Source organism: Equus przewalskii, chromosome 6 (genome assembly GCF_037783145.1).
Source record: "Equus przewalskii isolate Varuska chromosome 6, EquPr2, whole genome shotgun sequence".
Classification (NCBI taxonomy): Eukaryota; Metazoa; Chordata; class Mammalia; order Perissodactyla; family Equidae; genus Equus; species Equus przewalskii.
The window spans coordinates 24,722,054-24,794,142 of NC_091836.1; the positions used below are offsets into that span (position 1 = coordinate 24,722,054).

The 72,089-nt window shown below is 47.9% G+C and overlaps 1 long non-coding RNA gene across 1 annotated transcript; it reads right to left on the reverse strand.

Annotated features, from left to right (window-relative positions):
- Positions 1–3,313: 3,313 nt before the first annotated feature.
- Positions 3,314–24,254, reverse strand: LOC139083857 (uncharacterized). Its single transcript, XR_011540872.1, has 3 exons — positions 23,869–24,254; positions 9,174–9,366; positions 3,314–5,417 (listed from the first exon to the last, which is right to left on the reverse strand). It is a non-coding gene; the product is annotated as an uncharacterized lncRNA (long non-coding RNA).
- Between the last annotated feature and the right edge of the window lie 47,835 nt (positions 24,255–72,089).

Consider the following 72,089-nt stretch of genomic DNA (forward strand, 5'->3'; position numbering starts at 1 on the left):
ATCTATGAGAAGTAGCTATGCTAATATCAGATAAAGTAGACTTCAGAGCAAAGAAAATTACCAGAGATAGAGAGAAACATTATATAATGATAGAAGAGTCAATTTACTAAGAAAGACATAGCAATCCTAAAAGGCTATGACCCAGACAACAGAGCTGAAAACTACATGAAGCTAAACTTATAGTGCTGAAAGGAGAAATAGAAAAGACACAACTACAGCTGAGGTCTTTGACACTCTACTCTCAGCAATTGATAGAACTACTGGATAAAAAACCAGCAAGGATATAGAAGAACTCAAAAAGACCATCAAACAAAAGAATCTAATGGACGTTTATAAAACACTCCACTCAACAGTAGTAGAATACCATTCTTTTCAAGTGCCCTTGGAACATATACCAAATAGATCATATTCCGGGACATAAAACAAACTTCTGCAAATTTAAAACAATTAAAATCATACAAATTTGTCTTCTGTCCCCAATGGAATCAAACTAAAAATCAATAATGGAAATACGACAAAAATCTCCACACACTTGGAAACCAAATAACACATTTCTATATAATCCATTGGTTAAAGAGGAAGTTTCAAGGGAAATATTCAAATGTATAGGAAACTGAGTGAAAACAAAAATACAACATATTAAAATCTGTGGGATGCAACTAAATTAGCACGGATAGAAAAATTTATAGAACTAAATACATACATTAAAAAAGAGGAAAAGTTTCAAATTAGTGATCTAAATTTCCATCTTAAGAATCTAAAAAAGAAGAGAAAATTAAACTGAAAAAAAGAGAAAGAAGGAAATAATAAAGATAAGAGCATAAATAAATGAAGTTGAAAATAGAATAATAAAATAAATTGCTGGTTCTTTGAAAAGAAAATCCTTAGCAGGACTGACAAAGAAAAAAAAGAGAAGACACAAATTACCAACTTCAGGAATAAAATGGGATATCGTTACAGACCCTGCAGACATTAAAAGTATAATAAGGCATTACCCTGAACAACTCTACACACATACATTTGACAACTTAGATGAAATGGACCAATTCCCCAGAAAACACAGAATACTACAGCTCACCTAATATGAAATCGATCATTTGAATAGCACCATAACTATTAAGGAAATTGAATGGGTAATCAAAAAATTTCCAATTTCAGGCCCAGATGGTTTCACTGGGGAATTCTACCAAATATATAAAGAAGAATTAATGTTAATTTTACACAACCACTCCAGAAAATAAAAGAAGAGACAATATTTTCTGATTCATTTTATGAAGCTGGTGTTACTCTGGTACCAAACGAGAAAAAGACAATATACAAAAAGAAAACTACAGACCACCATTCCTCAAGAATATAGTTACAAAACTTCTTAACAAAATATTAGCAAATAGAATTCAGCAACACAATAAAAGAATTATACACCCTGACCAAGTTGGCTTTATTCTATGGATGCAAGAATGGTTCAATACTCAGAATTTAATCAGTGCCATCCACCATATTAACAGGCTAAAAAGAAAAATCATATGATCGTATCAATCAAGGCAGGAACTGCACTTGACAAAATTCAATGCCCACTGGTAATTAAAAAAAAGAAAAAAACTTTTGGAGAAATAAGAATAGAGGAGAACTTCCTCAGCTAGATAAAAAGTAACTACAAAAACCCTACAGCTGACTATTAAAAGGTGTATAATTGAATCCTTTCCCCCAAGGTTGGATATGAGAAAAGGATATCTTCTCTCACTGCTCGAATTCAACATAGTGCTGAAAGTTTTAGCCAGTGCAATAAGGTAAGAAAAGGAAATGAAATGCATACAGTTGGACAGGAAGAAATAAAATTGTCCCTATTCGTAGGGGACATGATTGCCTACGTAGTAAATCCGAAGGATCTACAAAAAACACTTCTAAAACTAATAAGTGAGTTCAACAAGATTGCAGGTATAAGATAAGCATCCACGAATGAATTATATTTCTATATACTCCATGGAACACATGGAAACAAAAAGTGAAAACACAATACTATTTACAATCACTCATTAAAAAAAGAAATACTTAGATGGAAATCTAGTAAAACATATACAGTACTTGTATGTTGAAAACTGTACACAGTCAATGAAAGTAATCAGCAAGATCTAAATAAATGGAAAGACATCAGTGTTGGTGAATTGCAAGACTCAATAAAGATGAGTAAAGGTGTTAATTCTCCCCCAATTAATGGAACTGCTATCAAAATCCCAGCCAAATTTTTTGTATATATGGATGATTATTCTAAAATTTATTTAGAAAGACAAAGGAATTAAAATAACTAAAACAACTTTGAAAAAGACAAATAAAGTGGGAGGAATCAGTCTACTTGATTTTAAGACTTAGATAGCTACAGTAATCAAGACTGTGTGATACTGGCAAAGGAATAGACACAAAGATGAATGGAATAGAATAGAGAATCCAGAAATAGACCCACATAAATATGCCAAAGTGATTTATGACAAAGTTGCAAAAGCAATTCAATGGTGGAAAAATAGCCTTTTCAACGTCTGGTACTGGAGCAATTGGACACCTATAGGCAAAAAAAAAAAACAAAAAAAAAACCAAAAGAGCCTCAACCTAAATCTCTCATAGCTTATACAAAAAGTAACTCAAAATGGATCACAAACTTAAATGTAAGACTATAAAACATTTAGAAAAAAATAGGAGAAAACCGAGGGCTAGGCAAAGAGTTTTTAGACTTGATGCCAAAGCAAGATTGCAAAAGCAAAATTTGATAGGTTAAACTTCATTAAAATTAAAAACTTTTGCTCTGTAAAAGACCTTGTGAAAGGTTGAAAAGATAAGCTACAGAGTGAGAAAAAATGTTTGCAAACCACATGTCTAACAAAGAACTATATCTACAATATATAAAGAACCCTCAGCTGACAACACAGTTAAGAAACAATGCAATTAGAAAATGAGCAAAAGACATGCAGAGACATTTTACCAATGAGGATATATAGGCGGAAAATAAGCACATAAAAAGATATCCAACATCCTTAGCCTTTAAGGAAATGCAAATTAAAACTACAGTGAAATATCACTACACATACGTCAAACTGGCTAAAATAAAGAAAAATAATGGCAACATCAAATGCTGGTGAGGATGTGGAGAAACTGTATCACTGTACATTGCTAGTGATAATGGCAAACCATATAGACACTCTAGAAAACTTTTTGGTGGTTTCTTGAAAAACTAAACTTGGAACTACCATATAACCCAGTAATTGCACTCCTGGGCATTTATCCCAGAGAAATGAAGACTTATGTTCACATAAAAACCTGCACATGAATGTTTATAGCAATTTTATTCATAATAGTCAAAAAGTGGAAACAACCAAGATGTGTTTCAATGGATGAATGGTTAAACAAGTGTAGTGCATCCACACCATGGAATATTACTTAGCCATAAAAAGGAACAAATTTATTCCTACATGCAACAACCTACAGCCATCTGCAAAGAATTATGGTGAGTGAAAAAACCCAATCCCAAAAGTTTACATACTGCATGATTCCATTCATATAACATTCTTGAAATGACAAAATTATAGAAATGGAGAATGGACAAGTGGTTGCCAAAAGTTAAGGAGGGGATGGCTGGGAGATGGGGACGGCTATAAAAGGGCAACAGGAAGGATCCTTGTGGTGATAGAAATGTTCTGTATCTTGATTGGATCAATGTGCATATCTCGATTGTGATACTGTACTACCATTTTGCAAAATGTTACCATTGGGGGATGTGCTTTCTCTGTACTATTTCTTATAACTGCATGTGAATCTACAATTGTTTCAAAATAAAAATTTTAATTAAAAGAAATTTTTAAAACCCGAAATACAAAGACCATACATTCTTTGATTCCATTTATACGAAATGTCTAGAACAGGCAAATATATAAAAGTTGAAAATGGTTGCCTAAAGCTAAAGGAAGAGAGTGAATGAGAGTAATTGCTAATGAATTTGAAGCTTCTTTTGGGGGTAGTGAAAATGTCCTAAAAATTAGATTGTGGTGGTGGTTGCATAACTCTGTAAATATGCTAAAAATTGTGGAATTATACACTTGGGTGAATTTATGCTGTTTAACTTATATCTCAATAAAGCTATAAAAAAGAAAGTTTGAGTGGCTATATTGATGTCATGCAAAGCAGATTTCAGTTCAAAGAATATTACTAGGTATTTTTTTAAAAGGTTATTTCATAATGAAAAGGGAGTCAACTCATCAAGAGGACATAACCATCCTAAATATTTTTGTACCTAATAACAGAGCTTCTAATGACATAAAGCAAAAACTGACAGAACTACAAGGAAAAATGAGCAAATCCACAATTATAGTTAGAGACCAAAAATACTCCTTTCTCAGTAATTGATAGAACAAGTAGACAGAAAATCATTACAGAGATAGAAGACTTCAACAGCGCTATCAAACAAATTGACCTAATTGACACTATAGAACACTCCAGCCAACAATAGCAGAATGCAAATTTGTTCAAGTGCACAAAGAACGTTTCACAAGATGGAACATATTCTGTATCACAAACAAGTCTCACTAAATGTACAGAGCTCAAGTCACATGACATATATTTTCTCAATTGAATTGGATTACATTAGAGATTAATAACAGCGACATCCCTGGAAAACTCACAAATATTTGGAAACAAAATAACACACTTTTAAATAACCCCTGGATCACAGAAGAAATCAAAAAGAAAATTAGGAAGTATTTTGAACTGAGTAATAATGAAGCACAACCTAATCAAAATTGTGGGAAGCCGCTAAAGCAGTACTGGGCTGGTAGAATGACGGGGAGGAGGACTCAGAGCACTAGATGCCCATATTAGAAAAGAAGAAAAGACTAAAGCATCAAATCAAAGACCTAAGCTTCTGCCTTAAGAAGCTTGAAAACAAAGAGCAAATTAAGCGCAAAGTAAAGTGTTCTGATACTAATAAAGATTAGAACAGAAATCAATGAAATAGAAAACAATAGAGAAAAATCAATGAAATCAAAAGTTAGTTCTTTGAGAATATCGATAAGATTGACAAACTTTTAGCCAGGCTGATCAGCAAAAACAGAGAGAAGACACAAATTACCAATATAAATAACGAGAGACATGGCAACCATACAGATTCCACATATATCAATGAATAATAAAGGCATATTACAAACAACTGGGGGTTGGCCCAGTGGGGCAGAAGTTAAGTGCGCACGTTCCGCTTCGGCAGCCTGGGGTTTGCTGATTCGGATCCCGGGTGTGGATGTGGCACCACTTGGCAAGCCATGCTGTGGTAGGTGTCCCACATACAAAGTAGAGGAAGATGGGCACAGACGTTGGCTCAGGGCCAGTCTTCTTCAGCAAAAAAGGGAGGATTGGCAGCAGTTAGCTCAGGGCTAATCTTCCTTAAAAAAATAAATAAATAATAAATAAATAAATAAATATTATAAATGTCTGTATGCCAATAAATCCAACTTAGATAAAATCAATACACTGAAAATACAAATTAGTAACTCTCACTAAAGGAGAAATAGATAACCTGCATAGATTTATATCTAGCAAAGAAATTGAATTTGAAATTAAAATCTCCCGACAAATAAAACTTCAGGCCCAGATAGGTTCATTGGTGAATTCTACCAAATATTTACAGCAAAACAATACCAATTCTACACAGGTCTTCTAGACAACTGAAGAAAGAACAATACTTTCCAACTCATTCTGAGGTCAGTATGACCTGGATATCAAAATCATACAAAGATGTGACAAGAAAAGAAAGCTATGGAACAATATCATAGATGGAAAAATTTTAAACAAAATGTTAGTAAGTTGAATTCAACAACATGTAAAAAAGGTAATAATCACAACTAAGTGGGATTTAACCCAGGAATGCAAAGCTGGTTTAACAATCTATCAATGTAATTCACCATAGGAGTAAATAAAAGGAAGAAAAGCCATATGATTTTCTCAATACATGCAGACAAAGCATTTGACAAAATGTAACATCACACATGTCAAAAATTCATAGTAAAGTGGGAAAAGAAGGGAACTTCCTCAATCCGATAAAAGGTTTCTATAAAAAAGATTAATGCTCACTGCTCAAACACACCAAGACCAAGAGCAACACAAGAATGTCCACTTCTGTTCAACATTGTGCTGGAGGTTCTAGCCAGTGCAATAAGAAAAGAAAAAGAAACAAAAGGAATCAAGATTGGAAAAGAAAAAGAAAGACATGATCATCTATGAAAAAAATGCAATAGAATCTATTAACAGCTCTTAGAACTAATAAGTGAGTTTATCAAGGTTCAAAGATACAGGATCAATATGCAAAAATCAATTCCTATTATATACTAACAACCAATGATCAAAAATAGAAATTAATAAAGTATGATATCATTTACAATAGTTTAAAAAAATATGAAATACTTAGGGATAAATCTGCAAAAGATGTGAAAGACAGGCACACCACAAACCATAAAACATCACTGATAAAAATGTTTAAATACCAAAATTAATGGAGATATATACTGTGTTCATGGGTTGGAAGATTCAATATTATTAAATGTCAATCCTCCACAAATTCATCTATAGATTCAGTGCAATTCCAATCAACATGCCAGCATGATTTTTAGTGGAAACTGGCAAACTAATTGTAAAATGTGTATGGAAATGCAAAAGACCTGGAACAGCCAAAACAACTTTGAGTAAGAAGCGCAAAGTTGGACAATTAGCATTACCTGATTTCAAGAGCTACTACAAAGTTGCAGTAATCAACATAGTGTGATATTGCCATAGGAAAAAAAAAATCAATGTAACAAATACAGCGGAGAAATAGACCCAAACATATATAGATAAATGATTTTTGACAAATGTGTAAAGGCAATTCAGTAGAGAGAGGATATTTTCAACTAACACTACTTAGAACAATTGGATATCCACATGCGAAAATAGAAACTTTGATCATTTCCTTGCACCATGTACAAAAACTAACTTAAAAGGGAACACAGATCTAAATGTAAAATCTAAAATTTTAAAACTTCTAGAAGAAAACATAGGAGAAAAGCTTTAGAAGCTTGGGTTCAGCAAAGATTTCATAGATACAACCACATAAAAGAACAAATTAGTGAATTGGACCTCATTAAAATTAAAAACTGCTTTTCAAAGACACTGTTAAGAGAATGAAAAGACAAGCCACAGACTGAGAGGAAATATTTGCATATCATCTATTTAATGAAGGAATTGTATCTATGCCATAAATAACTCTCAAAATTCAATAATAAGAACATAAACAACCCTATTTAAAAATGGGCAAAAGATTTGACTTCACCAAAGAGATATACAGACAGCAAAGAAGCATATGTAAAGCTCCTCAATGTCATTAGATGTTAGGGAAATGCAAATTAAAACCACAGTGAGATACCACCCTCCATCTATTGGAATGGCTAAAGTTAAGAAGCCTGACCATACCAAGTGTTGTCAAGGAAATGAGGCAACTGGAATTCCCCTACACCTCCAGGGGAACAAAAAATGGCACAACTAACTTGGAAAACAGCATGGCAGTTTCTCAAAAATGTAAACATACACCTATTATATGGTGGAGTCATTCCTATTTTAGGTATATGTCCAAAAGAAAGGAACGCGTATGTGTGTACCAAGACTTTTTTACACAGTGTTATTTGCAATAGCCAAAAATTGGAAGCATCCCAAATGTCCATCAACTGGTGAAGAGATAAACAAACTGTGGTGTATTCATTTAATGAAATACCATCAGAAAGGAAAAGGAGTGGACTATTGATATATACTACAACACAGATGCATCTCAAAAATAATTATGCTGAGTGAAAGAAGGAAGCCGAAAAAAAGAATGCATACAGTACACTTCCATTTATATAATTCCAGGAAATGCAAATGAATCTATAGTGACAGCAGACTGCTGGTTGCCTGGGGATTGGGGGCGGGGGGTGCAGGAGTGAGAGATTATAAAGGGGCACAAAGAAACTTTGGGGGATGATGGATATATTCATTATCTTGAACATACATATGTCAAAACTCATCAAATTGTACACTTTAAGCATGTTCAGTTTATTGTATGTCAATTATATTTCAACAAAGCTTAAAAATAAAACGATCCAGAAAGAAGTGCAGGAGTAATAGGGAAGATTATTGCTTTGTTTCTTCCTTTTCTCTGGTTCTAACTCCCCAGTCAAGGCCTGGAGATGATGGAGGGAGAGAGTAAAGGTGAAAGGACATCTGGGCTCAAGCCAGCCCCAGGGCAGCTAGTGCTCCCTGGACCTTCTACTACTACCCTCCACTGCCTGGTTCTTCAATGGATGAGTGTGAGTGCTGGCGGGGACCTGACAGATGATCAAGTCACAGGCAATAGGCAGCAAATACTTACTGAATACTGTGTAAGGGTTCTCCAGAGAAAAAGAACCAATAGTGTATATACATACATATATGTATATCATATATAATATAATATAAATACACTCCTTCTGTGCCCCTTCCTCCCTCACAACTCCTTCCCGTGTTTGTGTGGATCCCTAATGCTCAGGACCACGCTGTTGAGATGGACACGCTGTCTGTAACCCCTGGGTAACTGTCATGATGCAGGCTTCAGGTTATTCCGTATAAAATGCAAAATAAATGCCTTTATTAACAATGAAAAAAAAAGGGAGAGAGAGAGATTGATTAATTGATTTTAAGGAATTGGCTCACATGATTACGGAGGCTGAGAAGCCCCAAGATCTGCAGTCAGCAAGCTGAAGACCCAAGAAAGTGAAGGGTGCAAGTTCCAGCCTGAAAACAGGAGAAGACCAATGTCCCAGCTGAAGAGTCAGGTAGGAGAAGGTCCCTCTTATTCAGTCTTTTTGTTCTATTCAGCTCTTCCACTGACTGGATGAGGCCCACTCATTTAGAGAGGGCAACATGCCTTACCCAGTCTACGATTCAGATGTTAATCTCCTCCAGAAACACCCTCGCAGGCAAACCCAGAATCAAGTTTGACCACATGTCTGGGCACTGCGTGGCCCAGTCAAGTTGACACATGAAATTAACCATCATAAACATCTACAGCCATGTGTCACTTAACAACCGGGCTGCCTTCTGAGAAATGCATCATTAAGCAAGTCCGTCATTGCATGAACATCATAGAGTGTACTTACACAAACTTGGGTGGCATAGCCTTCTACACACCTAGGCTATATGGTACTAATCTTATGGGAGCATCACCACATACGCAGTTCGTCATTGACGGAAATGTAGTCATGAGGCACATGATTGGACTATGTGTTGGATCCAGGAGCAAAGCAGCAACCAAGATAAGCATTCAGTCCCTGGCCTCCTGGAGCTTCCAGTCTACAAGGAGATAGACATTAAAAACATCATACAGTAATTCACTGTGATCAACAGAATTCTAGGACAGGCCCCATGATCTCTGCCCCTGGTGTTATGTCCTGTATATCCTCTCCCTTTGAGTGTGGGCAGAACCCATGACTTGCTTCAACCCATATAATATGGCAAAGGTGATGGGATATCACTCCATTGATCATATTACTTTACATGGCAAAGGTGAACGGATTATTTTTTTTCAGATGTAATTAAGGTCCCAAGTCAGCTGATTTTGAATTAATCAAAAGAGATGATCTTGGGTGGGCCCGACTTAATCTGGCGAAACCCTTAAAAGAAGAACTAGGCCCTTCTTGAGAGGGGCACTCTCCAGCTGGCCATGAAGGAGCATGCAGGCGTGTTGTGAATTGTCTCTGGAGGGGAGCAGCCTTACGGGCCGACAGCCTCAGGCTTACTGCCGCAAGGAACTGAATTCTGCCGTCAACCTGAATGACCCTGGATGAGCACCCTGAGCTTCAGGTAAGAACACAGCCCAGCCAACACTTTCATTGTAGCCTTGTGAGCCTCAAGCGGAAGACCCAGTTCAATTTCTGACCCACAGGAGCTTTAAGATAATAAACATGTGTTGTTTCAAGGAGCCAAAGTTGGGGAAATTTATATGCAGCAATGGAAAACCAATGCATTCACTCGCTCCAGATATATTTTGGAGAAAAGAGCACTGAGGCCCAGAAAAGTGAAGGGAGTTGCCCAAGGTCACACAGCTGGTTACTGACAGAGTGGTAATAACTAGCACTTCCCAATCTTAGGGATAACACCGTGGAGCACACACAGATAATAACTATATGATAACCTGTTAGCATCCTTGTTTTACAGATGAGAACCTGAAGGTAAGGAGGTGAGAGAACTCCCAAAGCTCACATGGCTAGAAAAAAGAGGAGCTGGGATATGGGCCCAGACCCACTGGCCTCCAGTCCTGTGCTCCCGACTTGTCTGCCTCCAGCTCTACAAATGCTCTCAAGTGCAAAGGGCGCTGGGATGGGGGCCGCAGCTCCAGCTCACCCCTCACTAACAGCTTATTGGAGGACAGTTCCCAGACGTCTTTAGTGACTATGTGCTGGGACCTAAACCCACACACCTGAGTGTCACGTCCCCAACCCCTCCCTCAGCAAACAAGCAGAAGACAGAAGCCCTCAGGAGAACAAAAATGCAACATTCGTCCTGTCTCACAATTGCATAACACGTAGCATCTCACAAGGCACTTTCACAGATCCCGGCTCATCTGAGCCTCAGAACGGCCCCGCGAGATGGGCAGGGCACAGGCAGAGCTACACGATCTGCCCTCGCAAAGCCAGAGAACCAGGAGAGCTGATGGTGTCAAACTGAAAACCGACAGGCTCCAGATCCATGAAGAGCTGATGTTTCCGTTGCACTCTGAAGGCAGGAAAGAACGAATGTTCCAGGCTTGGAATAGCTTGAAGGGGATCAGGCAGAAGGAGTTTCCCTCTACTTGGGGGAGAGTCACCTTTTTGTTCTATTCAGGTCTTCAACTGATTGGATGAGGCCCATCCACACTAGGAAGAGCAATCTGCTTTATTCAGTCTACTATTCAAAGCTAATCTCATCCAGAAACACCCTCAGAGACACCCCCAAAATAATCTTTGACCAAATGTCTGGATAACCCCTGGCTCAGACAAGATGACACATAAAATTAACTATCACGTCCACTAAGGGGATGCTGCAAAGATGTGGGCAGGTTAAAGGAAACTGACAAAGGATAGTTAATCATCTCAAGGTGAGCAATAGGAGAGAGCCATTGCCACTCCTGGGCTGAGGGGACCTGGGAGGGAGCAGTTGTCAAAACCTGGATTCAGTAGTTGTGGGAGAGGAACGTGAGACTGGAGCGGTGAACTTTTAGAGAGGGATGCAGACAACCCAGGGCCCAGCAGGGTGGGGGCAGGGGAAATAAGTACTTGACCTCACTCTCCTCCTGCCCGCCAATCTCTGCCCTGGTACCTTCCATCAGCAAAGCCAGCAGAAAGGGAGCCTCTTGATGCAGTCCAGGCAGACTAGCCTCCCAGGGCCCAGAGCAGGGCAGAGAAAGGTGGAGAGTGGCTCTGGAGGGGCAGCAGGAAAAACACAGTGCACTCATTACAGGTGAGGACATGAGAGCTCAGAGCAGTGAATTTCAGAAGGACCAACTAGCAGAGCCAGAACCAAACTGGCCTTTCTGTCCTGGGTGCACAATTCTCCCCAGTTCCTCTTGCTTCAAGTATACACCTTTCTTCCTCTACGATGAGGCATGAACTTCTTTCGGACACTCAGCCTGGGTATTGACAGGCTTCCTCCTTATCTGTGAATCTGGTCAGGACCCAGGCTCTGCATCTCCTCCTCAATGTGGCCCCCTATTGCCCTAAGACCTCCCCACTCTTGACTCTTCACCAAGCTCACCTCAGTTCTCCCTTAGTCACTCCAGCCACTTAGCTTCTTTCAGTTCCTCAAAGGCACCAGTCTTTTTCCTGCCTCTGAGCCTTTAAGAATACTCTTCCCTCTGCCGGTAATACCCTTCCTCCCGTTCTTCACCTAGTTTCCCCCAAAATTGCACAGCTAGAAAGTCAGGAGGCAGACCGCAGAGTTCAAGCTCTGACTCTGCTCTACCCCAGCCTGGAGTCCAGCTCCCAGACTCACCGTGGGGATGCTGCTCTTTCTCTGGGGGGAGCTTCCTTGCACCTCCCCAGATAGCTGCCCACCCTTTGTGGTCCAGCGCGGCCCCTCCTCCTTCTCTGCACCACCTCGCAGCCATGTGGGCAAACACCCTCCTCTCCCCAGGCAGGGGACGCCCGATTTGCATAACTTAATTAAATTCTGCATTCTAGTTTTCGAAGGAGCAGGCCTATGAAGGATGCTGAGTGCATGGTCTTAAGGCAAATCAACGCAGATGATGAAAGAGCCTATTTCGGTTAAGCAAATTATGAGGAGGCGGGCGATGTCCTCACTCTAATAATTTCCCGTGAATTATTTATATGGAAACTGCAATTACATCGGGCAAAACAGTGTTGTGTGCATAAAGCTCACTTAATTACCCAACCACCTGTTGGGACACAGGGTCTTCCACCCGCCCATTTCTTCTTCCAACAGGTCCTTCTTCTGGGAGAGCAGGGGCCCCGGGGCCCTGAGGCAGGCGGGGCTGGGGGGAGAACAGCAGCTGCGAGCTGGGGAGAAGAGCAACCTAAGCACTCAGACCGGAGTCCCCATCCTGGCTCCTCTGGTGCATCCCGGAACTAGACCCCTTATTCTCTAGGGCCTGAGCAGAGCCTGGCCCATGAGTGCCTCCACTTCATCCATGAAAAGGAGACAGGAAGGTGAGGAGTAAGAAAGGGAAACGAGAGAGGAAGGGAGAAGCGAGCCCCACACTCTTCCCAACAAACCCTTTAACCGAAGCAAACGAGACTGCTTTCATCAGGGCCCGGTTGTTTAACTGGAAATGAGGGTTGCCATGGAAACCATCCTGTCACATAGTATTTCTTACCACTTGCCAGTGGCAGAGGCGTTGATGTGTAGAGGAGAACCCCGGCTGGGTGGGGAGGGTGGGCAGGTGGCGGTGATTGTTGGTGATCCATTTGTTGAAACACAAGTCACATAGGCCAGTCCCTAACCTGGGGCACCTCGAGTTCATCTCTCCCTTTCCTGGATCAGGGGGTGGGGTGTGGGGTAAACATCTCCTTCTACTCACCCTCCTGGGAGAAAAACATTGTAAATGTCAGAAATGTGATGGAACTGTCAAAAATACATGAAGTCGGTTATATAATAAATAGTGAAACATACGTTCTTCTTTGTTTGGTGACTGTAAAATCATGAAATTTCTTTAAGAGAAAGTAAAAACAAAGAAAGAATACGACCACTGGGAGAGGTTGGAAGTGAGTCATGCACGTTTGTCCCAAGATTGGGGGACATAGCCCTCCCTTCACACGAGAATCTTAGCCAAGGTGGGTCCAGGGCCCAGGCAGTAGACGCGGGTCTGGTGAAGAGGCAGGCAGAAGGTGACTGGTCAGCAATGCTCTAGACTGGAGGGGAGAGGACGTGTGGAGATCAAGGGCTGCCTAACAGTTCCTGGTTACTGGAAGTTGCAGGGGCCCCAGAATCCTGGGTTCTAAGCCCGTCTATCACTCACTACTGTGTCACCTTGAGAAAAGGGTTAACAGAAAGAAATTTTGGCTAGCTGTGAAATTCAAATACAGCGATTGCAACACCCTGATTAATCTCACAATTAGTGATACACATAGTAAGTGAATAAAAGAACATTGTATTTAATTGTTTAAAATAACGATACTAGCTCACATCTGTGTGGAGCGCTAACTACATACTAAGCACTACGTCGAGCTTTATACGCATCCATCGCGAGTCCCATTTTACAAACAAAGAAACTGAGGCTGAGGGAGGTTAAGCAGTTTGCCACAGCCACAAAACTAGGAAGTGACAAAGCCAGCCTTCAAACCCAGATCTTTCTGACTCAAAACTCATGTTCTTACTTTTAGAAAAAAGTTGGGGGATCAAAACCCAAGTTGTCAGAGAGTCAAGCTCCCGGTCCACGTCACTACCACAGTCCTTCTCCATCCGGTCTAGAACCAGCTGCTTAACAGGGGTAAAATGGAGTGTTTTTTCTCCTTTAAAGATTTACCATGTATAAATGTATGAGAATATTAAAGGCAACAATTAACTTTATTGGAAACCTTATATTCTCCAGCCTCATTAGAGCTGCCAACAAGATCTATTATTAGCATTACTATGCAGATACTGTAATAAAAAGGGTATTTAAAGTGGATAGTTTGGCAATGAAATTAAATAGCTTTTCTCTTTCTTTCTTTGCCTTTTTAAGATATATGTGTGTATCAGGGATGGTCTGGAGCAAGGCAAAAGCCTCGTGGGACCCGAGGACTGAAGAACTCACAAAATGCCCCTGTACCACCATCGCAGACAGCGAGAGCAGTGGGGGCTGCCTGGAGGTCGGCAGAGCCCTCCCGGCCTCTCAGGAGGATTATCTCCAACCATGGCTTGGAAGAGCAGAATTTCTGCAGGGGAGAAGACCCTGCTTGTTGGAGCAGAAATGTGCCATGGGGTCCAGCTGCTGCCCTTGCATAGTTGTGAGCATCTAACCCAACCCCTTGTAGGAGCGTCGGCCTCTTTCTTCTCAGCCTCTCATCTCAGAGATGGCGTAAACTCAGGGAATGGTCCTGCTCGCCCTTCCTTCTCTCTTCCCCTATTTACCCCACATCCCTGCCTTGGGTTGTGGAAAGTCAGAAATAAGAGGAGTCTGCCCCCTTGCCTTCTTTATCCTGGCTTGCTTCCCCTGCCAGCTCATAAGCTAAGTGCCTTTCTCGAGCTCTTATCTCAACTCAGAAGGCCTCCTGGACGAGGGAAGAATCTCTCCCAGGCCTTTCCCAGAAACATGTGGAGCACGGGTGCTCAGGTTTTTCATTCCTGGGCCCATTTGTTTTGATAACACAGAGAAGTCACTGCCCTCCCTCCCAAGGCACCTGTTCCTCCCCGCATGCACTAAGAAGTCTGGATGGGTGAGCCAGGAGGGGTGCTAGGAAGCACTGCTGGACCTGCTGAATGGAAGCATCTCAGCTTAATTAAAGGCTGAGTCCTCCCCTGAGGTTCCGGCTATGTGAGCCCCAACCCCCACCTCCATCATCACACTTACGATTATTACTCTTTTTACTAATGCTAATAGTTACCATTTATTGCATGCCATGTATTTACTCATTTAATCTTCACAACCGCCCTGTAAAGTAAATACTATTGTTATCTCCATTTGGTAAGTGAGGAAGCGGAGGTTCAGAGAGCTGATGGAATTTACCTCAGCCATCGTCATTGTTGGCTTGGACCTCCGCTGTAGCCTTCTAACCAGTCTCCCTACTTCCATTCTCGACCCCTGCAATTCACTCTACATAGAACAACAAGCTGTAAACCTGGGGAACTCATCAGCTGTCTTTGTGCCCCAGGACCTTTGCATTGGCTGCTCCCTCTGTCTCAATAGAATCTTCTTCCTCCAGATTATCTCTTCATCGTTATTCAGGTTTCCACTCAAAGAGGGCTTACCTGACCACCTTCCCAAGCATGCACTTATCTATCCTATTCTATCACTCTACCATCACACGTCCTTTACCACCACATGCCTGGAATAGTACCTGGCACATAGTAGGTACTCAGTAAATATTTCTCAGATGAATGTTGGCAAACTCGTCCAAGGTTACATGTTCCAGGGTTGGAGCTGAGAGTCAGATTCAGTACGGTCTAGTCCTTAACCACATGGTGTGTATGTGTGAGGCTGAAGGACGAGTGGGATGGGGCTTCCCAGGGCCACTCACAGACGACTCACCAAGAGTCCAAACGCAAATCCTTCACAGGACCTGCCTGGGGGCCCAAGCAGAGAGAAGGCCAGGAAAGGACCGACCCACACCGCAGGATGACAGTGAGCCCCAGGAAGGAGGGAGAGAAGAAAGGTTGGGAGCCCAGTCCCAGGGCGCCATTAGATGACGTGGTGAGCACTAGACTGAAGGCCTGGGCCACCAGGGTGAGCACTGCTGACCTATCTGAACCCACTCCGGGCTGCCAGCGCTCACCATTCCCAGATGCTAACCACTGACTCTTGCTGCTCCCCCCAAGGGAGGGACCTGGACAAGTGCGGCAAGCTGCAGAGATGCCTTGGGATCGGGTCTCATAGCTGGATGCCTGGTTTGAAGGGGCAGGCTCCATGGATCGTTTAGGTCCAGACTTCTCTGGGAGGACCCTTTTACCCTAAACACCAGAGCTCAGGCTACCTGACGCTTGCTCTGCTCTGCCACAGCGCCTGAAGATCTCACACACTCATCTCCTGCACCCACGTAAAACTAGAGGTCCCTTGCGCCTTCGATCTGTGACCTGGGGCAGGCTGTCCTGGCACTTTCTTTCCCTCTACACTAAAGTATCAGTCATGTCAGCAATAATCATTGAGCTCTCACTATTGACCTGCGGGGGACAGACAGAATGCAGAAAACACAGTGCCTTTCCTGGGACGTCCACAATCTAACGAGGAGAGAGAACGCACACAAAAACGTACACTCAGCCGGCTGAGAGCGTGGTCTACAGCAGACCAGACAGATGTACATCCAAAGCCCGACTCAGCTACTTAGAATCTGAGCAATTGTTGCGAACCTTCTAGTCCCACGTTTCCCATTTGTGCACAGATAACAGTGCACATCTCCCCCATGCATGTCCCCCCGCACTGCTGTGAGAGGGAACGGCAGGGTCCTTTGTGCGGTGTCTGCAGCTGCGTGCTCAATAAGTGGCAGCAGGAGTGGGGTAGCAGTAAGGGTAACCATTGTTAGCGGAAACAACCCACAGGCCACATATTAAGAGGTACAAATTAATTAATTTCAGGCTAAAGCAACGCATAAATGCATGAGAAAAGACCATGACAGAGAAACGTCATTGAAGGATGTTGCAGGGGCAGAGTTCTTAGAAGAGAAACATTTTGAAGCTAGGAGATGCCTCACAGAATATTAGCAATGTTATCCCAGCGGAGGCTTCAGGGGTGGTTTCCAGAACTTCTCAACTTTTTTGAATCATGGCACAGAGAGAAATAGTAACAGCTGTTCCACACTCTGGAGCAAGTGGCACTGGCTACTCCCAGCTGTAGGAGACCCGGCCAGGGGCCGCCCCCACCCACCCAGGCATGTGGGGGGCTCCCCATTTCAACCCACTGGCTACCTACCTGAGGCTCACCTGCAGGCTGCAGCACAGCTGCTGGGAAGTCTAGATTCAGAACAAGCTCACTCACTGACAGATGAGAAAACAGATTTGGGGAGCAAAAGTGACTTGGCTGAGGTCACACACTTGGGCCAGCACCAAGCAGAAAACTAATGTCTCTGTACTATATTGTCTGCTCTTAAAAGATGGGAGGACACCAGGTCATGGGAGAAGGTCAAGGAGCTCATTCAGGGTCAGGGAGTTAACTAGTGTTAATGGAGGAGACCTGACCCAATAAATAATGAGGATAGCAGTAGCTAGACCACGCATCTAACGCATCTCAGGCCTGCATTAAGTGCCTTGTCTCGTTCAATGCTGGTCACCTGAGATGGTACTATGAGGGCCTGGGAGGGGGCATAGTGTTAACCAAGTTGTTATGCCACCTTGGATGAAAGCTTGGGGAGGTCCCTCTCCAGAATGCACCCATCACACTCACCTGGAAGCAGGAAGCAGGCTCACCTACAGCCTTGGACCTCCACAGCCAGGGCCAAAGGAGAGAGCTCCCCAAGGAAGGAATGACAGACCCTGTTCCTTTTAGCTGGAAGGAAGCCCCCACCCCATTCTCCTCCCCTACCTTCCCTCCCTGCTGCATCCATGGAAGCAACCTTTGAACTTGGCCCTGCCACCTTGCCCACATGTACCCTTCTGCAGCCCATCTCCCAGCTAGGAGGTATGTCAGTATCACACACACTTCAACGGTTAGGGTCACTGGCCAGTACTCTCTGGGCATCAGTAACCTCAGGGAACTGAATCATAGACTCCCAGATTAAGCACAGATTCGCTTGGCACAGCCTAAGGCCCAAGTCTGGCCTCTCCCATCAAGAGCTGTTAAGTCCCTGGCTGGCCAGACCACCCACCTTGGTCCCAGGGCTTAGATGCACCTAGCCTGTTCTGGTCAAACTGCCCTCTCAGTTGCCCCCTGACAGCCTCCTGTGCCAGCCTCAGAGCCCCTCCTCCAGGACCTCTTTGCTTGTGCCTTCCTGGGCATCCCCACCCTTGGTTGAGTCCAGCTTTACCAGCAGCCCCCACCTCGAGTCCCACCAGTGCCTCACCACCGTGAGGGCCCTGCCTTCCCAGATGCCACAGTCAGCCTTTGACCTTTGACAGAGCCACCTAAACGCAGATATCACATTCCAACTGCATGGTGGAAATAGGAGTAAAATCCAAAGTCTTTAGCTTGACTTAGGAAGGCCTGCTGCGTGATCTTGACGTGCCCCTTCCCACCGCCATCTCCTGCCACTTCCTCTTGCATTCACCCTGCCCAACACACTCACTTTGGTTGTCGTTGCTTGGTTTTTCGAGCATATCAGACCTTCCTACTTCAGGGCTTCTGTGCAGGCTGTTGCTCACACCTGGAACACTCCTTGCCCATATTTACCTGCCCCTCATCCTGCAGATCTGAGCTTATATACTGCTTCTTCACATGAGATGCCTCTGGCCCCCCAGTCTAGCGAGTAACCCCCACTCTGCTTTCCTTTCTCCTGTCACCCTGTTCTGTCCTCCATAACACTTATAAAAACCTAGAATTATATATTCCTTCTCCCCCACTCCAAGGCCAGCTCCTTGAATATAAACTGCATCTTCTCGTTCTCCATCGTCTCCTTGGCTGGCACAGTGCTTGGCATATAACTAGGTGTTTATTAAAAATCTATTGATTGAGAGACTGAATGAGTTAGACGTCCTGAATTTCAATTCCAACCTTGCTACTGACTAGCTGTGTGACTTTGGGCAAGTCACTTCCTGCCTTGGGACCTCGGTTCCTCCTGGATCAAATGTGGATGGAGAGGGGAAGGGTTGAAGTCAACCCTAAGGTTCCTCCAGCTCTGCTCCTGCCTCAGCCAGGTGATCAAGGAGCCAGCACTAAGGGAAGAAGCACACCAAATCTGAGGCAAGGTCTCGCCTTGCCCAGGCCCAGAGGGAGGAGCTAGCAGGCAAGAGGCTTAAGAAATACTTCCACTCTAGGAGAAGTCACTCCCACCAGCATGAACAGCCTTACCAGACCAACCTGAAAGGGAGGCAGCCCCAGGGCTGGCAGGCCTTGGGTAGAGCCCCTAAGACCCCAGTGGGCCATGGTTGGGGGCCCAGCTGGGGGCCTATAGGAAAAGTGGCCCCAAGCCTTTGTCCAGTGCTGGCTGGTGAACGGAGGTGGCCTGTGTCCCCCCGTTGAACAGAGCTCAGCACCTCACAGAGGAGAGCACCTCGGGATTTGCGATGGGCATGGTGCTTTTCATCAGAAAAAGGAAGCTGTTTAATCTGTGTTTTAATTTTAAATGACTCCACCTGAGACTAACTGCTCCTGGCCCTCTCATCTCCCAACCCAGCACTCAATGCTTCTTTCAAATTCTATTTCTGTGCAGACAACCCCCTGGAGGCCGAGTCCATGGCAGGGCATCCTCCACTATTTTTCACTTTGGGCCCCCACCCTGCCAATCTCTGCAAAGTTCCTTGGTGCAAAGGCAACTCCAGAAGCCATGCTGGGACTCCCCATTCACTGTCTCACCGGGATCCTGGGCACTCTACTGGTCCACCTCCCACTCCAATAGGGTACCTGAGAGGCTCTGAAGCTCTCATGGTCCCCAAAATCTGGGCTCCCCATTTACCTCGTGCCACATGCACCAGTTTGTCCCCGTCTTCCATAGCCTGACTCTAGGAGTTCCTTTATCCTGCTGATGTTTGGGGCAGACATGGCCTGTAGGGTGTGGGCTGGGCCCAGAGTAGGAGTAACGTCGCAATAAGGTCTCCTCCATGTTAGTCCTCTAAGCTTCAAACGAGGGCCAGACCTCAAAGCTTGGTCCTGAACGGTTGCTGTGGTTCCTGCCCGTGGTTTCGCCGGCCACCATGGTTCCAGGAGGCCCAGGGTCTTAGACACAGTTTTGACTCTCCAAAGATCTTCCTTTCTTTCTCCATAATCGATTCCCACAGCACCCCGAGCAGCAGCCTGCTGTGGCCAAAAAGCCAGGGAGTAGGAGTAAAGGGCCTGATGCTGCCCCCTCCTCACTGTGAGGCCTCTGCCCCTCCTCCACGGAAGGAGGAGGTTGGGCCAGATGAACACTAGGTTTCTTGGTTCTAATCTTCTAGAGAGGCAGAGCGGGTGTGAAGAATCTCATTTTACAGAAGATGAAACTGAGGCTCAAATTGCAGAAGTGATGTGCCTGAGATTCCTGAACAGTTGACTCACACCTAAGCCTGGAATTCCCTCTCCAGAACACTTTTCTTAAGATATTGCCATGGCACCCTAGGAGGCTAGTGGCTACCACACTGGACAGCATGGATACAGAACATGTCCATCACCACAGAATATCATATTGGACAAGGCTGGTTTAGAAATGATCTTCGTCCACATTTCTCCCCTTGATTGGATTGAGCTCCTCAAGGATGGAGCCTCAGCATCTTCATCTTTGTTTCTCTGGTGTCTGGCACTGTGGCCGGTATCAAAAGTGCTCAACATTTATCAGACGGATTTGTTTGTTGGCAGAAAGTCTTGCCACCCAGGTGGGACCTGGGTGCAAAGTTCAGGCTGCGGAACAGTGTGGTGGAAAGCGGAGTCTGCGTGGGATGGAGAGACTCCATCTCAGAGGGGCCGTCCAGAAGCTCAGCTACTGGGACAGAAGTCTCACTAATTCATCCGTACTCTACAGGGACAGGGGAGGGGAGCACCTGGTGCCCAGTGGGGAGGGAGCAGGCAGGAAGGGGCAGACGCCACCCAGGAGGGAAGCCAGTAGAGGGCGCCTCCTTCCCCACAGCCAAAGATAGTTCCGGCTGGGCAGCTGCCTCGTTAGCACCAGGAGGCAACCCTGCTAATTACCAAACCCAAACTTGGGATTTGCATTTTTATGAAATGCTCACGCAGGAGGCAAATCTTTTTCTTTAACAAAAAAAAAAAAAAAGAAATCAAGATGGATAGGGGGAGAAAAAGCTCACACCAGTACATACTAATTCAATCTAATCTTGGTCATTTCAGTTTCCATAAGAAAGTGCTTTCATAAAGCTACAAAGCTAACATCCATAACTCTCCAGTTTCCCCAGACAGGATACCTCTGCATTAAGTTTCCCATTTATCTTCGGAGATGGCAAATCATCCATTTATAATGGGATCTAATAAAGCGAGCTCCCGTCACAGTCCCAGCTGCCGGAACGCGCCTCAGATCCAGAGACGCCGCTTTGGGGCCCATGACTGTTTCATCTTGTTGGGGGCTCCCTGACTAGGTTTGTCCAGGTACCCAGGGCCTGGGACAACAACATGCCCAGTTGTGGTTGTGGTGGCATATGTGTGTCGGGGGAAGGGGCATGGCTGTTTGAGAAGTGGGTACCCTTCTCCCACCAGCCCGTCCACATACATCCCTTCCTTGAGAAGAGAAGATGAAGACCAGTGGGGAAGGAGCTGGACCTGGCCCAAGACTCATTCTTTAAGGTACATAGAGCTTACTATAGAGATGACAATCTGGGAAGGAACAGGGTTTAGCAGATTGATTCCAGAGGCTCAACTGAGCAGGCAGAGATGAGGTCCCACTGTCACAGAGTGGGCTCCTTGGGAAGCAGCCTCTGACGTGGAGTTTAGCCAGAAGGGTGTTTATTAAGGGGTGCCCACGAGATCCACACTAGCGGAAAAGCAGGATAGGAGGTAAGCATGGGCAGAGGGAAGAATGCTGCTTTTATGCAGACCAACAGCAGCCTCGGCCAAACCTGTAAGGAGTTCTGGAGCCTGGAACGGCCCTTCAGAGCTGTCCCCTATCCAACGGAGATGGCCAGGCCTTCTTATTCCTGCGTCAATCTGTCATTGGATGTGGGCCACCCCAGGAGGGGGATAAACTTGGGCAGGAAGCTTTCTGCAGCTGAAGCAGTCTCTGAAGGGGCCAATTGCCGAAGTCTGTGTGCTGACCACTTTGCTAGCAGCTAGGTCAACAAGTCCTTCACGGAAGGAGGACATGGGCAGCACATTATACAGTGTCCACCACCCGTACTGAACAGCCTGCATCCCTCTCCCCTCCCCACCAGAAGATACGGTTTAATCACCCCACCACTGGGCCTATGGTGCCTGGGCCTTGTCAGGTAGCAGGCAATGCGCCCCACTTGCTGCCTGCTCAGTCCTATGTCCTGGTCTTTCTCTGGCCAGGTGACATAGAAAAGCCTGCTCCCAGGGGCATTAATTCCTTGGCACTTCCAGCCTACTGAGTGGGCAGCAAAATAAACTCTGGGGCCAGAGAAAGCTATCAGGCAAAGAACTACAGGTGCTGGCAGTTGGCAGTTGCCCAGCATGCAGCAAAGAGATAAGCGCTGGGGAACCTGGCCAGGCGTCCATAACCTGCCTCATCCCCTCTCTGTATCCCCTGTGTATGCCTATGTAGCCTCTGCTCCTACTCTTCCAGTGACGGGGAGCTCACTACCTCACACAGCAGCACATTCCATTGCTGGGCAGTTCTAGTCATCAGAAACGTATTTCTCTGGTTAAGCTAAAATCTGTTCTTTGTCCAGTGTTTGTCCAGTACGTTCCACTAGAACAGGGGCAGGAATGTCCATCTCTATGTTTCGCTGCTATATGTCCAGCATTTAGAAGGAATGTCTGGCATATGCTAGGCTCAGTAACTATTTCTTGAATGAATGAATGCTTGTATGCACAAATGACCCCTGCCTCCACAGAGTTTACAGCTCTGTGCTGTTCCTAGTTGCTTTTCCACTTCTTCCCTGTGGGGTCGGGTCCTCATTTTCCCCACGTGTTTAGGTACATTACATGGTGCCTGGAACAAAGCTGAGCTGAAGTGCTGGAACTCCTCCATTCAACAAGCACTTGGTGAACCCCCACTGTGTCAGACACTCCTTCTAGATGCTCTGGGCTCTGGCCCTCAGAAGAGTAAAGTGTTCAGGTGGAGGTAGAGGGCAAAAAACTACCAGCAATTATGATGATGTTAGAAAGAGGTCCGAGGTGTTGAATCAGGCACGATGGGCAAATGCACACACATTCACTCTTGCTCGCAAGTCACCAACCCCTTTCATGGAGCCAACTTGCCCAATGCAGATGTTGAGGCTGGACAACCCATTAAACAAGGTTCTTAGGACAATCGGCCACCTCAGCTCTCGTCCAGCCCCCTCAGGAGAAGGTACAGAGGGTTTGATGCACAGACCCCAGGGCACCATTCCTGCTGCCCATCAGGTCTGGGGGAACTGGGTCCTCACAGCCCCTCCCCAAGGAGCTGTGGCCCCCTCTGCCATTCGTATTTCCTTTGAAATGTCTCTGTGTGCAGAGTTGGTGGGGGAGTGGATTAGCTGCCCTCCCTGAAAGCTGCTCTGACGCCAGGAAGAGCGAGCTCGAATCAGCAGGGCGAGCTAAGCTTTCTGCCTGGAGCCCCGGGCTTAGCGGTGCAGATTACAACAGCAGGTGACGAGCCACGTTAGCCGTGGCTGTGGAGACTGTGAAAATCCTGTTACAGGGCAAAGGCGTTTTAGCTACAGCTCCAAATTTCAAAGAATGATTGAGTTGGAACGTGGCAGGCAGGAGGCAACCAGGGACCGAAGTTATTTGACTTAAACTGAGAACTGGGCCTGAGGGGGCTGCTGGGGTAGAGAATTCCAGAGGGACCCAGGGGTGCCACCCATCCCCCAGTGTGCCCTGGGTAGAGCCTCCACCCCCGGCACACACACACCCTCCCTCCCACCCGCCTCCCGTCCCTCCCTGCCCATGCAGAAGCAGAAGGAGCTTCCATCTGCCTCGAATCCCGTCTTACTCACCACCCCGTAAGCTCCTGGAGATCAGAGCGCGTGGTTTCTTCAACCCCACCGGGCTTAGCACGGCTCCTGGCTCCCGTACATACTCAATAAAGTTTGCCGAATGATCGATTGGCTACCGCCTTGAAGCCACATCTTCCTTGCCTTGTTCTGCCTGATTTTAGATTTGCTTCCCCCCTCACACACACTCCCCACTGAGTGCTCCTGGAAACCCACATCTTTTATGCAGCCATCCCTGGTTCCTTGGAAAAGAAGTGGCGCCTGGCTAGCAGACCCGAATCTGACTACAAATGAGGCACTGAAGAGGAAAAGATTTTAAAAACCAACCTAGGAAAAGCATGAGCCTCGAGTATTTGCTTTGCCCTATTAGTTGGGAAAGCGATAAAATCGCAAGATTTAGAGTCCCTTCTAGAGTCTTCGAGTCCAACATCAGTCACGACCCCGAGCATTGGTCCTAATTTGCTTTTAATGGGAAGTAGCTTGAGGCCATAGAAAGAGCATTTGGGCTTGGAGGCCATCAGGGATCTGGGTTCAAATCCTAGTTTTCCAAGTCACTTAAGCTTTCTGAACCTCTGGAAAACTTCCCACCTCAGAAGCTATGTGTTGAGACAACGTATATAAAGAAAGTTTTCAGCGGTCAGCACACAGGAGAAATTAATCAAATAATAACAGCGTTGTTATTGCTGGAATCACAGTTCTCCATATGGTAAACCTGAGCATAGACCTGCACACCTAAGGAAACCCCGTTTACAGAGGGCATGAGGTCCCTCCATCTGATTTGATCTTCACAGCAACCCTCTATGAGGCGAGTGATTATTATTCCCCTTTTACAGACAGGAAACTGGGTCTCAGAGAAGTAACTTGCCCAGGGTGGCTTGGCTAGAAATACCAAAGCTGGAATTGGAACCCAGGTATTGAGGCCAGAGCCAGGAGCTGTTCCCCATACCAGGGTACCTCCCAGACAAGATCAACCAACTCTCGTAGGGGACGGACCCAAGGCGGGGATCCTTTGTCTAGTAGACAAAAAAGATGAGGGTGAATCTTTCTCTCCTCCCTTCCTGTCTCCCACCTTCCTTCCTTCCTTCCTTCCTTCCACCAGGCAGTGATTACATACTTGCCATATGCTCAGCCCTCTAGTAGTGAATGTGGGATATAAAAGATAGAGACGATCTGGTCCCTACTGAAGGCAGCTTACAGTCCAGCTGAGGAGATGAAACAACTTTCACAGGAAGTAATTTCAGAGCATGGGCCACATTCCCGCAGGAGCATGATGGTACTTGAAGAAAAATGCACATGCAGGTCATAGGACCAGCACAGGCACTGCAGTGCTACAAAACAAGGAGGAGAGAAGGTCCAGGGCTCAAGAGACCCCAGAATGATGAAGGGAGGATACTAGGAGACAGGGTTCTGGGGCGGGAGCTGAGCAAAGATGAAAAGGGCTGCCCTGGAAGAAGAGAGAGGTCCCTGTCTCCGCAGATGTTTAAGGAGTATCTGGGTGATTAACTTAAGGCCCCTCCAGCCCCAAGATTCTTCAAATTAATGATGGTTCCTTCAAAGAGTCCACTGTAAGAGAAGCAAAGATCCAGAAAGGTCAGCTCACGTTCTCTTCTCTCCTGAGCAGGGCGCAGATCAGCTGCTCCCCGGCTCAGCTTAACACAGCTTCAGGCTTCTCATCCCACATAAGCTGCCCCCCTCCAACTTCTAGTGCCAGGCTCCTCCAGGCCAAGATTTAGAGGGCCTGTCGTGGTTGCCTTTCTCTCCACGGGAAAACAAAGGAGAAAGCGCGCGGAGACCATCTGAAAATCCCTTTGTTTGCTTTCCTCTTCCGAGTCACTGCAGAACACGGGCTGGCAGAGTCCCAGACAAACAGGAAGCCAGGCTCCACGTCTGCTGTGCCCTTTGCAAAGGCACCCATGCACACCTCCTCCCTAGTGCAGCCCTGCTCTCGCAGAACGGGGGAAGAGACTGTGGACCGACCGGGAGGCACTCTGGGGCAGCTGGCCACTTGTTCCTCCACCTTGCCCTTTCCTCAGTGCCACCAAAATGAAGCAGCCTTAGACTGCCTGGTCTGGGCTTCCTCATGTCAGTGAAAGGCTTTCATCCCCCGGATCTTGGAGCTGGAGAAGGTGGCCCTTGGCAGCCATCTCCTCCAGCCTCCTCCAGATGACACAGCTCAGCAGTGTCAGACCTGCAGTGCCTCCCTTTGCTGGCTGATAGCTGAGCTGTCTGGCCACCTGGGTGGGACTAAATCACCGTGTTTGGAATTCTGGGAAACCTGAGCGTTGCCCCCAACCCTGAAGCAATACAGAACCTGCACAGGCACATGACATCCCCAGGTGCAGCAGCAAGAAGAGGTTTCGAAGTACACTAAAGCTGGATTCAAATCCTGCCTCCTGCAGTTGGCAGCTACATGACTCTGAGCTGGGGACATAAACTCTTTGTGGATCAGTCTCCTCGTGGTTCAAACTGAGGTGGGATTTGTCTGTGCTGCGTTTTCAGGCAGCTTCAAGGACAGGATGCATGCAGGGCCTTTGGCATTTAGGTAGCCCCCTTTGCCTCCTTCTCTGAGGCCACTGGTAGGGGCGGGGAACAGAGATGGAAATGAGCTTCCTTATTTCCTTTCTCCAAAAATCTCCAAAAATGTGATTCTCTCTCTCTCTCTTTTTTTTTTTTTTTTTGAGGAAGATTAGCCCTGAGCTAACTACTGCAAATCCTCCTCTTTTTGCTGAGGAAGATTGGCCCTGAGCTAACATCCATGCCCATCTTCCTCTACTTTATATGTGGGACGCCTACCATACCATGGCTTTTGCCAAGCTGTGCCATGTCCGCACCCGGGATCTGAAGCAGCGAACCCCAGGCCGCCGAGAGGCGGAACGTGCGAAATTAACCGCTGCACCACCAGGCTGGCTCCCTAGGATGTGATTCTTATTGGTTCCAGCCACCACTCCCTGTGATTCAGCCAGAAGCAGGGAAGGACATGGCAGGGAGGGGCCATGTCATTTTCTCTAAGATAGAACCAAGCACAGGCCAGCCAGCATCACCCACCCTCCCCAGAGCAGCGCTGAGATTTCCAGCCAGGCACCACAGCTGGACATGCTGGAGAGAGGGAGGGCAGGGCCCGGGCTGGGCTGACGTTCCCTCTGGCCCAGTTAAGACGTGGGGAGCTGGCAGCTCTACTGTGCAGGGGCAACCTAAAGGGAATCAGAGGCATCTTCTTGGCGGCGTACTCGGGCCCCTTCCCAGGAACAGTAGACTGGGCCAAACACTTTGAGCCCCCACTGAGGGGCTGACCCCTCCCCTACAAGGTCAGATAAGGAGGACCAGGCTAATGGGGAACAACAGAAAAGAAGTGTGATGATTAACTTTGTGTGCCACTTTGACTGGTGCCAAGACATTTGATCAAATATTGTCCTGAGTGTGTCTTGAGGGTGTTTCAGGATGAGATTAACATTTGATCAGTAGACTGAGTAAAGACTCCCTAACGTGGGTGGGCCTCATCCAATCAGTTGAAGGCCCGAGTCAAAGAAAAAGACTGACCCTCCCATGAGTAAGACAGAACTTCTCCTGCCTGACTGCCTTTGAACTAGGCTTTTTTCTGCCTTCGGCTCAAACCAAAATATTGGCATTTCTTGGGTCTCAAGCCTTCACACTGGAACTACACCATTGGTTCTCCAGCTTGCCCACTAACCCTGCAGAACTTAGGACTTGTCAGCCTTCCTAATTGCATGAGCCAATTCCTTTTAATAAACCTCTTTCCATGCGTATATGGAAATATATCTATACATATGGAAATGTATATATATAAATGGAAACACATAAATATATATGAAAATAGAGATATATATACACATACACACCCTATTGGTCCTGTTTCTCTGGAGAACCCTTGCTAATACAGGCAGAATCCTACTCAATATCTGAAAACCTGTTCTCACATGCTGAGCTGCCCAGACAATAGGATGGGAGCGAGACAGGAAGAAAGCTCCCTGTCCGTGGATGCCGGAAAGCAGGGCCCGAGCCAGCATCCGTGCACTCGGATGGAGGTGAGTTCTACACTTTCCACAGCCCCTTCCACCTCTCAGAGTCTGTGATTTTAGGACAGAGACAGGGAGGCCATCATGCAGCCCTTCTTCTCCGCAGACATTGGCCAGGATGGGCAGAACCAGGGTAAAAGGCGCCATGTGAACTCCACCTTCTCCATAAGCATTTCCTTTGTGACCCCACCGCCCCCAACCCGCTTAGACCACATGGCAAGTAATGTGGGTTCTTCCAGCTCCCAACTCTGTGCTCTCCTTGCACCACGATGCCGAGAGCTGCGTGGAGACGGTGAGGAGGGAGGTGGGCAGAAGCCCTGGAGAGACCCAGAGCTCATCGGGCACAGGAGCAGAGACGAAAATTCGTGGTCGGCTGAAGGGAATGAAGAGGAGGCCCGGTACCCTTACCCCGTGCCCCAGGTCTGTAACTCAGAAGGCCGGCATGGCTGGAGGGCCTCCTGAGAGCAGTGGAGGCCTGCCTCTCTCTCTCCAGAAGGAGATGATAGGAGAACGATAAAGATATAAGGGGCTACCTAATCTGGAAAAGAAAATTCTGATCTTTGTGTACTTTAACTAAAGATTTCAAAGGAAAACAGCATTTCTCTCACTTGAAATGTTTTTGGAATAATCCTATTATGAGGAAAAAGTGTGGGTAAAGGTTTTCTCCATGGCCGTGATGGCAAGTTTGGAATGAAGGAGAATCTAATTCCCATTCGTCTCTCTTCTTGTTCTTCTGCATCTCTCTCACTTCTCTGACTCTCCCCACATACCCCATCCCCAAATCCTCTTCGAATGTGCTCCCTCTCACTCTCTGGCTGGCTCTGTCCAGACGTCTCCAAGAGACCTGCAATGGCTGCCTGAAGGCTGTGGTTCCTTACCTCCGTGACCAAGAGACAAGTCAGCCAGGGTGGCATGGCCCTCGTGGGCCAGCTGATGACATGGGAAATGGCATCTGTGAGTAAAGCTGGCAACTCAAGGGGAGGGGCTGCTGAGCAGAGCCTGGGGTGCCCTGGGTGTCCTGGTCTCAGAAAAGGGAGCCGCCGAGGGGACTATTCCCATCCCTTGCCCTCAGAAAACCAAGCAGACCCGTCAAGGAAGGAGAACATTCTCGAGGAGCCATCAGCCTCTTTTCTAATGGATTCCAGGGTGGCAAAGTGAGCTAGGTGAAGCTGAGTGTTATGGGTTGAATTGGGTCCCCCGAAATTCATATAACTCCCAATACTTCAGAACGTGACCTTATTTGGTGATAAGGTCTTTACAGAGGTGATCAAGTTAAAGTGAGATCACTAGGGTAGACCCTAACCCAACATACCTGGTGCTATGGACTGAATTGTATCCCCCCAAAATTCATATGTTTAAGCTCTAACCCCCAATGTGACTGTATTTGAGATGGGGCCTGTGAGGAGGTGACAAAGGTTAAATGAGGTCATAAGGGTAGGACCCTAATCTCATAGGGCTGGTGTCCTTACATGAAGAAGAACACTGGAGCTCTCTCCCTCCACCGGCTGAGAACACAGTGGGGAGGCCGTCTGCAAGCCAGGAAGACAGCTCTTACCAGAAACCGCACCCCACCAGACCTTGAACTTGAACTTTCCAGCCTCCAGAACTATGAGAAAATAAATTTCTGCTGTTTAAACCATGTAGCCTGTGGTATTTTGTAACGACAGCCTGAGCTGACTAAAACAACCAGCATCCTTACACAAAGGAGAAATTTGGGCACAGAGACTTACCCAGAGGGAAGACGATGTGAAGAGACACACGCAGAAGACGGCCATCTGCAAGCCAAGGAGAAAGGCCTGGATCCGATCCTTCCCTCACAGCCCTCAGAAGGAACCAACCCTGCTGGCACCTTGAGGTTGGACTTCCAGCCTCCACAACTGTGAGACGACACCCTTCTGTTGGGTTAGCCGTCCAGTCTGTGTACTTCATCACAGAAGCCCTTGAAGACTAATGCACTGGCTAGCCAGGTGATCCACAGGTCAGAGGCAGGTAGGGCCAGGTCAGCCCTCCATGGAGCCCTCTGCTCAGAAATCTCCCCTCAGCCTGGAGGGGGACTCAATTCTCGGACCCCAAGGTCCTTCTTTCCTATGGACTGTGTCCTGTGCCCCTGGAGTTCCAACTCTTCATCTCATTTAGGGGGTAGACTCCACACAAGACCCTATTTTGCTTTGCAAGAAGGAATCATTTTTAATCAGGCAACAGTGACTCTCTGAGAGAGAAATCCGTGGAGACGAGCAGGCCTGGTGCCAGTGGGAAGGCTGCTGGTTGCCAAAGCCCAGTTCCCTGCTTTAATTCCATGGCTCGTGGGGGAGGGCATCTCCGCCGCCCCGCCGAAGGGTAGGGGAAAGACAGGGGTACTTATCAGCAGAAGCAGATGCCCTCTCAGAAGGCTGGCTGGTGCCCTTCTCTCACTGGGGCCTTCCCCAGCATGATCGGAAGCTGGATCAGGAGGACTGGAGGCAAAAGAAAGGGGGTAGATTTCAGAGAGGAGAGGTGGTGGCCTGGTACCAAGAGACAAGTTGTCTCCCGCCCCCTGCATCTCCAGCTCCCCCAGCACATAGGGAAGGAGTCCCTGTCATGCAGTTGCAAAGAGAGTTGAGAGACAGGGCACGGAGGCACACAGGCAGGAAGGAATCTGGTGGGCGTCCAGAGAAGGTTGGCATGAGAACAAGGGACAGAGACAGGAGTGAAACACACACACAAAGCTTCCTCCAAAGGCTGTTGAGTTGCTTAGAAAACACATCAGTCCAACTTCCCAGTCTTCTCCACACGGCACCACCAGCACCTTTGGGATTTTCGCATAGCTAGAAATTAGCCACAATGTGGCAGACCGTAGCCCCAGCCATCTGCCCCTGCTAGGCTGAAATGCTCCTCCACTCAGCCCTGAATGTGGTCCATGTGACAGGCAGAGAGAGGCGCCTGTTCCCCAGGGTAGGGAGGGGAACAAAGGGGCCACAGCATATATGGATTTCCAGATCATAGGATGAAAGACCCAACCATCACATTGATTTCAGATCCTGGCGGACAAGCACATCTGCTGATGAGAAGATGCGAGGGCAGCTTTCAAACAAATCTGAACCAGAAGAGACTGCCTTGGAACAGCCACTTCCCACAACTGGCCCTCTTATGAGAGCTTTGAATTCTCAGTGACGGATCCAGAAGATAGATCAACATCTCAGCCAGCCGTGGCAGCAGCCCGTGTTTTCACGAGTCAAGCATGTCAAGCTCAGTTCCAATAAGTGCACTGAAGAATTTGAAGCTTAGCATGGTATTTCCAAGTCACTGTGGAAGGCAGACGAACTGTGGAGCAGACAGACCTGGGTTGGATCCCAGCTCCACCTCTTACTAGCCGGGTGGCATGGACCAGTTCCATGAATCTCTGAGCTTGCTTTCTTTATTTTTAAAATAGGGATAAGAGCCTCTCCGTCTTGGTGAGAGGGTTTGGTGAGTAGATTATATGAGTTTGTATAAGAGTCGGGAACAGAGTAAATGCTCAATAAATATTCTCCCGCCCTTCCTACCCAATACACCAACCTCCTGGACAAGATTCATGGGAAAAGGTTGCCTAGGCTCGGTTTGAAAATCTCCAGTGATGGAGGACTCACCACTATGCAAAGAGGACCATTCCATTGGACTGCTCTCATGGTCAGAATGCTATTTTACTTATTATAAAGTAAATCAAAATCAGCCTGTCTGTAATGCCTCATTGGCCCCATACCCCGTCACAAATAAGACGTCTGAAGAGAAGGACTATGTTCTCCTTCACCTTTAATAACAGCTCCTGTCATCCTCTGTACCTTATCCATTCATCCACCACTTCAACCACTTACTCACTCACTCATTCACTTAACAGGTGACTAAAGAGCTCCCCCAAGTCACAGCGCAGGACACCAAGACGACAGCTCTGAATTCTCTCTGAATCACAGTGCCCAGCTGGCTAATATCTCAGAGGAGCCCTGTGAACTTTTTTTTCCTCCAGAGGAATTGGGAAAGGAAGGAAAGGAATAAAAGGCTTTGGGAATGCCACTGGATGGAAGGCCATGCACTCGGGACTTCTAGAGAATCTGAAGGTTGGTGGCAGAGGAGGCACGGTGATCCTAATTCCTGGTTCCCAGTAGGGCCTAAATCCCCCGTACACAGCAGGAAACTACTCTTGACTTTGAGATGAGCCAGCTCAGTCTTATTTGCAAAGCTGTCCCCAAAGCCAGCATAGGAAGTATAATATCACCATAAAGAATGGTTATCTTCTCCTGTGACTACTTCTCTCTCTTTAAAGACATCATCTGAGTTTGCAGTGAACAAGCTTCCTCCTCCCTCCCCACCACTGCCTAATATTATTTTGGCTCCTGATAATTACATTAGGTATAGAAAGCGACTTTATGGTCCTAATAATTATATGTGCTTACAAAACAGATGGGTCTGGGGACCTGGAGGGGGAGCGTTTATGGACTCGGAAATGAGACATTTTGTTGTAGGAAATGGATAGTTATTTCCAGGTTTTATTGCTATATTTCGTAGGACTCTTCTTAAATCTTGTGGATAATACTTTGCCTGTATTGCCTTGCGTGCATTTTATAAGACTTAGCTCATCAGTTCTGGCTGTGCTGGGAAAATGGCATTAACTACCTGGAGCAGAAGGGGAAGCCGGAAATGACAGCGGACAGGTCAGCGCCTGGGAAGAGGAAGAGTGCTAAATTGGGAGTGAAAATCCCACAGAATATCTGGCTCAGAAGGAATCTTAGAAATCATCTGGTCCAGCAGCTCCCAAAGGGTGCTCCCCCAGACCAGCAGAATCTGCTTGATCCAGGAACCTATTAGAAATGCAGATTCTCAGGTCCTGCACAGACACTCTGGGGGTGGTGGGCAGGAATCTGCCTTTCATTCCAGGCAATTCTGGTGATTACTAAAGTTTAAGAATCTCTGATCTGGTTCAATCCTTTCATACTAAAAATGAGTAAACTAAGGTGCAGAGGGACAAAGCGATTTGCCCCAGGTCACCCAGCCAGTTAATGGAGTCAGGGCTAGAATTTCAATCCACCACAGTAGGTCTCTCCCTGAAGCACCATGTTGTCCCCCTAGGAACTAGGCACATGATCTAGCCAACTTGTTCTCACACTTTAGTGTGCAGAGAAATCACATGGGATCTTGTCAAAATGCAGATTGGGATTCAGTAGTTCTGGGGTGCAACCCAGGATTCTGCTTTTTCTTTCTTTCTTTTTTCTTTTTTTGCTGAGGAAGATTCACCCTCCCTGTGGTAACATCTGTGCCAATCTTCCTCTATTTTGTATGTGGGTCACCACCACAGAATGGCTGCTGACAAGTGGTGTAGGTCCGTGCCCCAGAACAAAACCTGTGCTGCTGAAGCAGAGTATGCCACATTTAACCACTAAGCCAAGGGCCTGGCCCCAGATTCTGCATTTCTAACAAGGCCCTAGGTGATGGCTGTTGGCCCTGGGGTCACACTTTGAGCAGCAAGATTCTGGCCGACACTAACTATGGGACCTTGGGCAAGTCACTGCCCACCTCCCTTTTTCCCTGTCTGGGCAGCAGAAGATTTGGAGAAGGGGCTATAGTTCATCATGTCCCATCGTGAGATGAGTCTCTGAAGTGGTGACTTTGCATCCCACTGCTCTGCCCCTTCTCCTTCTCTTTGGAGCTTTGGTCAGTGGGCTTCATCCAGCTGGTCCTTTGTCATCTCTGACCTGTCGACTTCTCACCTCCCCCAGACTGTCACACCATCTTGAGGAGAGCTGGCCTTCTCCCATTTTTTCCAAAATTCTACATGATACACGGATGATGGGATCCAGGAAAAGTGAAAGATGTCCCCCTTCCTTTCAAGGAACTCTGGTAAAAATCCCAGAATCCTGTCTTCGTCTTTCTGGTTCCTATTTCTCTTTGCTAATTGGCAGTGGGTTCCTCATGATCTAAATCCCCCTGGCTGCCATGGAAGTCATTCATTTATTCACTCAAGAAGCACTTTTGGAGGGCTTTTTAAGTGAGCACTGGGGTGGTTATTAGATAAATGGGCTTCATCTGTTCCTTATCTTCTTTCCCCCATCATTTGTGACTTAAAGTGAGCTAGGTCCAAAGCTAAAAATCTCCCAAAGACCACTTGGTGGACATATTTACTGAATTTTTCCTGATTCATTTGGCTTACCTCTTCCCCTGTCCAACCAGGTGGACTTGCCTCATCCTTTTAATTGGGAACACCCCATCTCCAGCCCCCAAACACACCTATTTCATCAGCTGCCAGCGGCTTCGGCTCTGCCTCTTTCATATCCTGTCCCTCTTGTAATCTCATTCCCTCCCCACCGGGTGCCTCTCGCAGACAAACATTGATAATGAATAAATCTCTTTCAGAGAAGAGAGTGGGCTGGCATGTCCGTGGGGAAGGCCCCGCAGACACAGTCAGGATGGATGGCCGGTGGGAGCGGTGCCGTCGGCTGTAATTAACGTATTGTTCTCTGGGCTCCAGCAGGATTATGGATGAGCTCCACAAAGTGGCCCACTTAACCTGAGCATCCTAGTTCCAATCTATTACTTTCTCCACTGGCTTCAGCCTACAGTTTGGCTTGGTGTGGAGGGCCTGAGTGTGGGCAGAAAGCTGAGAGAGCCCAATTCGAGGAGCTCCCCAAATGCATATGCCCAACTCACTTCTACCTGACGGGTTAGCCAGTCTGCAGGCCTGGGTTTATACCCCTTAGTGGGAAAGAATATACACACCAAAGTGCCACGAGTCTCTGATCTGTGGTCCCATCCGTATAGCCTTGAAGATAGACCCAAGGAAGTTACCAGCCTGCCAAGTTGGTGGAGCTGCCTCACCATGCCTGCCTGGCAGAAAACAATCAAAACAACTTTAAGGATGGCTCCTAGGCCAAGTCTTTCGTTTGCATATCACTGAAAGTCTTTGCTCTCTTTTGACTATTTTTTCGTGCATAAGCTATCGTCTAGGGCTGTTATGTCCAAGGGTACAAATTATACAAGACTTAGCTCTCACCCTGATGAAGTTCACAACCTAGTGAAGAAAATAAGAAACTTTCTCAGAAGACAGAGGAATGCATCAGGTGATGGGCATCAGAATTACCTATCTCTAAACTAGACCTCCTTGTCTCTTCTGGAGAAAAGATTCAATTACTTTACCTACATTCCCGTGCCTCCATTTCCCAACCCAAAACACATCCATACAGAGATTTCGTATGTCTGCTGGGTGGACCCGGGGCAGGTGCCAGACTGGTCCTACTGGAGCCATTGCATCCTCAGTCTGGGGTAAGCCAGGTACCCTTCATTCATCTTTGCAGTGAAGAAACCGCAAGGTGCTGTCACTCCAAGTTTGATGTGTTCATTGAAACAAAAAAAGTCAATAAGGATACAGACCATCAAGTCCCTCCACCTCCTCAGGGCAGGAAGTAGAAGTTGAGAGTGGACACAGGTCACTGGAAAAGGCACTGGTGTAGCCCTGAAAGGTAACCACAAAGAAGAAAGAGCATGTGCACCTGTGTGTGTGTGTGTGTGTGTGTGTGTGTGTGTGGAGAGAGAGAGAGAGAGAGAGAGGGGCACGTGTGTATGTATCTGTGTGGGTCTGTTAGAAGGGTGTGCACACATGTTTTCGTGTGTTTGCAGGGAGTGCACGTGTGTGTTTGAGGACTACTTGTGTGTGTATCTGTGTAGATGTGTTTGAGGTGCTCACACATGTGTGTTTGTGCTCATGTCCATGTGTGTGCGCATACATGAGTGTCTGTCGGGGGGTGGGAGGTACATCCCCACCTCCCCAGAAGAGGAAAAGCCAAGGAGCCATCGTTAGGGAAGGCCCTCCAGGCGGCTCACTTCTAGAGGAAAATTGATGGGACACGTCATGACGGTTTGGAATATTCTTGATCTTCCCTTCCTAAGCCTTTTTCCTGGACATTTCAGAACAGAAACTTTTTTTTCCCTCCACACCCTCAAGAAGGCAGAATCTTCTGTTGATTCTTCTGCTCTCTCACGTATTCACTAAATATTGTTCTTCTTCTCCCTGCACCAGCCCTGGCTAGGCTCTGGGCCCCAGAACCCTGGGCCCCTCAGCCCGTCCAGCCTCCCCTCTCCAGCTCTGGTTAAGGAAACAGGGTGCAGGAGAATTCTCTTCAGAACAAAGAAGGCTGGGAGGCCAGGCTGGTGGAGAGCGGGGGAGGGAGGAGGTCTGCAGTCCCTCTGGGCAAGGAGGGGGACAGAGCTGGGGACAGCAAAGCCCAGACTGGGAGAGCTGCAGGTGAGGCCCTCAATTCTCAGCTCCGCGGGGAGCCTGGTGGGGCTGCCTGGTGAGGAACAAGCCCTTGACACGAGGGGTTTGCACAGGCGCACAAATGAAAGAAAATCAGGGGAGATGAAACCATACAAATTTCGGGTAATAGAAAGAGAGGCAAGAGATGTGCGTGTGGCCTGGGTCTCGGCTCAGAAAGGTCGATTCCAAGAAGACGCTGCCCAACTTTATATTACTTTTCAGAAAGCCAGTGAGCTGAAAAATCACTCTCCCCTTTATATATATATATATATATATATATATATATATATATATATGTATGTATGTATGTATTATTATTCGTTTCTTCAGAGTTTCTTCTCCACATTGTTTCGTGCTTCTTGGTGGTTCGGCCGGCCTGATTTCATTTGGAGATTTGGCCTGGAGCCTGCAGGGGAAGACAGTCCTTCTAAGAATGCATTTATTTCATACCCCCAGCAGCCCCTCCTGGTGTGGGGGATGGGGTGAGGGCCAGCCCTCTCCTCCCGTTCATAGAAATGTTCATGTTGTTCACGGGCAGATACATGTGTGCACACATGTGTGTGTGTGTTTGAGTGGGCATGAGAATTTGTGAAAGGAGAGGTACGTGAGTCTGCACATATGTGGAAATGCACACACGTGGGCTTATGAGTGGTTGTGAGGGGTACACGCGAGTGCACATATGCGAGGGAGCATGCATGGGCGTTTATGTGTGTGGGTGCACGTATAGGCCCAGAGCCCCTCCAGGTGGGAGGCCTGTGAAGCTGGGTTTCCTGTTTCACTTGCATCTACAGTGGCAGTGACAGTGGCAGCGACAGGCTCCTTCACCTTTCGCCAAGCTCAGCGAGGCACAGATGTTGTTTGAACCAGAGAAAATGTCAGCCCCCAGGAGGAGCCCAGCTTTAACTTAGAGTGAGCCCCAGGAAGCGTGGCAGTGGATTCTGGGTATTGTGCTTTGGGTCCATTTGCATTTGCTCTTTCCAGTAACTAAGGACTGGTGGGTGGGTGTGAAAGGAGTGGGGGCTCTTCCTCGGTGCTCGCTGCCTCTCCCTGCTTCCCTGGGCTCCTGGTGAGACTGGCACCAAGGGAAGCAACAGAGTAGCAGGAACAAGTGCCCTAATCAACCCTTGACTTCTCCCCCACTCCGTTGGCTACCCAGACAGATTCTTCCGGGCCTGGAGAGCCATCCAGTGGGTTTCAGGTGGGAGATCTCACAGCAGAAGCTGGCTGCTTCAGTGTGTGCCATGCCCTTGAGCAGGTACATCCAGAAACAGCTCCTGATGTTCAGGACTGCATGCTCTACGGGACAAGTGGCTGAGTGTTTGAGATTTGCTGCAGCCAGAAGAGTGTCCTTCCCTCCTTCATCACCAGCATGAGCCTTCACCAAGCCCCAGAGGTAGGGGCTCGGCACGATGACCACTCCTTCCCCAGGAAGTGCCCAAAGGGATGTGCAGAAGGCACGGCACCTCCAGGGCCCCATCACCCCTGGGGCCATGGTTCATTAGGATCACCCCATTACTTCACTGTTTAGGTAGATAAGGAAACTTAGGCCCAGAGAGGCTAAGTTACTTATCTAGGGGCACACAGCCATAAGCAGAAGAGCCAAGTCCTGTCTCATCACACAGGGAATTGACATGCAGAGCTCACTCCTGGACCAGGCAAGCTGGGAGGAGACAGAGCCCAAAGAGAGTGAAAAGAAGAGACACTTTAACCTTGAGATCTACCAGGTCACAAGCAGACCTGGGCTCGGCCCCAGGGAAGCCCAGTGCCTGCTGAAATAGGACCTTCTGTGGGCCTGCGGGGTCACTGGTATCTGGGCCGATAGAGAGCCCACAAGGCTGCTCTCCAGTTTAACACTGGCTTATTGTCATCAATCTACATCTGCTGAGAGCTAACAGAGGCAGTGAGGTGTGATGAGAAGATTCTGTGTGACCACGTTCAAGCCACTTAAACTCTCAGCACCCGCAAAATGATGATGCAGATGGATGCCGAACTCACAGGGTTGGTGCGAAGTTTGCATGTGCCGATAGGTCTGGAAATACTTTCTGTGCTGGCCGGCAGTGTTCAGACTGGGTCCATTTCCCTCCTGCTTCAATGGGTCAGAGGAGCTTGAAAAGCTTCCCCATGTGCCCAGAGGTGGGCTCAGCTTACGGCCACCTCTCAGCTCAGCCCCTATCAACCCCTGCCCTCTCCACCACCTCCACCACGGAAAGCTGGGGGGTGGCAGGGGGGAGGTCAGCTCCCTGGGGGTGACCTGGTCCCCCTCCCTCCCTGTGCTGAATCTATTGAGTTACAGAACAGGGTATCTTCTGCCGTCCGTTTCCTCTTTGTTCAGGACCAGAAGCAACTGACGGGCCTGCCCTAGAGCCAGTTCTGGTTTGTCTAGAGAAGATCTTAAAGGGAGGACAGCCTAGGAACTCTGCCTTTTCCGTAGCACCCTGGGCCTCCAATTCACTCAACATGAGATTCCCTTTGGCAGAAACCCCCAACATTTGCAGATAATAATAACTGACACTTTTAAGCCCTTTGCAGTTGAAAAGCATCTTTGCAGCATAATGTGATGGTAAGGAGTGTGGGCTCGGGTGGCTGGGAACCTGGGCTAGTACTGCTGGGTTCTGTGTAAAGTAGGTGCATTGATACCAACCCAGAGGGATGTTGTGGGATTAACTGAGGTAATAGATGAGTTCAAGAGCCCAGTAACCTAATTAGCCTAAAATGAACATAATAGCTGTAGCTGTGTGACCTTGCGCAAATTGCTTAAACCCTCTGTGTCTCAGTTTCCTTATCTGCAAAATGAGACTAATAATAGTCTCCACCTCATAGGGTTAAATGAGTATTAAATGAGGATTATGGAGGATTAAGGGAGTTAATATTAATAACATTCTTAGAATAGTACCTGCTACATGATAAGTGCTCGATGAACTACAATAAAAATCTTTACTAGGATATTTCGCTATTGCAACTGCCCTTTGAAGTAAGGAGCATTGTTAGTCCATTTCATAGACGAGGAAACTGAGGTCAGAGAGGCTAAGTCACTGGCCCAAGACTTGAACTTTAAGCTTTCTGATGCCAGGTGAGGTTTTCTTGTCCTCCTCTGCCCCCAGCAGCTTTTTGTCCATGGGGAGATTGTCCAGGACGCTAGGCTCCCTCAGCGTGCCCCTCAGCCAACCTAAGACATGCTCTCCCTCCAGGCTTCCTTCCAGCAGAGCCACCCCCATCCAGAGGCTGGGTGGCTGGGTGAGGCTTTCCCTCAGGGAAGGAAGGACACCTGCTTTCTCCACAGACAAAGGAGCAGCCTCGGAAGAAAGGAGCCATGGAGCTGAGCTGGATAGCTCCTGCTCTCCTGTCAGTAGTGACCCTCTGGATCTCTGTCCTTTGGCTGATACAGCTATCACTGAGGGTGTGTGTGTGTGTGTGTGTGTGCTCACATTGGGGCAGGGGAGGTGGGGAAGTGGGGGGCTCTCTTCCCAAACCACCTCCAGCTCTCAGCTGCAACCGGAACAGCAGCGAGGGTCTGAATGACACGGTGGCTTTCAAAGGTGCCTCCTAATGCGGCCTGAGGACCCTTCCCTGAGCTGCCCGCACATGCCCCCCAACTCGCGGGCGCGCGCGCGCATGCACACACACACACACACACACACACCGTACAGACATAGAGGAAATGATCAAGCGCAAAGAATCCTCATGTGCTACTTTATATGGCAAATAATTGAGCCGTACCCTTGTGGTCTCAGTGAGGAGTTTCATCCATATTCATGCCTCGCGTTTCCTGTGGAAACGAACACGCCAGACATTCCAGCACAACGGCGGGAGCAAGAAATCTTAAGCACTAATTCAGTCTCTCCACTCCCCATTCCCGGCTCCGGCTCCGGGGAGAGCCGATTTATATCGTGTGTAACCAGCCGGGAGGCAGCGATGGAGATTCGTCCCTCCTTCTCTGCCCTGCTCTCCCTTTCTCAGGTGTTGTTGCCTTCTTCCTTCCTCTCTTCTCCCGCCTTCTCTGTCTTCTCTCCCGGCCTCTCCCCATCTTCCCTCTCCTTCCCTACCCCTCCCCTCCTAACTCCCCAAGCCGTTCCCTTCCTTGTCGTTCCCCTCCACACGTCCCTGCCTTCCAGGCCTCCTTCTCCAACGCTGCCAAAGTTAAGGTCTGCGTGCGGAGTTTCACTTGCCTTCTCTAGTTATAATGGGGGGCGGGGGGGCGAGGGGGCTGGGAAGCCGGTTTGGAGAGTGCGTGTCTATGAATACCAAGCATGTTAATAGGTTAAAGAAAATCTAAAGTAACATTTGAAAGCAGAGAGATGAAAGCAGATCACAGGCCAAAGATCAAACAATCTAGAGCTACTTCTAAGCCTTTTACAGCTGGAGATTATTAGCATTTGAAAGTGAAGAGCATTAGAGGGAGAGAGGGAAAAAAAAAGTTGGAAGGAATTTTTGTTGTGGAGATAAAAACTGAAATAAATGACAGTGGAAAGGGAAAACTAGAAAGAGGCTGACTTATTTTAAAAACCACGTTAAGAAGGTGGGGGAGGGGGGATACCTATGGCTGTATTTTTCACTCATCAGCCAGCATCATGGCTCAGTGCAGGGGTCTGCAGCCTTCCTCTCCCGCTTCCTGCTCCTGGCCTTCTGGGTAGGGAAGAGGTTTCCAGTCCTTGTTGACAGCTTCTTCCCTCCAGCTGTGAGACAAAGCCCTACTCTAGGAGAGGAGTGTGGGAGGGGGAGAGTGGGCCAGGCACGGAGGTGGTCGGGGCCGGGGACTAGAGCCAGGCACCCCAGGACCCTGGCCTGCACCTGTCCAGCCAGTCTTTATAATGCTAGAACGTTTGAGTCAGTGAAACCCAGAGATTATGCACCTGGGGTCTTTCTTTCTGCCATCACAGTCATGACCCCCTCCAAACCACACGGATAACACCCTAATCCAATTCAGCTTCCTCGTTTTCCAGAGAAGACTGAAGACCCCACACTTGGTGCAGTAGACATTGTTAAATCAGAGAACATAGAAAACTTTCCCTCCTCCATACTTTTAATTTAGTCAATATCTATTTTCTAAGAACCTAGTATGAGTTAGGCACTGCTAGGTGCTAGCCCTATCAATGGGGCTCTTATAATCTAGTGTGGGGGACAGATATTAAATAAACAGACTTCTGGCTAAACATGGTGGATTGACCACACTCATTTATCACTGTTCACTCCTGTAATCACTCTGAAGTAAGATTCAACTCACTGAAAACCCACCAGGAAAAAGAAAGTGGAAGAGATGACAACTGCACAGGAGAAATGTCATCAAATTTTTGGAAGATGAAAAGCAAATGGAGGAGTGACAACGGACTTAACAGAATGGAGGAAGCTTTGAACGGCCCTGCCTGCAGAGGGAGGCATCAGGGAGGAAGAAGATATGGCCCCCTACCCCGGGGATCCCTGGAAGGCCTGAGGAATCAGAGGCATGGGGCAAGGCAGAAGGAGGATGTTATGGGACTACAACAGGGGCATTGGTTAGACCTCCAGGGTCCCTCACCTAGCCTGTGTGCTGGCCTCAGGGATGCCATGTGCATCGACAGATGGGGTTAAAGCATTGGGCATAAAACAGGATGATCAGGTTAAATTCTGCATAGTGAACAGACAGAGCCTCAGCCTCCCTCCCAATTGAGTTTTCATAATGGTAACAGACAGGATATCACTCAACTCCCATCCCTCCCCCTGCCCGAGACTGGAGGCAAGAGAATTCTTCTCTGGAAAAACTGAATGCACCAAGGGGGTAAGGGGCAATACTGAATTTTGGGTGAACTCCAAAGAAAAAGCCAACCTCCTGTCCATTCACCCTATGGTGAAGCCCACCAGCCAACAGGACCCACCCACACCCACAGAGCTGCCAATCAGGGGTTTTTTAGTGACTCACACTCTTAAATATGGATAACTAAGGATCACCAGACATTCTAGGAAAGCCTCCACCATTAAGACCAGACAAGTGAATAGGGAGGGAAAAAAAAGAACTTGGAAGAAACAGAGACAAGTCAGAAATAGAAGAATACTTCAAAAATATATATTATTGATATCCTCAGATAGATATAAGCTGATATTTCACCTGAAACAAGAGCAGGAGAAGATAGATAGATGAGATAGATAATAGTAGATATAGACATAGGTATATAGATAGATATAGATATAGATATAGACTGCAGAGAAAGTCAAAGCACAAGGAAGAACTCTTAGCTATTAGGAAATGATAGTAAAAATTAAAAATTCAATAAAAGGTCTGAATGATAAAATAGAGGAAATTTCCCCAAAAATGGAACAGAAAGAGAGAATAAGAGAAAGATAACGGGAGAGAAAATGAGAACTTATTAAAGGATCAGTTCAGGAGGTCCAGCATTTGACCATTGGGAATTCTAGAAAAGTTTGGAGAAAATGGAGGCGATAATTATCAAAGAAATAATGGAAGAAAATTTCCCAGACCTGAGATACGTTGGTTTCCAGATTGTAGAGTCACTAAAGGTCCAAGGCGTATGATTATGACGTTTCCGACACCAGAGATGAGAGGCCCCTAGGAGCTTCCCGAAAGGGAGTAGCAGGGGTGCCACCTCTATGGCTTGGAGGGCAGACTGGCAGACTCCCTGGAAAAAATAAAAGTGAGTTACAGATTGTTTGATACGCTTTCTCATGGGACAAATAATAGTGATAGAGGTTTTCCAGTTCTGTTGGATCATAACGAAAAAATTAGAAGAGCACAAAAAAGAAAGCAGACCAAAAGTGAGGAAAGGCATAAACGTACATGAGAAAGGAAACATAATCATTGTGTAGGACTGTCTCAGGAGTGAACAAGTTTTCCTTGTTGTGTGAGAAGAGAATATTGATTTAATTTTTAAAAGTGTGATGTAAGGACGTTATAGGAAGGCAAAGCTATGAGCTAAGACTCATGCCGTAATTGCAAGTCAATAGACAAGGTCAAAAATTGTTTTGTCAAAAAATAGAGTTAAAAAGAGCGAGAGAAAGAAGAGTAGCTGCCTGTGTGAGTAGGAAGGTGTGTTAGGAACTCCCCGGGGTTATGGGAAAGTCCTGAGTTTGGGGGTGGTTTGGTTACATAGTTGTAGGCACAGATCTGAACTCGTGGATTGGTACACTTAGATCTGTACATTTCACTGCATATAACGTTTATCTCGAAAGGAAATAAAAAGAACTACAAATAAATATGGAACTCTAGTGATAGGCTTGGCAAAGTGTTTGGGGATAAAGTGCACTCACATCTCCAACTTACTCTGAAACGCACCGAATGATAAGATGGAATGATGGATGGATAGAATGATGGAAAATTAGAAAGTTACACGATAGAACAAATATAACAAATTGTTAATTGTAGAGTCTGGATGGTGGGTGTATGGTATTCATTGTAAATTCTTTCAACGTTTTCATGTATTTGAAATTTTTTGTAATAAAACATTGGGAAAAAAGTAGCAGTCTGAGTGTGTTATTTAGGTGAAGGGATCTAAACACGAGTAATAACAGCCAAGAGTTGACGGTGGTTCTCTCCGGAGGGGAGAACGAGGTGTGATGAGAGCCTGAAGCCTTTCATGACACATCTCTTGACGTTATTTGATTTTTAAATTCTGTGTATGTATTACTTTGGTTAAAAAAAAAAATAAAAACATTTAAAAAGAAAAGAAGGACATAATTATAGATAAGTATTTTAAAACATGAAAAGTATTTGTACAATGTATATAATTTCATAATTTGGGAGGTGCCATGAAAGATGAGAACAATATGGCAGAGTAGTGAGAGGGGCAGGGTACTCCTCAAGGTTGGGAGCTGAGGAAGGCCCCTCTGAGCTCCAGGGAGGTGGGACCCCAGGTAAAGGGAAGAACATCACAAAGGCCCAAAGCAGGAACTGGAAGAAGGCCAGTGGTCCTCCAGGTAAGGAGTAGGCAGGGGTGGAAAGAGAGGAGAGGAGAGGAGTAGGGAGGAGGAGGGGGAGGGAGAGGAGAATGGGGACCCCCACATTTCCACACTCCAGATAGAAAGTCCCAAGTGCCCCTGGGACTCAGAGCAGAAGCAGTCTCATAAGCCATTTGCTTCCTTTAATTGCTGCTCTTTCGTCTTCCACCAGTTTTGCTCTATTTTTACAATGTCTGTGCTGTGGACTCCCGGGGAAGGTGTTCAGGCCCAAGTTACAAAGGTTGGAGAGGGGGCAACAAGCCCAGGTACTTGGGGTGGGGGCTCCCGGGGATGGTCGCTCCATCTGGCCCCAGCCTCCCGCCTGCACCACCCCAGCCCTCAGGTCTCCTCAGGGTTTCGCCGGGAAGGGCCTGCAGTTTGTTGTTGACAAGGGCGGCGGCCGCCTCATACATCTCCACCCACGTTGCAAAGACTCATCCTCTGCAGATGTGTTAGGTGCAGCATCCAGGAAAGCGTGTCCCCTTGCTCTTGAACAAGACACGGGTCCTCATCCCCAGCAGTGCTTCACAGATGCCCTCTCTCACCCTGGATAGGAGGAGAAGTTGGGGTGGAGACAGGCATCCTAGTCAAGGGGAAAATGAGTTAGGAAAGATAAATGCGGGCTAAGTGGGAGAAATTAGGCTGAGTCATGCTGGAAGAGCAGAATTTTCCTGTCAGAAAAGAAGGGGAGACTGGGGCCTTAGGGGCCCTCCTAGGGACAAGGAAAAGCTGGGGACAGAGGCAGAGACGGTATTGCCCTCTGGGGATGGGGCTCAGAAATGCCTGGGCGGGCTGCGGGGTTGCACAGAAAGCTTCCACCGGAGCCAGAGAGCAGGAGATGCCCCAGTCTGGGAGCCTGGCATGAGAGACAGCCATGCACCTCTGGCTGGCAGATGCCCGCCCCCGGTGACAGTGAATGGCACCGAGCAGGGACGCCCAGGGCTCTGGCACAGAGCAGGCAGCCGCCACTGCAGAGGTTTTTATGCTAATGCCACTTGTCAAGCCGTCAGCACTCAGGGCAGCTGGACTTGACAGGGAAGCTGCTGGGTCCCCTGGGTTTTGCCTCCCCTGAGCCTCTCCCAGGTCCTCAGAGATGTCCAGCAGGAGCTCAGCGCTGACTCTCCAGGAGAGCTGGAGGTGGGGGAGGGGGATGCTGGCGGAGGGCTGGGGCCTGCAAAGGGCAGAGGGGTCCATTGGGGCTCCCCAGGGCTTCACAAGAGGACATTCCATCCTCTAAAAATCCACCCGCTCTAACGTGGGAGCCCAACAGCCAGAATGGATGGCACAGTTGAGTTTTCCCAGTGGGAAGGGAGCAGAGAATTCATTCTAGATCGATTAGTTCAGCCCCCAGGGCCCTGCCTGAGGGCATCTGAGAAGAGACGACAAGTTGTATAGGGCAGAGCATGGGCACAAGTGATAAAGACCTGGGTCTTAGTTCTGGTTCTGTCACAGTCACTATGTGACCTTGGCTAAGTAACTGTACCTCTATGGCCTTCAACTTGCTCCTCTGTCAAGTGATGGTGATGGAGGAAGTGTAAATGCACGCATTTATTTAGCATATATTCTCCGAATATCTCTCACGTGCCAGGCACCATGTTAAATGATATGAAGATGACTCAGAGAGATTGCGTTCTAGTAGAGAGGATGGGGCATTCTTCAGATCTCATGGTCCAGGACTTGAGTGCAAGGGGCCTAGGGGATCCAAGGTCAGGGCCTACCTCACGGAACCTGAGACAGGATGGAGGCCGTGATCTCCACCCCAGCGCACACAGCGGGGCCTGACCTGGGCCTGAAGTCTGCAAGATTCTGGAGAGTGACTTTCAAAGCTGTGTGGCAGGCAGGATGGCTGGGGAAATCAGCTTTCTGCCTTTGTCCAAGGGAGGTTGGGAGCGTGGGTGGCCTGAAAAAGCACTGAGCTTGGAGTCCGGAGATCCGTTTCTAATTCCCAGGAGCTGTGTGACCATGGGCAAGGACTCTTCCTCTCTCTGAGCTTCCATGTTTTCATTGGTAAAATGGGCCCCCTCGTGAGAGTTCGCTGCTTCTAAATACAGAGCACACATGCTGAACCTTTCCTGGAAGTAGCCCTACTTCCGAGGCCTCCTGTCTCCTAAATAGAGCCGGGCAGTGTGCCACCAGCAGGTGGGACCCTCAAGAATGCCTGACGGGTACAAATCTATGCTTACTCATCACCCACCAACCGTCTACCAGCCTTGCCCGAGACGTGTGGGAAGTTTCCTGTAATTGGTTTATGGATGGTGCTCTCAGCATTGTGTCTGGCCATAAAATATACTCCCTTAATAGTCTCCAAGGAACTGCCAGCCTTCCAGGCCATAACTCCAAGCCCCCGGCCCCTCCTGCCTGGGCTGACACCTTGTTTGGTGAATCTGATTTGATTTTGCTCTTAAATCTGCCCTAAATGCCTCAGAGCAGTAGCCACAGGGAGCGGTGGAAGTGGGGGAGAGGAGGATGGTTGCTGAGAATTATGACCCAGGCCCATTAGGAAGGGATGACTGCTCAGCACAGCCCCTTCTAAATCATGCCTGAGGAGACTGTCCCTGGGTGGGGAGCGGACCTCCTGCTGGCAGGCAGAGGGAGTGACCTGTATGGCGGAAGTGCAGGGACTCTGTTGGCCTGGTGGGGCTCTCCTGTGTGCTCAGGGCCCCCAGCATTCTTCTGAGGCCTTCTAGTGGCTGCTGTGTCCCGGACACTCTCTTTCTCAGCCTTGTACAACGGTTCTTCCCTGTTTTTGTAGGACTTCAAGAAGTTGGTGCCCAAAAGTTTTGTAGGGGATGGGAACCCCGTGGTGATGGAGGTAAAAAGTCCAAGGATGATAGTTCCTCTGTGAGAGTCACTTGGGTGCTCCTCTGTCACCTCATCTCTTTTTCTCCGAAGAAGAGGTCACTGAAGAAAGATGGAGAAGTGGAGTTGCTACTGGCTCCCTTTCTCAGGAGACTGGGCCATACCAGCTTTTGGCCAGCGCTGAGGGCCCTGGTCAGGTCTGTTTGCAGAGTGCAGCATATTTTCCTATGCCAGGAACTCTTAATCATGCTTTCTAACTCTACTACAGCATCCTTCCTCTATGAAACACTTCCCAATCCTCCTTGGTAAAACCAACCCCTCCCTCCTCTCTTTTCTCTTAGCATTTGGGTCAAAAGACAGTTTAGTACAGCGGCCGAGGGCCTGAGCTCTGAAGTCAGACTGTGTAGATGTGAATCTTGGTTCCACCACTTACTGTGTGACCTTGGACAATTAGCTAACCTCCCTGGGCCTCCGTTTCCTTAACTAGAAAGTGCAGGATAATGAGAATGCACACCTCTTAGGATCATTGTGAGAATTATCCATAAACAGCTCTCAGAGCAGAACCTGGTACATAGTTGGAGCTTAATAAGTGTTGGCTGCTGCTCTTGTTAGTTAGTCTTCCCTGGGGTGGATGGGTGGGACTGGAGGGGCTCAGTAAGCATGCTGAACATTCACTTTCCATTAGACCACGTCTTCCCTCTGTGTCCAAGGCATAGGAATGAATGAATAAATGAGTATCACTGAGCATGGGAGTGTTGGGGATGCAAAGACCCCAAGGCATGATGCTTGCCCCACAGTGCTGACGTTCTAGTTGGGCAGCCAGCACAGAGAGAACATTCCATGGCCCAGCCATGCAACAAGAACTTAGAGGCCGGATCCCAGGTGGGCACCAGCCCCAGGAGTTCTGAGAAGGAGTGACCAGCCATCTGAGGTTAGGCCCAGACACCCCCCAAACATCACAGCACTTTAAGGAGCACTTATGGGACTGACGTCCAAAGGTTGCTGTGCAAAAGAATATAGAACCACAACTCACTGAATTTACCCTCAATCAACTCTCCCAAGTTGGACTTAGAGTTAAGATTTCCTAGGTGACTTTGCTCCCTGAGTATTAACCAAAGGCTCTTTTAGTGTTAGTGGCTAGGGATTCAAAAAGTCACAAAGCCAGGATTTTTTTTTTTTCTTAGAACCGGAGGGGTTCTAAGAACCAACTAATTTCACCCCATTATTTTATAGAAGGGAAAACTAAAACTCAGAGATTTGAACTGGCTTTCCTAAGTCCACTGAGCTTCTCTCCCAAATGTGTCCCTGTGTTTCTTGTCATGGAATCCCCATCCCCACTGTTAGTAGGGAGGAATAGAAATCATGCTTCCGGTTTGAGGAAATTGAAAGGAAGAATTGAGACCCAGATTGGTAAGATGGCTTATCCAAAGCCATCATACAGGTAAGGAACAGAACTAGCCGAACCAGGGCTTCTGACCCCCAGGCCAGGCCTTTGCCCAAAAGTTTAGCTGCTCCCCTCCCTACTCAACCCCAACTGGCCCCCGCTGTCAAGAAAACCCTGATCATATGTGGCTGAGGCTTCCTGCAGCTGAGCACAGTGCAGGCAAAGATGCCCCTACTCGGGATGGCGGGGAACCGTCCCCCCTCACCCCCATTGAGCACCTGGCAGGGAACCTGACCTTCCAACCTGCCCTTTGTCAGCTGCTCCTCTAAGCAGAACACATCGCAGCCTGAGAAGGAGCCTTGAGTGCCAGGGAGGCTCCAAGCTGGTATCAGGAGGATTTTCATAAACACAACTGTCTGTGTCTGGGCAGCCATGTGGAAAGTTGCAATATAACCCACTGATGTCATGTGGCAGGGGAAACAAGATTTCCAGAGGCAGCCGCGCTGCTCTTTCCAACCTCTGCGTGGAACAGAATCCCAGACAGGCTTCTGAAAGAAAGGGAAGGAAAAAAACCCTGCAACAAATTGCAAAACAAAACCCTGATTCCAGAGGTCTCGGGAAGCGGGGTGGGGAGGGTCTGGAGTCGCTGCGGAGCATGCTGGGCTGGGGCTTCTGGGGTAGGGTACGGGGTCCCCTTCCAGGGCTCTGTCCCGTGGTCTGGGCCAGGCTTTTCTGAGGGAGGCATGGGCGGCCTGAACTGGAGGAATTGGTCCATCCCCTCAGATCCCTAGACTTCAGAGAGCGGCTGTCTGTCCTCTTACCTCAGCAGGATTTACTCCGAGCCTCAAGCAGATACTCACTCTCCTGGTCTTGAGGTCTCCAGGTTTCAGATTTCTGCAATCCATTCTACCACCAGTTCTGGGATCACATCTAAAGTCTAACTCAAATTCATCCTGCTGCAGTTTAAACACAGTCCTGGCCTCCACCGAGGCAAGACCCCCACAGAAAAAGGGAGTGCTAGTGGCGATGGGGCATCCTTTACCGTCTCTGTTGGTGTCTCATAGAATGTTGCCTTCTTTCTCCCCGGTCTCCATCAGCTGGCAGACCCTGGCCAGTCATTCTCTGAGCTGCAGTTTCTTCTGTTCTAAAATGGGGATCCGGGAGTATATGATATTTAAGTTTCCTTTTAGCTCAAAAAGTCTATCATTTTGTGACTATTTACACAAAAGACTAGCAGGGTAGTGCAGATTACATAAAGGATATTTTGTAGCTTTATTACTACTTACTGGGATTTTTTTCAAATTATGAAAGTAATCATTCCAATCGCAGAAAACTTGAAAACCAAGAGTAAGCATTTTTTTAAAAAGAAAAAACACCCATTTCCCAAGTACAACAAGATATAACCTTTTGGAATGTGTTATTTTAGTCTTTAGTCTTTGCATATCCTTCTATTTTTTGAATAAAAATATCATACTATAATAATATCCTACAGCCTGCACTTTAATCAGTCTGGAATGCATGGTAAACATTTTTTCATATTGATACTCCTCTACAACATGGCAATTGCTTATATTGGTACTTTTCCTTATGATTTTTAATATTCAGGAAAATTGCAAATGAAGAAATACAAATAGCCAATAAACATATGAGAAAACATTCCACCTCAATAATAATCAAAGAAAAGGAATGGGATTATTTTTACATATCAGATTAGAATAGGTTTTTTTAAAAAGCTGACAATCTAGTTTGTTACCTGGATGAAGAAATGGACAATCTTTTATACGGCTGGAAGGATGCTAATCTATCTATCTGGAAGACAGTTTTATGTACCAAGAAATAAAATGTGTATGATTGCCCACTGAGGAGTTCTATTTCTAGGAATTTACCCTATGAAAGTAATCACTGAAGTATGAAAAGATATAAGAACAAGGATGTTTATTGAGTGTTATTTATAACAGCAAAATCTTAGTGACAACCTAAATGTCAACCAATGGGGGAAAGCTTAAGAGAAGCATGAGATATATAAAACAGCAAAATGCTATGCAGTCATTAAAAATGATACAGCATTCCCTATTTATTGACTTGGAAAGATGTGTTTGATATGTTGTGGAGTGAAAAAAATCAGATAACAGAACAGCCTGTAAAGACTGAGCCCATTTATGTAAAGTCATACACACAAATCTGCAGGTGTGTCTTAGACAACTAAATGCCTGAGGCCTTGGTGGCTTCAGGTAGGAGGGGCTTAAAGGTTGCAATCTGGTCAGAAATGGCAGCTGGGGGTGGGAAGAGGATTGGGGTCTCTCTCTGAAGCTGCATTTACTGATGAACCATCAAGTTTTTGTGTTTATTTTTTCTTAGAATGTGTGTTCATTGGGATGCCAGGGAGGGCCACTGATGGAGATCATGAACACCTCCATCTGCCGATAGGTGTTGACCAAAACGTTAATAGTGATTATCTCTTGGCGGTGGGATTTGGGACGTTTTAATTTTTTCTTTGAATTTTTAATATTATTTAAATATTTTACAAAAAAATATTTTGTAATTAGGGAAGGCTCCCACATGCTGGTTTATTTATTTATTTTACAATGTATCCCGATAGCTTGGATTTCTCTGTCCTGCCTGTCAATGTCTGCAACCTGATTAACTTTCCTCGCCTTGCTGTTCCCTTTCCTCTGAGCCCTTCAGTCACCGCTTGCCAGGTTTGGGGTAACTCAGTAGGTGCAAGTCTGTGGGAAGCTCCATGCTCGGAGTCCGCCGGCATCGCCCTCCCCAAGCCTGCCTCCCCCACTGCCATCGGAAGGATGGCACTCAAAACACTTCTGTCCAGGCTGAGCAGGGTGCTTCTAAGTTTTGATCTCTGCTTCCTCACCTTCCTCTGTCACCCTGTTCTCAGGTTTGCCCCTTGGATTCTGATTCCACCACTGGGCTCTCATCAGATGTGGAAATCCCTGCCATCCACTGTGCTCCTGACCTCAGCGCTGTTTATCCTGATAATACCCTGTTCTGTCTTTCATCTTTGACTTTGCTGCTCCCTGGACGTTTCAAGTCACCCCTACCACAACGCTCTATCCTACTGGGTTCAACAGTTCAAAAGAAACACCTACTGTGTGCTCATTATGTACTCGGTCCCTGGGCTGGGTCTTGTGGACATAGACACCACGAATGTAGGTCCCCACTCTTGAGAGGAGCTCAGTGTGTCAGAGGCGACTGAGGGTAGGTAGCTACTATGACGGTAGCTGACACTGAAGGTTTATTACTGCCAGGCACTGTTCTAAATGCTTTGCATATATTATCTCATAATAACCCTATGACGTAAGTACTATTTTTGTACCCATTTTGAAGAGGAGGAAACTGAGGCATAGAGATAACTTCCCAAAGGTGATAGAGAACTGAGTAGCAGATCAGGGATTTGAACCCAGGTAATCTGGCTCCAGAGGCATCAGTCTTAAACATCACGCTCTATGAGAAAAATGAAGCCACCTGCTGAGCGCTGGGATAGATACTTGTAGAAAGAGTTGCAGGAGTTCAGCACAAGTGAGTCATGAATTCTCCTGGCTCTCAGACCCTTGGCTTGCGTGAGACCCAGACGTGTACCCAGCTCCCTCTGTGCTGCTCATCTAACCCACCTGCTGCTTTTATCTCTGCCCTGGTGTGACACTTCCTCTGACTTAGACTCAGCATCCATTCTGAGTGACCAACACCTGCTGGGCTGGCCTCCAGCCCTGTGTCCACCTGAACTGGACTGGCAGGCCCAGACCCTGCTCCCTGTCATCTCAGACCCGGCAGGCCAAGTGCCTCATCCCTGCCCCAGGGCAGAGAGACACGGCTGGCCCCAGAGCTCTCCCACCTGGGTCTGGGCGTCCTCCCAACGCTCCACGAGCCCTCTCATCGGGAAAGGACTAATGAACATTCCCCCATGGCCCTTCTGCTCCCACAGGTAGACCATAAATAAAGGTGTTCCAGAAAAGCTTTGATTAAACTAGACGTTTGTAGATTGAATCCCATTTAGAATATACTGGAATAATCAGCTAATGATACGACAGCATTAACTAGCATTGAGTGCTGACTATATGCCAGGCACTTTGCTTGTAACATCCATTTAATTCTTAGAACATCTATGCAAGGTGGGTACCAGTTTCATTAGCCCTATATTACCAATGAAGAAAACAAGCCCAGAGAAGTTAGTTGACTTGCCCAAGATCACACAGCTAATAAACGGCAAAGCTGACTCCTGGACCAGCACTCAGTCTTAACCCGTCACTCTGCCCTGTCTTCTCAAAGGAGCCCTCAGTGACTTCTTAAGCAAACAGTCTCTTGGGGATGCACGTTTTCTAAGTTCCAGTTCATTTTTTTGTCAGATGGGGCACACCTCACTTTCCTGATTCAGTCCTCAGCCACCAGGCTGGGGTGAGAGGAGATCCACGAGCCCGGCTGGACAGTGTTAGGGCAGGGACTATGGAAGTTTTTCCCCACCATCCCCCAGAAGGGGAAGCTCTGAAGCTTCCCCACCTCCACCCCAGTATGTATGTGTGCACACACACATGCACATACACACACGTGTGCCTTCCTGGTCCAGCCCGTGACCATCTCCTTTGACCAGGCAGCTGCCTGGGCACACGGGACGGAGCCACCAGGAGCCAGGACAGTGAGGAGCGAGAGAGCTGAATAAAAGCCGCTAACAGTCTCTCTGTGATATGCAGCTTTGGTTGTAATAAACACTGCGGCTGAGTATTCCCACGGGGCCTTCCTAATGGAGGAGATGGATACAGTCCAGAGCCACCCCAGGGGTTTTACATGCGGCTCTGACTAAACTCCCTATAAAATCAATCCCGCCTTTTCACCAGTTGTGACAGGGTGTTCTAATATTAATCCACTCTCCTTGTCAGTCAGCTCCCCCAACAAAGGCTTTAATGATCTTTAACCAGGCATAATAAACACTACACTTCAAGCAGAGAATGCCTGCACCCGGGGAGCCCCCGCCCTTCACAGCAATCCTGTCGAAGTTTCAAGGGGGACAAAGGCGACCCTCTCAACCCTTGAGCCACCTCCTGCCTTCCCGCAGGACGGGCTGTGGCAGAGGGCAGCCCCCATGAGGGCAGGGCCCCAGCAAGCTCAGGCTGCCGGGTGGGTGGGAGGGGTGCAGACCTGGCCCCGGCCTCTCTGCAGGCCGCTGCCGGTCTGGACAGCCCCCGGATGCTGATGGTTCTGGGCAGCATGGCTCCTGCAGCTCTGCCACTTACTCCTTCATCTCCTGCATCTGCTCTGTGCGTCTGACAGCTCCCTTCTCTCTAGAGGAAAGCCGGGCCTGCCGGAGGATCCAAGCAGACGGGGAAGGAGCGGAGGGGCCTGGGGTTTGGCCTCTGCGCCTGGCCCTCCCAGCACCCCCAGCCCAGCATGCCCACATCTGGCATCCCCCCATTCCTCTCCCTATCCCTCTCTTGCTCCCTCCTTCCCTGGACCCTCCATGCTCCAAGATGCCCCAGAGAGGGCTGGACCCGGGACCAAAGGAGACTTCAGGAGAATCCCCGGGGCCGGGGTGGGGGGGGTGTTGGGCGTGGCGGGGAAGGTGGGCAGACAGGTGGCGCAGGGCCCGAGATGGGGAGGAAATAATGGGTGGATGAGGAGGGTCTGCTCCACAAAAGCCTCATTCCATCTCCTTCTAAATCCACCTCTGAGGCTTCAAGGCTTCATAGTCTTTGTCTGAGCCGAGCAGATGCCCTGCATTTTCTCTGGGGTGGCTCCGAGGGCTTCTCTCTCATACACCAACCTGTTTCGAAAGCAGCCGTGTAAGCTGCCTGGCAGCCTCGGCCTGAACCTCCCAGCAAACTCCCTCGGGCGACAGCAAGCCAGAGCCTGGAGTTTGGCCTCTGACTTCAGAAAACAACCCCAACAGGCCGGAGATGTTGAATGAGGTCAGCTCCTCATTGCTCCAGCCCGTGAGGGGCCACTCAGCAGGGCCCAGCGGCTCCCTGACGGCGGCCAGCCCCCCACAGCCACGGGCCCTAGAGAGCTGTGAGAAGCATGGGGAGCAGAGAGGAGCCTGCACTGTTTCCGTACAACTGAGTGTAATTTTTTCTTATTACAAACGAATGTATTTTACTTAAGAAAAATACGGACAACATAAAAAAGTAGAAAGGGAGACCATAACCTGTATAAACCACTATTAATATTTGAGTGCATTGCCTTTTAACGTTATTTTCCTTAACAGTGTTGAATTAGGGTATGGCTTTAAACTTGTACCGGAGACCTGTACACGTTCTTCTGCCAACAAGAGACCCCCTGCATGCGGGAGAGGGGGATTCAAGCTCACGATTTACTGGGCCATCAGGGCCCTTCCTTAACTCTGTGCCTCCGTGTTCTCAACTGTAAAAAGGAGACAATAACAGTACTGACCTCGGAGAGTGGTCGTAAGGATTAAATGTTTTTATATGTACAAAGTACCTGGAATAGTGTCTGGCACATAGTAAAGATGAAATAAATGTGGTGGTGGTATCACTGATAGCATCATCATCATCATCATCATTATTATTATTACTATTACCTGTACCAGCTTCCCTGTGAGGAGTGGGGAGTAGGGACCGGTCCCCCTTCCCCCAGCAGCTTGGCTTCCCTGGGGAAAGTCAGCACCCAGCTGTGTAACAAGTGGGCAGGACAGTGCCTGAGAGAGAAGACTCTGGGAGGACAGAAAGCTAAGCATCACCAACCCAGGAGCCTGTGTTTGCCGGGGAGCAAGGGAAGAGCATGGCTTCTACCCCTCTTGTGAGTTCTCATTGCCTGTGTGGCTCCCTGCTGGCACCTAAGTGGCAAGCGGCTCCTCCTTTCTCTCCCTTGCCCCTGCAGAGGTCATTCAGCCACCACCTCAGCCTCTTCCACCAAGCCCAGCCCAGCTACAGGTCGTTTCCAACGGTGCAGCCCAGTGGGCCCCTCCGGCAGACCAGGGCTGGCTTAGCCGACGATGCCTATTTGCCAGCCCTAATGTAGCCCTTCAAACTCACTGACCGAGACCATCAGAGTATCAGAACATCCCTGGAAAGAACGCTAGAGATCCTTAATAGCTCATGCCAAGAACAGTTCATGTTTATTCAGCACTTACTGTGTGTCAAGCCCTTTGCTAAATGCTGTAGATGTATTATCTCATTTAACCATCACAACGCGACGATGAGGTAGGAACTGCCATTATCTCCGTTTTATAGATGAAACTGCCTCAGAGAGATGAAGTCATCTGCCCAGGATTGATGTCCCACTTCGTTTGTCACCAAGGTGACTTGAGTTTAAGTATGGGGAGACTGCCCTTTGTTCTGGGGGAGTGTCACTTCGGACCTTTTTGTTTTCTACAGCTGTTCTCCTAAGGGGAAGCCTGACGCCCTTGTTAAGCTGAATGCTGATGAATAAAGTGCTTGTTTTGATCATGTAAGATGGGTATATCTCTTCTCTAAGACATAAAAAAAAAAAAGACAAATGAGAAGAAGAAACTGAAACTCAGAAAGGGTAAGTCACCTTCCACGGCCACACAGCTAGAAAGTCCCTGAGCTGGAACCAGAACCCAAGACTCCCCAGTCTTGTCTTCTTTCTAGCACATCCTTCTCATCTTCTGTCTCCTTTCAGAGGACACTTGGCCGAGGGCAACGGACCAAGCCCCACGCTTCTCTGGTATTCCCTGCACAGTACCCGGCGCAGCCTGAGACACGCAGTGGGTACTCACTTAATCCCTGACTGCCAATTGACGTTAACTTGCGGCAGCTCAGTTGGCAGCACGCGCTGAAATGTAAACCCAAGCTTCGCTTAATGACCTGGTGTGGGTGACTCGTTCATGAATGGAAAGAAGCTGTAGAAGCTGTTTGTATGGCCGGCCTGAGCCCAGCCTAGCACCCCAACTCTGGAAGCCAAGTCTCCGGCAGCCAGTCAACCCTCCCTGGGCCCCGCGCTCTCTCTACCTGCTCCAAGCCCACCCTTTCCTTCCCCTCACTTCCCTTTTTCCTCTTCCCCCTAAGAACACAGCACATTCCCCACCAACCACATGTCCCTTGAGGAGCTAATATTCTACAAAAGAATCCGAGAGAGGCAGAGCCGGGTGGGGTTTTTGCAATGCTGATGCCTGATTTCCTCTGGGCCCCACCTAATTTCTCTCATTCACAGGTTGGTGACTTCTTTCCCACTGCCTGACAGTGGCTGTCCCTGTGACCACCACAGACGGGAGACAGGCCACTCAGGCGGGCAGGCCTCCTGTGCCAGTGGCACGTCTGGGTGGTGGTAACCATGCATTTTTTATTGAGTAAGCGAGTTAATGGGCATGTAAAACATACACAACTTGTCACCCGTTAGCTGCTGCCATTGCCACGTCCGCTCTCCTGCCTCAGGCTCAACTAAATTGCTCATCAGCTTGCACTCTACCTCCCTCTCCCTCTCCTTGCTTTTTTTTTTCTCTCTCTCTCTCCCCAACCTCCACCTATCGTCCTCCCTCCCCAACGGCTAAAGGGTCCTTGCAGCATTTTTATTTATTTATTTTTAACCATTTTCTTGGGCAGCCAGTGCCAGAGACGACTTAGCCTTGCAGGCTCGGCTGCCTCTGCCGAGTTAATGCTGTGTCTTTTGTCCCTGCCCAGGAAGCCGAGGCTCAAGGACAGCAGGAGCCCAGGGAGAGCTTCAGCTCAAGGAAGGAAGAGGCACACAGCTTAGAGCGCTTGCTGGATGCCTGACACCAACATCTGAGTAGACACACCTTCAGCTGTACACGTGGGCTCACGTGTACACTTTCATGCCCACGTTAGCCCTCAGCAGCCTATGACTGTACACGCCTCCACCTACCCACACCCCCAAAACCCCATGCCTGCATGCACACCTTCAGCAGTCCATGTGGCATGTAACAGACCCAAATGTACAAATATCCTCAAAGAAGCCGCGTTCCAAATGGGTACTCCTGAGTATCTACCCTTGAAAAAGCCCACTTCTGCGTGTGCACCCTGTGTGTGGCCCTCTCTCTGTATCTCCCTGAGGTATATTCTCGAGCCTGCACACATGCTTGTCACACACACTCACGCTCTCAGTGGCACAGGTTTTTATGTGCACCTCCAAGTCTGCAGGCCCTAAACAATCCACATTTGCGTTCACCCCCTCAGACACCACATCACTGAAAGACCACTGTCCACGTCCATCCCCACGTATATGCACCCTCGGTACTGATGTTACAATCACAACCCTACAGATGTGCTCACAACCATCTATTTTTGCACACCCCCCACCATTTACATACACTACCAATAGCTGAAGACTACATGCACACTTCCAAAGCACATGCGCCTCTAACAGGCCATACTGCGTGCACACGCTCCAGTTACACTCAGCCGCAACAACCCATATCTACAATGTATACTCCTGTATACATATAGTGTCAACAGCTCATGTCTGCAGGTATACCCGCTACATACACACCCCTGGGCAATCCCCAACCCCCCATGTCTGTTGCATAGTCATATAAACCAACACTCACACCAGCCTATCTGTAAGTAGGCCTTTAATGTCTATTTCAGGTATATTCGCAGACACCTCATGTACACATACACACTATATCCCATTCTACAAGCTTATATCCCATGCACATACACTCTTAACCCCTATTTGTATGTATATTCCATGTAAACATCCCACAATATTTTATTGTCTCTGTGTTCACACCATATATACCTATATAAGTCTCAACTCTGCCCATGTTCATACTGAACATCTGCATGCATGTCTCAAATGTACACCCCCAAATGCCCTATTTCACATGTGTGCATGAATGCCCTGTAAGGCTTCCAAGTCTGCTTACATACACTTCGTGCATGGGCAGGCACCCAAGTCTGCCATCCCCACGTGCACTTTCAGCCATGTACAACTCCCTCTAAGATCTCATGGCCGTATCAAATGCCCACCATCAACTCAATTTAATTAAAACTGAACTTAACTATTGAGCCAGTATCCGACTCCATGCTAAGTGCTGGAAAAATGCAGATGAAAACGAACAGCAGCCCTTACCCTCAAGGAGCTCACTGTCTAGGGAGAGAAACGTACAAGAAAGCAGACAGTTACGACAGAGCGTGGTTAGTTCAGCCACAGAAATATGTGCAAACACTAAGACACACCTCCAGTAGCTCCACATTTACAGAGACATTCCACATGCACATCTCGGATGCAGAAATGGACACAGCCTAATTCATATTCACATATATCCCCACTCTGTGCCCAGACCTCACAATTTTGATGATGGTCAGTTGCTTCAATTAGGCGTAGTGGCTTCAGGTATCCCCTGCCAGGCTCCTCCCTAATGCTACAGCTGCTCCCAGGGCCAGGCTGTTCTCCCCTGAGCACCATCATTCCTGGGACCGAATCTCCTCTCGGGCTGCGCACTGAGTGCCTGGTCCAGCTGTGACAGGGCTCGAGCGCAGGGAGCAGAGTCCCCAACAGTGATCTGGTGTCATTCTCAGCCTGACCTCAGACAAGCCTCGCCATTAACCTCCTCGTCCCTGCCTCCTACAGAGGTTGCTGTTGCCATGACAGGCCGACAGGCTGTTTCCTGCTCAGTCCTCCTTGCTTGGGTGGTTGGCATAGTAGTTCTCTCATAGGGTTATTTTAAAATGCTAATTCAATTCAGGTCTGAATTCCTGGAACTTAAATATCTAAGCAGACGTCAGCAAATTATGCCTTGCAGGCCAAATCTGGCCCACCACCTATTTTTGTAAATAAAGTTTTATTGGAACATAGTCGCACCTATTTGTTTAAGTATTGTCTATGGCTGCTTTCAGGCTGTAACGACAGAGTGCAGTAGTTACAACTGAGACTATGGCTCGTTAAGCCTAAAATATTTACTATCTGGCCCTTTAAGGAAAAGTTTGCCAACCTGGTGTCAAGGTTGGAGGCAGTGGTCCGACTCTGGTCTTCTCTCATCAAAATGACCTGATATACTTTAAGAGGTAAATAGAGAAACTGCAAGGTGCAGAGGCAGAAGACAAGAAAAGGACCACTTCTTTAATTCATCCCCCAGATACTGACTGAGTGCCTCCTACCTGCCATAGACATTAAACCACAGCTTACACCAGGACTACAGAGTGAGAATTGTGATAAATATTGAGAAGGGGAAAATGGGGATTATTGAAGCCAGGAAAAGAAACTTAGAGGTATTTTGACAGGTGAACTTAAATATGTGAGGGAATGACATGGTAGAGGATCGGACAAGTTCTCTGGATACCCCAAGGTGGGGCCTGGGACCAGGACAGCACAGGAAATACAGGTAGACTGTCTCAGTGAGAGGAGGAGTTTTTAACCCTCAGTGCTGCTCTATGATGGGCTCTGTGCCACAGGAGGTTGTGCATTCCACATTAGTAAGGAAGGAACATCATTATCAGGGATGGATAGAGGGATCGATGCCTGGGGTTGCCCTACATGACCTCTGAGGTCAAGTATGAGGCTTACCACGGCTTCTCAAGATGGTGCCAAGCTAAGCTTTGCCGACATTCCCTCCCTCCTTGCCAGCATCCTCTGTTCCCCTGTGGCAGGTGTAAGGGATGACCTCTCCTGACCCGGCCCTTGGGTGGGCCAGGAACAGCTCCTTTCACAGGGTTGTGAGGATGTCCACCTCTCCTCTGGTCATTATGGGCTCATACATTAAGCCCTATTGGCCCTGAAAGTAAGTTTCCGTACAGCTGGCTTCTAGGAAGCCCCAAGAAGAACACTGTCTCCTTCTCACATTAGAGCCTAACCTTCCTCCACTTGCTCTCTCCTCCCAAGTTCCAAACTTTTCCATCCCTCTTTTGAGGCTTCCAGACCCTCAACTGGGGTCCACAGGGTCATGCCTGAACCATCTTGCGGAGGGTTCAAAGGAGGATGTCAAAATTCAGCCTCGGGGCCAGCTCCGTGGCCGAGTGGTTAAGTTCGCGCGCTCCGCTGTAGCTGCCCAGGGTTCGGATCCCGGGCACGGACATGGCACTGCTCGTCAGGCCACGTTGAGGCGGCGTCCCACATCCCACAACTAGAAGGACATGCAACTCAGATATACAACCGTGTACAGGGTGGGGGTTTGGGGAGATAAAGCAGAAAAAAAAAAAGAAGAAGATTGGCAACAATTGTTAGCCCAGGTGCCAATCTTTTAAAAAAAAATTTCAGCCTCACCCTTAATCCAGGATTCTTGGTGCCCACTCCTTGTTCATTCCATCCCACCAGAGGCTTAGTTCCCAGCTCTGGACACCAAGGACACAGATAAGGGCAAGACAAAGGAGAAGCTGGCAGCAGGAAGGAAGGCGGGATCAGGAGAAAAAAGGAAGAAAGCAAAATTCAAGACAAAATAGAAAGGTGAATGGGGAGAGCCTGAGGAACTCTGATTTTAAGTGGTCTGATAATTAAATGAAAGTGTTTGGTAGGGGAGCCCACCTTTCAAAGTCCCCGCTGGTGGTGAAGCATATAAAATCCTGAATAGCAAATATTTACTCAGAATTAACGCACAGCACATCCCATCAAGCAACCTTGGAGCTGTTTCTGGAGTCTTACCCTAATGTCTTGTGTGGCATGGGGGCCCAGGCAGGCACTAGACCTGGTGTAATATGCTAAACAAATCTAATGGTGTGCTTTATTTCCCCCCTCAGCAGAACTCTTAATTATGTATCTTGCAAATGCACAGAGAAAACGGATTAGCCACAGCAGCTGTTTGCTGCTGGAGCCGCACCCTCCCCAGAAGGCTTTGCAAGGAGACCACGAGGCGGCCCCATAGGCTGGGCCAGGTTGCTGGCAAGAGTCTGGGAAGAGCGCAGATGAGAGACCGTTGCAGGATCTGAATCTTTGGCCAGCAGATGTCTGCTCCTTGGCACTCCAATGGGAGGGGTGGGACATGCATTAAGAGGTGACTGGTAGCGGGAGCCAGGCTAGCCCTGTTGCTGTATGAGCTGAGGCAGGCTCTTTGAAACGCTTCTCTACTAAGGCCGTCACTCCTAGTCCACCCACTCAGAGCCATACCTGCTAAATGCCAATATGTTGTCTAGTAGGATAGTTCACTGCCGCTTTAGTTGCTTCTAGCAAATTGCAGGAACCTGTGTGTCAGTGTAGCTGTCACTTAGGAGGGTCTGTGGGAGGAACTAGGACCTCTGCCGTGGGGAAGAGAAGTCAGGAAAGTTCAGAGCTTGGGCCTTTAACTGGGAAGTCAGACCAAGGGAGAGCCACAGAAGGTGCTAGGTATAAGGTTATAAGCTCACTTTGAAGCAATGGTATGGGGGCTGTGCAGAAAAGAAGCATCCTGCAGATGGGCAGAGTACCAACATGACATGAACTGGACACTGGGCAGGGACAGAAACACCACTGAGACCACCCGTCCACTGAACTCAGATAGGTCAGATATGCTGGTTTGGATATGCGTGCACATGTGCGTGTGTGTTGAGGACTGTCTGTCTAGGACATAAAGGCCCTTCTCTGATGCCTTTGACACTGTCATCTTGAGCAGCAGCATATCAAGCAGGCTAACTGCAGGGGACTTACCCAGATCTGGATGTGAGTCCCATTCTTCCATCCCTAGCAACTGGCAACCTTTCTGGGCCTACTTTCTCCATCTGGTCTAGCATGTGAAAAACTGGCCTTGAACTTATCTACAATAATATTTGAATCTGAACATGTCCAGGGGCCATTTTACTTATAATGGATTTCTCCTAAGGTTGGAGGAGGAGTATTTATTGAAATTTGTGAAAGCGCTTTGTGAACTGGAAAGTGCAATTGTAATACCAACAATAACAACATTTATTAAGCACTTATTAAACATTTATTAAATGTTTTACGTGCATTATCTCATTCACAATAATCCTATGATACAGGTCCTATTTGTACCCTGATTGCTCAGATGAGGATGTTAATACACAGAGAGATGACATAAATGCCCAAAGGTGGAACAACTTAAAAATGGTTGGAGCCAGGATTCAAGCGCTGGCATTTTAATTCTATCCTCTATACACGTGTTATTAATTATTGCTGCAATCTAAGACAGTTATCCAGCACCGGCTAGGCTTAGCAGAAAGCAGGAGGAAGCAGTTCATGCACTGCCCAGCATCATAGGACATTGGAGGCTAAGGCGAAGCTTTGGGCTCCAGTCACTTAAACAACTAAGGGCATTTGGGAAATGAAAAAGTCAGAATGAGGCTATAGCATAGGGCCGGGGTAGCAGGCCAGCCTGAAGAGGAGGAAGAGGAGCACTAGAACAAGGACAATGAAGCCTTGAAAGCCAGGCTATGCTACTCCGTGTGCTCCCCAGATGGCACTATGCAGTGTTTCCCCAAACAGTCAATCAATGAGACACACCTTTATGGAGCACCTACCACGCACCAGGCATGAGGGATAAGATGATTGAAAAGCATGGTCCCTGCCCTCGTGTAGCTTATCGTCTGCCAAGGAAGGTTAGTACACAAGCAATTGCAAGCATGAGGAGTGTAGAGAAGAAAAAGGGTTGGGTGTCTATTAGTTAGGGTAATGCTAACTGCTAAAACAAATAGACCCCAAAATGTGTAATGGCTCAAACTCAAGAACTTTATTCCTCACTCAAGCAGCCCGACGAAACAAATGTCCCTGGTTGGTGACAGCTGCTCTCCTCTTCTTTGCTTTCAGAGACAGGCTCACAGCAGCTCTGCCATCTGCAACACACACCCTCCAAGGCCTACCTGGGGGTCTCCATCCCAGGTAGCCGCAGGGAAAAGAGCAGGAAGGAGTGTGTGGGAAGGTTTCCATGGGCAGACTTGGGAGTAGCACATGTCACTTCCACTCACATTCTAATGACTGGACCTCTGTCACATGCCACACCCAACTCCAGGGGAAGAGCGCAGTGCCCAGGAGAACATGGATTTGGTGAAGAGCTAGCAGACAGTCCCAGTGGGCTGCTGAGGATCTCTGCCCACTGTGTTCCCTCTGCTCAGAATGCCTCACCTGCCCCAACTTCCCCTTTTTCTACACAGCAAATTCTGTGACTTTATGAACAATGGCATATCATGCTCAATTTTAATGTCTTTTTCTCTTTTTGTACATATAATGCCCCTCCATTCTCAAAAGCCCTATACATATAATTGTCACTAAGCACATGTCTTGCACTAGTGGTGTCTTGGGAAGGGAGGAAGCCTTTGGTCACATGTGGGCAAATCTGTGCAGGCAGCAAATAATAGCGGAAAGCAAGACAGCAAGAGGATACTCCAGAATCAAGTCAGGGGCAGGGACTCCAAACCACAAGGCCAGCAGACGTAAGGCCAACCCAGAGAATCCCCAAAACCGCCGGGGACAGTGCCTCTCCAGAGGGCTGTGGGATGGAGGCTCCGATTATTTTATTTAGACATTAAGAAAAAGCTGGAGGGTTATTAATAAAATCTGGAGAAAACCTAGAGAAACAAATGAAGAATACAACACAAAGTGCTTCATAAATGTCCAGCAGGTCAAATACTAATTGACACTACTCATTACAACACACCAGGTGCTCTGCTTCACAACAGCCCCATTAGGTCGCAATTGCTATGCCCAACTCACAGTCAAGAAAATCATCTCAGAGAAAGTCGCACAGCCCATAAGCAGGGGACCTGGGTTCAAATTCAGGCATGTTCTTTTTTTGTTTTTTAAAGATTTTATTTTTTTCCTTTTTCTCCCCAAAGCCCCCCCAGTACATAGTTGTATATTCTTCGTTGTGGGTCCTTCTAGTTGTGGCATGTGGGACGCTGCCTCAGCGTGGTTTGATGAGCAGTGCCATGTCTGTGCCCAGCATTCAAACCAATGAAACACTGGGCCGCCTGCAGCAGAGCACACAAACTTAACCACTCAGCCACGGGACGAGCCCCTCAGGCATGTTTTTAACCACTATACCCTATAGCCTCCTGCCTGAAGGAAAGGAGGAGGAGAAGGAGAGCAAGAGGACAGGGTTTAGTAGGAGCTTGTGATGGAGCTGGGCAAGCAAGAGATGCAATTGTAAAGAGGGAGCAAAGCTCCCAAAGGCTGGACTTCGCGGAGAGGGAGTGGCAGGCCAAGGAGGGTGGGAGGGGCCCCAGGCACCTGTGGGAGGGAGCTGGTGGGTCCAGCTTGCCAGCCTTCCCAAACGGAGAAGGGAGAAGCCTGTTCGCCCAGACGGTGGCTGCTCCTCCCTGCTGGGGCAGAAGGAAGGGAGCTCTTGGCAACGCTTGACTTGCTAAGCCTCAGGGGAGAAAAACCAGGGAGTTGGTGAGAGCAGCTCCCTAAGGTGCCTCGGGCGGGACGCAGCGCTTTCCAGCAGGGAGGGAAATCAGGAGGAAGCGAATCAAGACCAGATGGAGTTAGTGTTCCAGCAAGTGCATGTGGTTTTAGAAACGAAGGAGAAATGTGGATTGAGGCCAAATCCAGTCCTCAGGCTTCTACAAACCTGCAGCCTCTGGGGAATCACTCAGATACAGGTTGTTGGGGCTGAGGCAGGCAGCTTAGATGTGATCCTGTCCAGGCTGTTGGTTCTATAACGGGAGAAACTGAGGCATGGAAAGATTAAGTGAGTGGGAGGGCTGGGGTCATATCCCGGATCCCCCTCCACTATCACCAAAACAAAGAAGTCGCGTGGGTTTCTCCTGGCAGGCACAGCCGGGCCACCTTCTCGCTCCCTCCCTCTGCACCAGCTCTGTGCAGCACCATTAACTAGAAGGTGCTAAAGCCCTGGGGGGCTGCTGAGGGGCAGGTGTGTCCTGCAAACTTCTCTCCATCCCTCCCCCTGCCCACTCCCTCAGTAGGCCGTCCCTATTCCAGGGCCTCTGTGCTTCAGGAGCTGTATGGCCTTCGCAAGACACTTGGCCTCTCTAACTCGATTTCTCCACCAGTAAAATGACACAGTAAGACAAGAACATCTTTAAGACCCAGTGCTTTTCTTGAAGTTTTTAGACCATTTGCCAAACCTTTTCTCTGTGCCTTCAACAGCTGCAATGTCACTATAAAGCCTGAGGTTGGGACAAGTCAACCGGCATTGTCAATGGGGATGAGCAGGCCGTCTCCTAACACTGGGGGGCCCAGGGCAACAGATGCCCACAAACCAGGGTCTAAATATTTAAAAGGTACAAATCAAGATAACAAACTGTTTAATAAAGCATGCTTACCCTCCTACCTTGACAAATACACGTTACTGATGACAAGGTCAAAAATATAAGTGTAAAACCACGGATTTCTTTTAATATGACTGAAAGTTGGCAAATACCAAAGATAGATGAGTTTAATTACTATTGCGTATGTTTGGGTGCTGACAATGTTTGGACGAGTAATAAAACAAAGATAAAATAGTTGTAAAACTATTGTAAATTTACTCCAAAATTATTTTTCTTGCCTTTATTTAAACAGAATCTCTAATTATGTTGTTATAATCAAGATGTTTACATAATTTGTGTTCTATTGAGATCAATGCCAGCTTAGGCATCTCTTGAGTCATTGTAGTTCTTTGATAGCTTTTTCATTAATTTCAATTTGGAGAAACTTCTCTGCTGAGGCAGGAGGAATTAGAAATGACAATAAAATTCTTAAAGCTGCACTTCTATGTATTCAGAAATGAGCATTGAATTTTGCTTATTTTCAAACATTATAATGCAGGCACAGATGATAACTTATTTCAGAAAATATTACTACATAGCTTCTTTTCATCAGTGATTCTCATAACAATATCTAGATCCATAGAGTAAAGCAGAAGATCTGTATCACACTTCACGCATGTGATAGCTCGACCTACATATATATAAATTTAAGAGAAATATGACTTGTTTAATACTGCAAAATGTTTCTAAGTTTTTACGTGCAACTACTGCAAATACTGCACTAATTAGTGACTACCTCCACGAATTTGAATTTGAACACAAAGAAAACAGGAAAATGGATGCTCAGCACTATGGGTACTTCATTATGAAAGAATCTATTGCACCGTGCTATCGGAGAGGAAGGATTTGACAAGTTAATTAATTGGTCTTATATCTAAGCACTTCCACTGCTTAAATCCCCGTTCCCCCACCCCAAAGCACCATCCGCCTGAAGTGGGAAACAGCACTCTAACTCAGTCACCTTTTTTTCCAAGAACCTAGGGGAAGAGACATGGAGAAGCATTTCCCTGGGGCCTGAGCATTGCTAGTCGCGAGAGTGTGTGGTTAGGGTTACGGGTCGCTCCAAGCCAGCGCTGAGCTCTGGAACCCAGTAACAGAGGTACCTATGTGTTCTTTAATAAATGCTTTAGTGTGGGTGGCTTAGAGGGGTAAGTTCAGGGCCCAGGTAAAGTGCCCCACTTGCCCAGAGAAGAGTTACTAGAAACTGAAGGGATGAGGCCAGCAGGCCACCTGACCCTGCCCAGGAGCAAGAACCTCCCAGATCATTTCCAGGTTCTTTCTGAGAGCACGTGGTAGCCTCCTGTGGCCACCTCTCCTCCTCTTCCATCACTTACCCGCCTGTCTCCCAGACAGCTCAGCTTCCCTGCCAAGTGCTCACACCCCTCTGTGACTTTGTTCTTGTGGTTACCACCCCCCGAACGTCTTTTCCCCTTTTCTTTGTTTAACTGGTTTATGAAACAGTTTCTACTCAGTGGGGCATAAACATGACATTTTTTTTTTCTAGCCACACTTTCCATCCTGTTCTCTGGAATCTCTCATTAACAGATACCCTTTCTGGTCACTTTCCTGGATCTGGATCTCTGGTGCTGGTGACAGGGAGGGAGGCTAGGAGAGACGGCTGGAGTCATTGTGTGTAACTGGCGGCCTGATCCCATGCGGAGGGCCTTGGTCTCTAACGACTCAGCCTGGTCCCATCTCCTGCTGGTGGTTCCACCGATGTGCAGGTACACACGGTGTTCCTTAGATTGACGTTGGCTTCATCTGCCCGCTCCATGCTGAGGATCAAGGGGCAGCCATGGTTCCCTTAGGCCCCTGCCAGTGGTCTAGCCCCTGACCCGCTATGTGGGAGGGCAATCTCTTCATTTGGTAGACAGTCTCACAGCAACTGCCCCTCCTCCATATCTTGCTCTTCCACATCCGTGAGATCTTCTGGGTTTTCTTTGGTGCCCTCTGAGAGCTGGAGAGAATTAGGATGGATGGGAGACTTCCTCATCTCCTCCCCAGACTCACTACACCACAGTTCCTTCCGGCCTTGGCCTGAGCTGTTTCAACAAGGCATTCTGCTCCGCACCTCGATCCCCCCAACCACTACTTCAGAAATGTCCAGGAAAGAAGCAAGCAGAGGACACAAGTCAAGCTCTGCCAAGATCACCTCACCATCCTCAGCTCCAGTCAAAGCGCCGGAGCGTCTCCTTTGGCCTGGGAGTGAGAGCTCGGTCCCTCTTCCCACGGGTCTGCTCAAGCCCCACCTGGCTTTGGAGAGGGGAAGAAGGTCACAACAGTTTCCACTAAATCAGTGGATTCCCCTCTCTCTTTGTCCATAGACTGGGACTTTGGACACTAGGATGTGACGAGGGGAGTGTGACAGGCCAGATCCGCCTATCGTAAGCCTCGAAGAAGCACCAGTTGTTGGTGTCTCTCTTGAGGATGTGGTTTTCTAACCATTTCTCTGTACTCAGCTGTTGATCCCAGTGCCAATTCCGCCTCCTAAGATGCTCGCCTGGTGGAAGACCTTGAGGGTCCCTGGGGTTTCACCCCTCGTGGAACCTGTCTTAGCCCACCAGGCAGCCAGGCTCTCCTCTGGCCTGGCACAGTGATTTAGATTACTTTTTGGCCCATTGTGATGTCCTTAGCTGTTTGCAACCATTTTCCTTGGCATCGCTGTGAATGCCTAAAGGGCAGAGGTGGTGCTTACACATCTCTGAACCTCCAGGACCTACTACTACTGGGTCAACACCTCGCAGGCCCCCACCATGAGCTTGGAAGGAAGGCAGGAAGTAAATGAACTTAAGAAACAATGAATGAGTCGGTCACTGAGTAAACGAAGAAATGAATAAGTGAGTGAATGACTGAAGGAACAAATGCACAAACCCAGTGCTTTGCTGGCCCCCCTCCTGCTCTCCAGTCTTGCGGGGAGCTCCCAGGAAGCCCATTTGCAGACGGCCCTCAGCTCATCAGATTCCGGGAAAGGAGGCTGCCCAGCCCATGGTAATGGAACTGTTAGCTCAGGAGGCAACAGCCTCACCGTGTAAAATCACTGTCTATTCTAGTCAAATTAACTAGGTAATACTCTGCATTAGTGTAAAATTCTCCATCAAACCATGAAGACTGGCATTTAAAACATTCAAGGCCCGAAAAGGGGAGGAGAGGGCAGAGAAAGGAAGAGAGAACCAGTGCTTGTTCCTGGCAAGCAATGTTTTGAAAGTTTTCCCGGCCTCTCCGAGCAGGCAGAAGTCCTGCCTGAGATTGCTTTAAGCCCATGCATGATGCTCCTGGCTGAGCCTTCTCTCCTAGAGCTTCCGATCACCTCACAGGGTCTTTCTTTTCATGGGGTGACTTCCCCTATACTGGGTCTTTCCTGTGGGGTTCGGTTGGATGATGCCGAGGTTGTCAGGCAGACGGAAGGACAAGATGGACTCTCCCCAGGACAAGCATGCTATGTCGTTTCCTGATACCCCCTTCTCCACGAGGAAGCCACTCTTGCACTGATTCTATAGCATCCTTCATTTTTAGAACCCAAAAGGTCCAGCCACCATACATTCCCAGAGGTGCCCAGGGGTCCCCCTAGCGGCCCCATAATTGAATTGAACAGAGACCACTCCTGAATCTGGCTGGATAAGGAGAGCATCTCTTTCTGATAATGACATTTTTGGGGCACTTCCCACAGCCCGCTGCTAGGTAGTGAGGAGAGAGCTTCTGTGGAGATCCCAGTCTAGATTATATGTAGCCTATGAGCCCGGGAGACGGAGCTGTGCGTCTCTTACCTTTCTGGCACCCTCAGTGGCACCCAGCTGGTGCTTGGCAAATGCTACAACAGATACTTGCATTCGAGAATGAAAAGTGAAGTAACAGAGCCAGTGATACAAGGCTCCTCTACATACACCCATCAATCTGGCAGCCACTCATCCCAACCCCTCAGGGCTCGGTCCTCGAGCCCCCCATAGGAGGGGGAGAAAAAGAGGCAGCTTCCCAGGGGATTGTACCATGCTGAGGTAGCATCCTGGCTGCTGTGCCCTGGGGAATCAGTTCCCTGCATAAATGCACAGATAGACAGATAGATCTTATTAGGCATACAACATTCAGGGCCTCATTTGGAAAAGACATTGATTCTAAATGGCTGTTTGCCATTGACAAGCCACAGCACCAAGGCAGACAGCTCTGGGTTATCCAGCTTGCATCCCCCTGCCTCTCCATCCCCTGCGTGGGCACACACATGCATCCCAGGGCCCCTGCACTCTAGCCCTGTACCCGAGCTGATACTGCATTCCGGGCGGTGGACTCGCTTGGCAGAGACCAGATGCCAGCGTATCCCTCCTTGTCCCCTGGGGACCTCAGGCCCAGCTGCAGCAGTCAGGCAGCCTTGGGACCCTGTCATCCCCACCAGCCCCCACCCCCAGAGCCCATCAGCACAACTCCCCAGCTCCCTGTCCCTTCTCCCACCCCATCCTCCCTCCTTGCTGCTTATGCCTGTGTAGGCAGGAGGCAAAGCGATTCGAATACATTAACATTTCCTTAATTCTATCTGCGCCTCCAAAACTCTGAGTCACAACTGGGTAGGTTTTCGTGCCTGGTGAACTGTCAGCTTCATTCAGAAATGCCATTTTCTACTTCGCTCCTGGATCAGCAAGGGGACAAGGGGCGGGGCCCAAGGAGTGGGAGGTGGCACACCCAACCCTGACTGGTCCTTGACTGATGACAAGATCAGGGCACTAGCAGTTCCTAGGAGAAGAAGCCATGGGTCCTACCAAGAGTCCTAAGAGGAATGCCTTGCCTTTGTCGAGCAAGTTTTATATTTTACAGAGTGCATTCACCTACATTATTTTGTCATTCATATACCCATTCCACATGTGTGAAAACTGAGGCACAACGATTTGGAATGCCTTTCCTGGATGTCACACAGCTAACAACGATAGAGGAAGACTAAAACCCTTATCTTCTGACTCCAGGTCCATGCTGTACCACCTGGCCTTGCAGCTGCTGGAAAAACTCAGGCAAAGGCACTGTTTCCCTGGAGTTGGAGAGTTAAGGTTTGACCTTGTAGCAGCGGTCACACATGGGAGACCTCAGACATGCTTTATCGGCCAGAAGTGTTTTTGAAAGAAGTGGATCTAGATGTCTTGGGCAGCATGCACATTCTCCATTTGTCCATGGCGTCCCCACCCCGTACTGTGTCACACTGACCAGTTTACACATATATGTCCCTTGCCTAGCTCTAGAATTTGCCCCTCACATGGGGTTTCTGCCACCCAAGGACAGTTCTGCATTTACATAGAGGAGGGGGCACCAATGGAGTGTGATCTCTAGGATGTTAGTCAGCCCCCTCTGCTCAGAAATGGCTGGCTCACTTTTAACACGTATTAAATTCTATGTACAAGGCAGTCTGTTAGGCACTGGGTGGATACAAAGATGGATCAGTATGGCCCTTTCCCTCCAGCAGTGTAGTGAGCCACAGGAACAGGAACAATAATTACATCACAAGCCAGTGGTGTGGGTACAAGGATGCCGTAGAACTACGGCAGTCTAGGCGAGTGCAGAGGAGAGGGGAAAGACCGTAGAGTGGCTGAGTCGCACTGAAAGGGAAGGTGAGAGGGCCCCAAAACCACACTTGCCTTTCTCGCCTAATGCCTCACAGACTGGAGTGAGCAGCCATTCTTTCTCACAGCCCCCCAGGACTCTCGACTGCCCCAGGACCCTGCTCCTGTCGCTCCACACCTGGGTGTGCATGGGCTTCTGATGTCAAGATTCTGTGCCAGCTCAAGCATTTGACCATAGTGGCTGAGGTCAGCCGAGTGTCTGTCCTTTCTGCCTCAGCATCAGGGAAACTCGGAGAAAAGCTGCCAGATTCTGCCATAAGTCAGTCCTGCTTGAACACAAGGAATGCTGGGACTCTGGCAGCAAGGGCTGGTGGGGAGGGAGGAAGAGCCGGAGCCTGGGTGTGGTCAGGACAACAGAAACTCATGGGGTCCCTTGGGTTCTCAGAAATCCAAGAGGGCAGGGAAGGCACAGACCTGTCTTGAGCCTGCGCTGATATCCAGGGGCCCCAAGACAGCCACTGGAACTTTCTACAGTGGGGATATTTCTAGAGAAGCGTGTCTCGACCCACAGTTCTCTATTGCTTGAGAGACATTTCAGAAGCAATGCATTCCAAATAATAAAAAAATTAAAGTTTGTAAATTGTTTTACAATTTAATCAATTAATTTACAATTAAATCAGAGTGAATTAAGTTTATCCATAGAATAATATTCACTCATTTATTCACTGGCCGTTCATTTATTTTACAAATACTAAGCCCTGATCATACAAGCTAAGCACTGTACCTCTCATTCTAATTATTGCACCACTAAGCGTATTTTTGAATGGCAAAGAAAAACGTGGAGACTACCCCAAGGATTGTGCATAACTTCGGCATGTCACAAAAATGTGTTGTATCTGCCTGGTATCTGTCTGTATGATGGTGAAACAAAGTTGAAAATCCCAGTTCTAAAGGCTGGCTGGGCACTTTCGGGTCCAGCCCACATTGCCCAGTGGCCATGGGCCTCCTGAGGCTGGGCCTGCAGCCCACAAGCTGGATGCCCTACCTTGATGAGGTTCCAGGCCCAGAGTCTGCTGCACAAGTGATGTAAGGAACTTGTGGTCATTCAAAGCACGCTCCCTCCACTGACCTCTTGGGGTTCAGTAACTTCATCTTCAAAAATTGCACGTGCAAATACACAACGTCCTCACCATATCATATTCCAGTGCCCCAACACTGTTC